Genomic DNA, 72,089 nt, shown 5'->3' with positions numbered 1-72,089 from the left:
ATCCATGAGGAAATAACTCAGTGGGGAAAGAGAAAAGTTAAAGTCTTCCTGCTTAATGGGCTGACACTCTACAATTAAAAGAGGACAGACAAACCAAATTTGCATGGGGAAAAAGTATATTGCCATAGTAGAGGATCAAAACGAACAATGAATCACAAAGTGCAATAATGCAATAATGAAATTATATGAATGTATATGGATATGTATATGTATATATGATGATTATGCTGACAAAACGATCACAAAGGATACAAATGTCACTGATTTGAACCATCGATACAACCCTTAGCCAATCCTCATAGGAGGAAAATAACTGCTGGAGAGAAACGAACAAACGTCTCAAAGGCTTAATCCTGGATGGGTAAAGCACAAGGAGAGGATCTGTTGAGGAAACTGCTACAAACTTTGCGGGGAATTTTAGGTCAAGACCATTCAAATGGAGGATAACCCTGCAAGGGATTAAGACAATAGCTGCTCAAAATCAGGAGTAACTCTGACGACTTGAGGAGAAACAAAATCTTCCGAAACCATGCAAACTACCGAAACAACATGCCTACAATTCAAGGGAGGCTAAAAAACTCGGTTGGGGAAACCAACAGAACTCGGATACTGAAACGTTGTCGGGGGTGAAATAGGGATTACGCCTAGTGCTTGGGGAGAACCAATAATGCTCCATATTTAGGGCTTACCGCTTTTCAAATTGCTGTTGATATTCTTTTAAATGATATCTATTACTTAAAATAATTGCTTTATATATTTAAGAAAACATGATTTTGATTTTAAAAATTTAATTTAAAAAATGATCATAATAAATTTAAATCTATTTGACTGAATTAAACAAGAGTAGAAACAATTGGATAAAAAGCTCAACTTTATTTAATGGGATGGTAGTCTGTAAATGACAAGACTCCAAAGATCTTTACAAAAGTTTAAAAATGGTAATTTACATGTAAAAGGGCTACATTGAATACAATGATCACTAATCCTTCCATCCAAAATTTGATGTCCACTGTGCTCTTGGTGTCGGCTGGAGATGATGAATCAGAATTGATCGATTTGCTCAAGAAAGTCTTCAAAACTGAAGATCAGCAGCCTGCAGTTACTTGCCATAATCCCTAATTTTTGCATAAATTGTCCCAAGGTGGGGTACTCAATTTATTGGGATAATTCTTTCTGTTTTTATGTCTTTAATTTTTTCCTGGATTGCTCTTTCGGGTTTCAATCCACCGAGACACTCATTTTTGCCTAATCCTCCCTTTCAGGTTTTCAACTTAGCAAGTTGTTCTTTTTCTTTTTTTAGGCGAAGTATTTCTTGACTGCATCTGCGTTCACATGACGAGTGAACTCTTCACCATCCATAGTTGTATGAATCAAAGCACGCCTGAAAAGGCTCTCTTAACAACATATGAGCCTTCATAATTAGGAGTCTATTTGCCCCTAGAATCTGGCTTGAAAAATAGAATCTTCTTGAGCACAAGGTCACCTTCTCTGAACACACGAGGTCTGACCTTCTTGTCAAAAGCTTTCTTCATTCTTTGTTTATATAACTGACCATGGCACATGGCAGTCAATCTTTTCTCTTCTATCAAATTTACCTGGTCAAATTTGGTCTGACACCATTCAGCCTCAGTCAACTTGGCTTCCATCAAGACACACAATGATGGGATCTCCACCTCTACTAGGAGCACAACTTCCATGCCGTAAACAAGTGAGAAAGGGGTTACCCCTATTGAAGTGCGGATGGAAGTATGATACCCATGCAAAGCAAATGGGAGCATCTCATGCCAATCCTTGTACGTCATAACCATCTTCTGGATAATCTTCTTGATGTTTTTGTTTGCAGCTTCAACAATCCCATTCATCTTAGGTCTGTAGGGAGAAGAATTATGATGTGCAATCTTGAAGTCTTTGCAAAAAGCTTCCACCATATTATTGTTCAAGTTCGATCCATTATCAGTAATGATATTACTTGGCACACCATACCGGCATATAATATGATTCTTGATAAACCTTACAACAACTTGCTTGGTTATATTCACATACGATGCCGCTTCAACCCACTTTGTGAAGTAGTCAGTTGCCACCAAAATGAAACGATGTCCATTCGAAGCTTTAGGCTCAATCATACCAATCATATCAATTCCCCACATAGAGAAGGGCCATGGGGAGGAAATGACGTTCAACAGTGTCAGAGGAACATGAATCTTATCTGCATAAATCTGACACTTGTGGAATTTTTCACAAACTTGCAACAGTCAGATTCTATTGTCAGCCAATAGTAACCTGCTCACAACATCTTCTTTGCCATAGCATGTCCATTGGAATGAGTACCAAAGGAACCTTCATGGACTTCAGTCATCAATAGGTCTGCTTCGTGTCTATCCACACATATGAGCAGAACCATATTAAAGTTTCTCTTGTACAATACATCACCATTCAGGTAGAAATTGCTGGCTAATCTTCTCAAAGTCTTCTTATCTTTCAAAGATGCCCAGACGGGTAAATCTGACTTTGGAGGAAACACTTAATATCAAAATACCACAAATTTTCATCTTTGGCTTTTTCAATAACAAACACATGAGCTAGCCTATCAAGACGCATCACAGTCAAATTAGGAACTTCATTCCAATACTTCACCACAATCACTTGTTCAATGGCATTGGTCCAAAATGACCTATAATGTCTCCTCAAATCACATGCATATAAAAATTGAATTTGCTCTTCCTCCAGACACAAAAGTTGAAGTAGACATCTTGAATTTGGTTGTGCAACTTGAATAGCTTTCATCTCATAAAAATTGAGCAAGTTATGGCCTTGGGAAGTTGACCTCCAAATTAGGGATTAGACAAAATGACCTATAATCTTTCACCATAAAAAGTGACTTTCCAAGCAAAACTAGCTCTTGACCTCAACATGAAAGTTGTTTGGAATGTAATTTAGAGTAACGTTTCTCTTGGAATCATTTTCATATGACAAACATTGTAGGAGATAGGGTCTAGGGAACCCCAGTTTTGATCAGATGAATTCCTCTGGTCAACCACCATGAACCAACTTGCTAGCTTGATATTCTCTTGACTTTTGGGACTCATGGAGGATCATATATGCATAAGGTAATGGAATTTGAAGTATCCCTTGAAATATTTGATCAATTGGTGGAGAAGCTTGTTGGAGAAGTTACACAAGATACCTAGATGAATTAGGGTTCCAAGGCAAACCAACCCCAAACTCTTGATGAATTCTTGATCAAAATAATATGTAAAGTCCATGGGGACTCATATATGATGCTTAGACACATAGTAAACCAATTCTTGATTGAACTCCTTGCACTGAGGGTCTTAAACCCTAGATGCGAGCTTGATAGGTCAAAGGTGAGCATGTGCCCTACCTACAAAAGAGTTAGATTATACAAAGACATATTTTTGGTATTTTGGTTAGTAAAAATGATAAAATACAAAGTCTGATACAATAAAATGGTGCTTGGTGATCTCCCCCAATGCAAACCCAATGAATGAGGGTTAAGGAGGATGCCAAGATGTGATCCCCATGCTAATGCACATGATGAGATAGCATGAGGGATCTTAGGGTCAAAATTGGGGTCTTATAGGAGGAACAATATTGTCCATTGCAACTACTATCCCCCTCAGGCTTCGATTCTAAACATTTTTCTAGTTTCTTAAACAAAATAATGGTTAACTTTAGGGCTTCTTGTGCTGGCCAACTGAGATAACACATCAGCTCGGGTGTTCTCTTCTCATGGAACATGGTTAATTTTGAATGCTCTAAAATTTATGAGTTTCTTGATGGATATCTTGAGATATCGCTGCAACAAAGGGTATTTATCCTAGGTCTCTCCTCTTATCTGGGAAACGAACAACTGGGAGTTCATATGTAATTTAACACATTCGGCCCCCATCTCCTCGACTAGTGTGATCCTCACAATTACTACTTGGTATTCAACTTGGTTATTGTAAGACCCCAATTTTGACCCTAAGATCCCTCATGGCATCATAACATTGCATTTGCATTGCCTCAAGGATCTTTAGCATCTTGGTTCCCTTTGACTTTGGGTGGGACTCCTTGTGATTGGTTTGAGATCACCAAGCATGCTTGAATTATACATCATTGTTTCTCTTACTTTTGTTTACTAACCAAAAGCACAAAAATGTGTCACTAACATCTTTTGTTTGAAGCTTGAGTATCATCCAAGACACTTTGTGGGTTCTATTTAGATGATCAGTCAACACAAGGGAATGGCTTGAGATACTTCCAACAGGTTCAAATGGGGTCTATTCGTCAGTCAAAACGTTAATTTTGAAGGAGCAAAAGTTTGTTCATGAGCTGCCATGCTCGCTAGGCGAGCAGAATGGGTTGCCTAGCGAGTCCCAAAAAAAGCCACCAGAATCACCTATGCTCAAAGGAATTTCTTGAACTGTCATGCTCGCTAGGCGAAGCCCACGTGTTAAAAAAAACGAAAAAAAACGAAAAAAAATTAGAAAAAAAAGAAAAAAGAAAAATAAATAAATAAATAAATAAATAAAATATAACAGAAATTTTTTGGACTTGGGCCTCTCTCATTTGAGCCCACAGGTCCATAAAAATCAGGTTTTAAATTGAGGGTTTCAGTGAAACAAAATTCAATTCCATTCCTATTACCCTGGCAGGAAAAAGATAGTGAGAGAAGAGCTAACAGAGTTCAGAGCAACCTCCAGAGACTGAAGGGAACTCATCGGCAAAGAACCAATTCCCTCTCATATAAACCCTCAGATTGCTTTGCAAACCCAACCGGGCAATTCAATTTCATTCGATCTCTCCAGTCAGGTTTGCCTTATTCCCATTACTTTATGCTTTTAATTTGAATGCTCTGAATGTATGAGGTATTATGGGTGAATTTGATACCCTTTTGATGCATGTGTTTGACAAGAGGTTTAGGCCTCCTACCCTTGGTTGCTTGTTCTGAGATTTTTGTGAATTTTAATGGCATGATTCATGTGGTTACATTTTGATTTAGGGGCAACTCTTGATTACCCTATCTTGTTTCTCTAACCTGTTTGTTGAGTTTTGTTTTGTGAGGGCTCATATGATTCTTGCAGAGATGGCTTGCCTGATGTTCCACTTTATTTGTGGGATACCACCTGGAGGTTTATTCCGATTACCTGTACTGACTCACTTTCTTTGATGGTGCTAGCTTGAGAGATCTCTAGGTTTCTTATCTCTTTAATTGCTGTTACTTCAGATCTTTATCCGTACGGTAGATCTCTCGATCCCTTTACTTTTCCCGTATGTTTACCGATTTCTTAGGTTTCGTATAGCCTCTCGTGGAATGTCATTTAAGGTAGCGCGGTTCCTTCATCTAGGACTACCTTTTTGCATGAGCATCCCTAAACATCCCAAACTCATTGATTTTTCTTCTCCTAAGAACACGTTATCTCCTTCCACTACAAGCGAGTAAGTCTCCAAAGGTCGAGCATCCGGTAGATTGCATAGTAACGTCGTTCACCCCAAAACACAACCCTTACCCCATAGGTGGTCGAACTACGTTTTGCTCTGATTTTTATCCCAGATGAGATACGTAGGCATAAGACGCGATGTCTTACCGAGCACACTCCCCTTTAACACATAGGTAGCCGAGCTACGAAGACTCTGATTCTCAAATTCAGATGAGATACGTATGTAGTGGATGCGACGTCCGTGCGAGTCATTTTCTTTTGACCCTTCTTTTAGTAAGTAGTACATTAGATAAACATACACGCTTTTCTCATCCCTTCAATCATGTTTGCACAAATAAATTTTCAAAAAAAACAACAACAACCTTTACAACAAATGTGAAAAGGGCTCCCTAGGAGTACCTAGGATGTTTTGGATGCCTCACACCTTCCCATTGCATAACCAACCCCCTTACCCAGATCTCTGACATTTTTACTAGTTTTTGACAAAGAAGGAATACAAAGAAGTACAGCTTCAGGCAACCAGATTTGAAAGAGTTAAGGAATCTGACATCCTATGTATTAGATCCTTTGGGTTTCAAGGCTCGTTTTAGGAAGCTTCTTCCTCTTCTGACTACTCAGGTGGATGAAGGATTGGTGAGTGTATTGGTGCAGTTTTATGATCCCTTGTACCGTTGCTTCACGTTTCCGGATTTCCAGCTTTTGCCTACCCTTGAGGAGTATGGTTACCTTGTGGGTATACCTATTCTAGACCAGTTGCCGTTCAGTGGCTTGGAAAGGGTTCCTACTTCTCAAGAGATGGCTGACATGTTACACATAGATGAATCTCTGGTTGGTGCTCATATGACTACCAAAGGTGGAATTCAAGGTCTCCCTTCTGAGTTCCTCATTGCTCAAGCTACTATCTATGGGAAGGCCATGAGTGAGGACGCCTTTGAGGCCATATTTGTACTTCTCATCTATGGGCTAGTGTTATTCCCCAACATCGACAAGTTTATGGATGTGAACGCTATTAGGATCTTCTTTACTCTTAATCCCGTTCCGACTCTGTTGGGAGATACCTACTTCTCTTTGCATATGAGGAATGCAAAGAGTGGTGGTGTCATTGTGTGCTGTTTGCCTCTGTTGTATAAATGGTTTATTTCTCACTTACCTCAGAAGTCGCTTTCAAGGAGAACAAGGAATGTCTACGGTGGTCCACGAGACTTATGTCTCTCACTAATGATGATATCTCTTGGTATAACCATGTGTATGATGGTGTACAGATTATTGACGCTTGTGGTGAATTCTCCAATGTACCTCTTCTTGGTACATGTGGTGGGATTAACTACAATCCTGTTTTGGCACGTCGTCAGCTTGAGTTCCCCTTAAAGGATAAACCCAATAACATTCTGTTAAAGGGTGTATTCTTTCAGGATGGTAAAGATCCCCAAGGCTTGAAAGCTAGGATGGTCAACGCTTGGCGCAAGATTCATAGGAAAGGAAGGAAAGAGTTGGGTCCTAAGAATTGCATCGCTTTGGAGCCTTACACTGTTTGGGTTAGGAAGAGGGCGTTTGAATATCTCATGCCTTACGAGTATCCGAGACCTACACCTATGATTATGGTTGGGCCTTCAACCCTCCCTAATCAAGGAGTATATGAGTTGAGAGACGAAGACCGTTCACGTGCCTGGATCCGTGAACGTGAAGAGTTGCATCAGCAGATTAAGGAGAAGGATGCGTTGATTGAGTTTCTTGAGCATCAGGTTATTGATGACCCTGATGATGTATGGACTTCTCTACTTCCTCAATCTTCTAAGTTCTGGAAGAGGAAGTATGATCGACTCGCCAAAGAGAAGGCCAATATGGAAGCAGCCTACGAGAGGGAGGTGAAGAGGCTTCGCGCACCTTATCTTCCTGTGTCCTGAGCTTTAGATGATCGTTTCTAGGGATCCATAGGATGATTATTTTCCTTTTCTCTTATACATGATTGACGATGCTGCACTTCTTTCCCTGATTTTATTTGATGAGATATTTCCATATGTGATAAAATGCTTAATATTTCCAGAATTTGCAAATAAAACTCTAAAGTTCCTTTGAAATAAAAAACAAATCATATGCACAAGCATTGCATGCATCATATGCATAAACAAGATTTGTTTCCGGTCCCTTGCCCTGTGGTCTAACTTTGTGTCCTTCATTTATTTTGAAGACAAGCTGACTCACCGGTACTACACTAGAGCCAATATTTCAAGACCATGGATTCACGAGGCAGGCGCCGTGACATCCACCCTACACCAGAAACTGAAATTCGTGAAAAACAAGAAGCTGGTGGTGGTAGGGGGAGAAAGGGCTCTCCTGGTTAGCCATTTGTCTTCCTTCTCTTATATAGATGCTGAGGTTGAAGTTGGAACTCCTTTCCAAGCGTTATCTATTACTGAGCCTATTGAGAAAAGAGCTCCTTCATTTGCTTCCTACAAAGATGCAAAGTTGGCCATTGAGCGTGGTGCAACCACTGGTTCAGGAAAAATGATTGAGTTAGAAGACAACGAGTCCCGGGCTGGCATAGGTTCTTCTTCTGGTACTTTCAACAAGCAAGGGTTATTCAAGAGTGGAGGTTTCATCCACACTGGTCTAGATGAGGAGGTTGCTGTCGTTTTAGAAGAAGATACAAAGGATTCTAGCAATTTCATCATCCCTGGAGGGGTCTGCAACAATTGGGTCGCTGTGGATATTCCAACAGTTGTCCATAAGTCAACATAATGATCACTTTGTTTAAAAACCCTTCTCCCATGCCAAAAGGAGGAGTGATAACATTGTTGGCAGCATAAATACAATGATATTTTCATTCAATAAATTCATCTTAAATGTTTGTTTTTCCCATTTATTTTCCCTTTTTGTTTTTGCATGAAATTGGTGATCAGATAAAACCCTAAAAAATAAAATAAAATCTACCTTCTCATCTGCATAATGATTTGCCTTGTTTGAATTCTAAAGCTTTTCATATCCAAAAATCATTATGCAGGTTGATTTCTAAACCCATTGAACATAATGACCCAACACCATCTCCCAATTTTGAATTCCCTGTATTTGAGGCAGAGGAAGATGATGTTGAAGAGATTCCTGACGAGATTACCCGTCTACTTGAGCATGAAGAGAAGATCATTCAGCCGCATCTTGAGAATCTGGAAACAGTCAACTTGGGGTCTGAAGATTATGTGCGAGAGGTAAAGATTGGGGCACTTCTGGAAGGATCTGTTAAGAAGGGGTTGATTAAGTGGCTACGAGAATATGTCGACGTCTTTGCTTGGTCGTATGAAGACATGCCTGGTCTAGATACTGATATTGTGCAATATTTCCTACCTCTAAAGCTTGAGTGCATGCCTGTAAAGCAGAAGCTCAAAAAAACTCATCCTGATATGGCAGTGAAGATCAAAGAGGAAGTTCAGAAGCAAATTGATGTGGGGTTTCTGGTGACTTCTACATATCCTCAATGGGTGGCCAATATTGTGCCCGTGCCTAAGAAAGATGGAAAAGTCCGTGTAGGTGTTTAATTGGCTGCATTATATGGTAAAACACTAGATGGTTACTAATGTCCTGACTGATGTCATGACATGTATGTGTGACCACATTGTAGTCACTGCAGGACTAGCTAACACAGGATTTATTGAATGTCAAACTGGATGTTGTGACATTCATACCTGTCAACAGATACTAAGGAATAGAACAGCAGGTGTTCTGTCAGAACTTAGTATTTATTTCCAGTCTGGTTATCAAGGAAAGACCAAACGTGGCATAAGGCCTACTGACTGAATGTCAAACTAGATGTTATGACATTCATCATTGACAGCAGCTGCTGAAGATTAGACAGAGTGGTGTTCTGCTATACCTCAGCATGTAACTTAGTTTGTTCTTCAAAAGAACAACAGAACTAACTTAAGGCCAATTGTGTAAATGTTAAGTTGGACACTTTGACATTTATTAATGTAAGCTGTCACTGTAGTATGGTCATTTTGATCATGTACAGGTCAGCAAAATTGTACAGTCTGTTTTCTGGAAAAACAGACTCAGCATATGGACCTTGATGTCAAGCTGAATGTCGTGACATTCATGCCTGACAGCATATGCTATATTGTAGGTTGTTCAGTTTTCTGTTTCAGCTTTTTCTCAGGCTATTCTTCAGGAAGTCAACAGCTTAGAGAAAAACCAGGAAATCAACAACCAAGCTACATTCAATGAACCTAACAAATAGCCTATTTGTTAGTAACCTAAATGTTGAATTTATGGGAACTCGCGTGACCTTAAATTCAGGAGAATACAGGTGCAAAAGCCCAGGGTACTGCAATATAAAAAGGAAGGCGTTCCTTCATTCAGTTTCAGGGATTTTGAGGCGTGAAGATTTTGTGTGTCCATCATACTTCACTGCTGTATTTTTGTGAGTCTTGTATTAGACGTATCTTGTAAGCCAAGTCATTATCAAGTAGATGATAGCTTTGGCATAGGGTGTTCATTGAGTTGTAAGTGTTGTGTCACTCAAAGCTTTTAAGCGTGAGTGCTGTGTATCTTGATTAAAGCTGTGAAGCACAATCAAGAGTTGTTTGAAGTGTGACTTCAACTTGTCTTTAATATTGTTTAAAGATAGTAATCACTGAGGTGATTGAGGGGGAGTGAGTAGGAACTCTGATCTTAGGTTAAGATTGAAATTGCATTGGGTAGGGATTAAGTGATAAGTTGTAAACGGGTGAGTTTAGCTTTGAATTGATACTACTAATAGTGGATTTCCTCCCTGGCTTGGTAGCCCCCAGATGTAGGTCATGTTGGACTGAACTGGGTGAACAATTACTTGTGTTATTTACTGCACTTACTGTTAAGTTCTGCATAATCCCTGTCTGTGCAGAATTGTATGTCATAACAACCAGTGTGACATCCAACGTCTGATAACTAGAATTTCAGTCCGAATGTGTGTGGACTATAGAGACTTGAATAAAGCTAGTCCGAATGATGATTTCCCTCTACCACATATTGATATGTTGGTAGACAATACAACTAAATTTAAGGTCTTCTCGTTTATGGATGGATTTTCCGGATATAATCAGATTAAAATGGCACCCGAGGATATGGAGAAGACAACATTCATCACACCTTGGGGAACATTCTGTTATCGAGTGATGCCCTTCGGTTTGAAGAACGCCAGAGCCACGTATCAACGAGCTATGACTACCTTGTTTCATGATATGATGCACAAGGAGATTGAGGTGTACGTTGACGATATGATCGCTAAGTCAAGATCGGAGGCTGTACTCCCAGTAGAGGTGGAGATCCCATCAATGAGAGTCTTGATGGAGGCCAAGTTGACTGATGCTGAATGGGTTCAGAGTCGTTATGACCAACTAAACTTGATTGAAGAGAAGAGATTGACTGCCATGTGCCACGGTCAGTTATATCAGCAAAGGATGAAGAAAGCTTTTGATAAGAAGGTCAAGCCTCGTGTGTTCTGAGAAGGTGACCTTATGCTCAAGAAAGTTTTGTCTTTCGCACCCGATTCCAGGGGCAAGTGGACTCCAAACTATGAGGGTCCGTATGTTGTTAAGAGAGCCTTTTCAGGCGGTGCTTTGATACTTACAACTATGGATGGGGAGGATTTCACTCGTCCTGTAAATTCAGATGCAGTCAAGAAATACTTCGCCTAAAAAAATAAAAACTGAATAGCACGCTAAGTTGAAAACCCGAAAGGGCGGCTTAGGCAAAAATGAGCGTTTCGGTGGATTGAAAACCCGAAAGGGCGGTCCAGGCAAAAGCTAGAGACATGAAAAATGAATATAGGTATCCCGCTAGATTGAATACCTCATCCTGGGGCAATCTAGGCAAAAATTAGGGATTTTGCAAGTAACTGCATCCTGACAAGACTTTGTTCTACAACTGTCGTCCGTCAGAGATCCTTGCTCATTATCAGCCAAAGCTTCAAATACATCGGATTCAGAATTGGTGGAGAAATGGTCATTATGTTCAATGTAGCCCTTTTCCAATATATATCACCAATTTCAAATTTGTAAAGATCTATGGAGTCTTGCCATTCGCAGACTACCATTCTATCAAATAAATTTGAGCCTTTTATCCAATTATTGGCACTCTTATCTGTTTCTATTCAACAAATGTCTTGCATGTTTTGATTAAGAAAATATCATTGTTTTAAACGATCAAATTTTTTATAATTTGTTTTTAAACAAAGTGAACATTCACAATGGCGAAAGGATACTTAGGAGATCCTCAGTGCTCTCCCAAGGGTGGTACGATCCCCAACAGGGTAAGATTTTTGTCCATATTCCTGGCATGACTGTATCTCCTCCCTCTGGAACCCCTTGTGGTTTATCCTACCAAGTGGAGCGCTTGTTGAGAGTCACCCCTCTTCCCTTCAGCAGAGCATCAATCTTTCTTCCTCAGCAGCTTGGATCATTTTGGGCAAGAGCGGTATTTGGTGGTTGATCCCCATAAATCCTTTATCTCCTCGGGTAGATTCCCAAGTAGAGTTGTTGGTGTGGTGGACCTTGTCTGTGATAACTCTCGTCCCCAGCTGGAATGATTAATGATTCATCCCCTGCAGAGTTCTTTGCTTCCTGGTATCTCTGATCCCCAGCAGATTGGATATTCTCCGGTGAACTTGGCTTTCTCTCTTGAGATGTAGTACCGGGTGGTTGATTCCTGGACCTGGTTGTGTTAGATATGTCTGTCTGTCAGCATACATCATACATAAACCACACATATTCATGCATAATTATAACATTCAGATATTCATGTTGCATTCTTTGCCATATATTGTTGTTTGCTGTCTCCTGCTATTTGGTGATATACTTCCCCGAGCAGATGTGTGTGTCTGATCTCTCCATATAGAGTCAGCTCCATAAGCAGAAAACGTCTATCCTTTCTTCCATACTCCCCACCGGGTTATATCGTCGTGGATGTTGATTGTTTTTGTTCCTTCCCAACACATATACTGGGATGGTTTTCCCCATTGAGTTATATCCTCACCGGGACAAGTCTTGATTTAGTGTGCCTATCTAGTTTGATCCTAGGTCGGTCTCTTGAGACTCTTTTCCTGTTTCCCCGTGGTAAATGAATAATTGCTCGATAATTAGTAATTATTATCCCCGGCGGAGTCTGTGTTTCTCTACCCTCATACCGGTAGTTGTAAACCCTATTTCTTCCCTTTTTGCAGAGTAACTATTTTTGCTCATCTTTAATTGGTGACAGTTATCTTCATCCAATATTCGGTGATGATATCCCCTCATCTGCTTGGATAATTGCCCTGATTATGCAATTTATCCCCAGCGGGTCATCTCTCGTCTACCTTGTTGTTGTTGGTAACGATTGTTTCTCCTCTGAATTGGTCATCATTATATACCTAATTTCGGTATCCCGATGCCTTTTCTTTTCGGTCGATTTATCTTTTTTTAACCCAGTAACCGGTTGTGGATAATCGTCCATGCGAGTATATTATCAACGTTCTGACGGTAATAGATAGTATATCTCATGCACTCTCGGGTCTGAAGCCTTTTGTTCTTCCCCAGTTGAGTAAGATTCGTATCCCCTTTGTGGAGTCGAATATCCATCCTATAATCGAGTTTGCTTTTAGCCCTCTTTTGGATGATGAGTGTTTTGGGAATACTCCCCAATTCACGCCTTGGTTGGTCACCTATTATATGCCCAATAACCGGTATCCCTGGTGTTCCCTCCTCTCTGCTCCCTATTATGACTTTTTGTCCCCTGTGGAGTCAGCCCTGAGTTGAAGTATACCTTTTAGGTTTTCCTCAGACGTTTTGAACTTTTGATATCTCTCACCCTTATATCGGTCTTGGATATTCATGTCTTCCTGAGCATGTTGTATCTCTCACCCTCATACCTGGCGTTCAGATCACATGTCTCCTTGAGCTTATTACCCAGTAACCGGTAATACCTCGTCCCGCTGCTTCCCCAGGAGTGTCCTTGTGGACATCCCCAGCGAAGTCCCTTAGTGGATTGTTTTCATCCGGATTTTATCCAAAGTATTCGCTGTGGATAGTTTTTTGCTGTATTGGCATATTCCCCAATACATGCATCTTTGAGTCAGCTCGAGTCTTTCCATTGGATCTTTTCCCTTTGGAATTTTGTTCCCCACGCTTTGAGTCGTGACCTGCTCGCGCATTTTTATCCCTTTTCTATCCCCAGGAGAGTCCCCAGGGTCTTGGTCCCATGGAGTAAATTGCTCATATGGATTATCAGTGGCTTCCGATTTCTTTGCTTTTGTGGACACATATCTCCACAGAGTGCTACCATTTTTCATACCTACATTTGCATCATGAGGTCTCTTAAGCCCATTCTACCCCGTCGAGACGAAGATTTTAACCTTCACTTCTCCGGCTAGAATGACCTTAAATAGGGCATCTGTAAGACCCCAATTTTGACCCTAAGATCCCTCATGGCATCATAATATTGCATTTGCATTGCCTCAAGGATCTTTAGCATCTTGGTTCCCTTTGCCTTTGGGTGGGACTCCTTGTGATTGGTTTGAGATCACCAAGCATGCTTGAATTATACACCATTGTTTCTCTTACTTTTGTTTACTAACCAAAAGCACAAAAATGTGTCACTAACATCTTTTGTTTGAAGCTTGAGTATCATCCAAGAAACTTTGTGGGTTCTATTTAGATGATCAGTCAACACAAGGGAATGACTTGAGATACTTCCAACAGGTTCAAACGGGGTCTATTCGTCAGTCAAAACGTTAATCGTGAAGGAGCAAAAGTTTGTTCATGAGCTGTCATGCTCGCTAGGTGAGCAGAATGGGTTCCCTAGCGAGTCCCAAGAAAAGCCACCAGAATCACCTACGCTCAGAGGAATTTCTTCAACTGTCATGCTCGCTAGGCGAAGCCCACGTGTTTAAAAAAAAAAAGAAAAAAAAAAGAAAAAAAAAAGAAAATAAATAAATAAAAAAAATAAATAAATAAATAAATAAATAAATAAATAAAATATAACAGAAAAATTTTGGACTTGGGCCTCTCGCATTTGAGCCCACAGGTCAACAAAAATCAGATTATAAATTCAGGGTTTCAGTGAAACAAAATTCAATTCCATTCCTATTACCCTGGCAGGAAAAAGATAGTGAGAGAAGAGCTAAAAGAGTTCAGAGCAACCTCCAGAGACTGAAGGGAACTCATCGGAAAAGAACCAATTCCCTCTCATATAAACCCTCAGATTGCTTTGCAAACCCAATCGGGCAATTCAATTTCATTCGATCTCTCCAGTCAGGTTTGCCTTATTCCCATTACTTTATGCTTTTAATTTGAATGCTCTGAATGTATGACGTATTATGGGTGAATTTGATACCCTTTTGATGCATGTGTTTGACAAGAGGTTTAGGCCTCCTACCTTTGGTTGCTTTTTGTGAGCTTTTTGTGAATTTTAATGGCATGATTGATGTGGTTACATTTTGATTTGGGGGAAACTCTTGATTACCATATCTTGTTTTTCTAACCTGTTTGTTGAGTTTTGTTTTGTGAGGGCTCATATGATTCTTGCAGAGATGGCTTGCCTGATGTTCCACTTTATTTGTGGGATACCACCTGGAGGTTTATTCCGATTACCTGTACTGACTCACTTTCTTTGATGGTGCTAGCTTGAGAGATCTCTGGGTTTCTTATCTCTTTAATTGCTGTTACTTCGGATATTTATCCGTACGGTAGATCTCTCGATCCCTTTACTTTTCCCGCATGTTACCGATTTCTTAGGTTTCGTATAGCCTCTTGTGGCATGTCATTTAAGGTAGCGCGGTTCCTTCATCTAGGACTGCCTTTTTGCATGAGCATCGCTAAACACCCCAAACTCATTGATTTTTCTTCTCCTAAGAACATGTTATCTCCTCATACTACAGGCGAGTAAGTCTCCAAAGGTCGAGCATCCGGTAGATTACGTAGTAACGTCGTTCACCCCAAAACACAACCCTTACCCGTATAGGTGGTCGAACTACGTTTTGCTCTGATTTTCATCCCAGATGGGATACGTAGGCATAAGACGCGATGCCTTACCGAGCACACTCCCCTTTAACCCATAGGTAGCCGAGCTACGTAGACTCTGATTCTCAGATTCAGATGAGATACGTATGCAGTGGATGCGACGTCCGTGCGAGTCATTTTCTTTTGGCCCTTCTTTTAGTAAGTAGTACATTAGATAAACATACATGCCTTTCTCATCCCTTCAATCATGTTTGCCCAAATAAATTTTCAAAAAAAAAAAACAACCTTTGCAACAAATGTGAAAAGGGCTCCCTAGGAGTGCCTAGGATGTTTTGGGTGCCTCACACCTTCCCATTGCATAACCAACCCCCTTACCCAGATCTCTGACATTTTTACTAGTTTTTGATTCGATAAAACTTTTAGGTTTTTGTTCGCTTTCTAACCATTCCTTTGGATAAATAGAAGTGCGGTGGCGACCCGACTTGTATGATTTACCTTGGATTTAGTCAATATCTCTAATGGTAACGAATACCCCGCTACAGTTATTAGTGGTATGGAGTTCAAACCTCAATGAAACCTCCGCAACCATCCCCAAAATATTCTGTAGGATTATGCTTGCACCACTTCTCAGTTTTTAGATTATCCATCGTGATCTGGTTTTCAAATTATCTCGGCCACAAGATGAGCAAAACATTTGGCCTTTAGTCAAACACCCTTCTAGGTCCGCTCGTTAGAGCACGTGTTTTAAAGGTAGATTCGTCCAGACAATTATGGAATGTGTTAGGAAATATCTTCTGAGCTTTCGCGATGTCATAACTAAAGAGAATATACCTTTTTCAATCTTTTGGTATCGCGTTTGATCATCCATTATGGCCTCAGACACAAAGTATATCAAGCTTTGGCTGGAATTGGATTCTCTAATCAGGATAGCACTCGTAAGTTCATTCAACAACAACTAGGTATAGATAAAATTCCCCCCTCCCCCTCGAGAGTGGAAGGGTAAGTACTAGAGGTGTTGCCAAAGTTTTCTTCAGAGATTCAAATGTCTCTTCACACTCAATTGTCCATTTGAAATTAGTAATCTTCGTCAACAATTTATAAAAAGGAAAAGCGTGTTGGCAAGATTTTAAGATGAAAAGTTGGAGGTACTCAGACTCGATGTCTAGAGTGGGCCTAACTTCCTATTCGCTTGCATCCAGGTCAAAGGTAGTAGTTTTTCCCGGATGTCCTTCAGCCCCTGATATTTATGCAAGGATGCCCCCTGTATATGCTCCATGACCATCCTATCTCCCTCTAGGTCGGCACTAATGATGGTCGGACTTCCGTCCATACCGTGATAGGTTATTTTTAAGTTGACCGCAATGCCACTCCGTTTAGCTTTGTCAAAAATGATCTTCCCAGGATTTCTCAATATGCACTCTTGCATGAAACTACAAGGAAGTTGAGGATTATATTTCTCTCACATGCTCATTCTCTAACTGTTACAACTAGATCTATCGCTCCTTGGGGGCGAGTTATTGAGACGTTAAAGGGTAACAATTCTCCATCGTTGTACCAAGTCAGATCTATCTGTTGGATGCCTAATAGTTCCCCAGCATCAATGTAGAGGATGTTGCAAGAGCTTCTGTCATCTAGGTGGAATCTTGTCAGATTTCGATCAACAATGGTGACCCTAAGAATCTCAGGTAGTTTGAAGTTTGGAATTCCATTGATCTTCTCGGGATCCATAAACCCTAGCTCCAATCGATATTCACTTCTTTGCACGCTAGTGTTTGCTATGAATAGAAGCTAATATAGCGAAGGAGAAATTGTAAGAAACGTGTTGTCGTGGAGTTCATCGATCGGTGATAGTTGGTGGATGATTGATTTAAGCGATATACATGACTATAGAATTTACCATCTCTGCTCTTTCTAGTTCCAATAGAGATCTATCTTCAAATTAAGATTGATCTAGTGATGTGATTTTGTGGGAATCAGAAAGTGATTCCCACATAAAGCGTCATTATTCTATTTAGGAACATAAAATAGATGCATTTGACTAATTGAACCTCTTGAATCAACTGTGTCGATCTTTGATACAACGGTGATGGGTGGACCTGTAAAATTAACACTCAAACACCTAAGTCAGTTCAAGATTCAAGAGATAATAATGAAAAGTGGATATCAGATAATGTACCTTTTTTTCATGATAACTGATTTTATACCTTGGGTCAAGTGGAATGGATTTGAGATGAATTGGACCTTAGCCATTTGGACCTTTGACCGACCCAAAAAAACACAAACACACACACATAAACACATGCAAACTCATGCACATGCGCACTAACGTACAAATGTGCATGCATGCCCACGTACACACATACACACAAACACACAAACACACACACACACACACGCACACACACACACACACACACATACACACACACACACACACACACACACACACACCCACACACACACACACCCAAACACACACACACACACACACACACACATGCACACACAGTTGCACGTGCGCATACACATACAAACACAAGCATGCATGCTCGCATGCACACACACACACATACACTCACTCACACACACATGCATACCCCCTACACACATACATGCATACCTACACACATACGCACATATGCATGCACACTCACACCCACACGCACCATAAACACGCATACACACGCGCACAGAGACACACACACACATACATACACGGATACACCCGCCCACACATGCACGCGCACCCACACCCATACACATATACTCCCCCCACACATACGCATGCACACTAACGGTAAATTCATGACCATCCAGCTATTAGTTATCTCAACACCAATAAAACCAGAGTCGCCACCGTGCTTTTATTGTTTCCAAAGGAAAAGGGTAAAAGTAAGAACAAAACCCCAACATAAGAAGTTTTGAATAAAAACTAATAAAATGTCAGAGATTACAGGTAAGGGGGTTGGTTACACAAATGGAAGGTATTAGCACTCAAAGTGTCCTAGGTACTCCTATGGAGCCCTTTTTGTGTGTAAGTGTTTTGGTCGAAAAGATGTTTGATAAAAAAAATAGAGTGAGGGGATGAGAAAAGAATTCATTAATTATATTTTTATGTTTGACAAGACCTTCGGTCTTATGTCTACGCACCAACATAAAAATGAGGGATCAAAACCCCGTAATTCGTGGTAAATATTTCAATAAAGTTGGTGAATTAATTTTAACAAAGGTTTAAAAGAAAATGGAACAAAATGGCCAAAGATTTAAATGAGGTTGTTAATTATTTTTGTATTTTTGAAATTGGGATCAATATGATTAAATTTATTCACAAGTTTGATTAAGAAGGGGTTTTGAAAATCAGTGGCATAAGGCCAAAGTTTCTACTCATTTAAACATGTTTGAGTTGAAAACACAAGCAAAGAAGGTTTTGAAAAAAGGTAGAGATTTTGAAATTAAAGAAATTGGAGGAGATGAAGGGACTACCCTAGAAAAAAATGAAAAGATTAGAGTTGAAAAGATCTGACCAATGGGATACAATCCACAAGACAAGAATGTTAGATAGAAACCCATTTCCTTTGGACTTTTGAGCAAGCCATAAGTATAAGCAAACATCCAAGAAAATCATATGAATACCAAGAAATCAAATAAAGATAGCTATAATATTCAAGCAAACACTCCAATATCTAGCAGTCTTCAATGTCTTTAAATGTATCAGATGGAAATAATCCTTGTGGCAGACTCATAGAAACAATCATCAAACATCAACAATAATAACAGTATAACAATCAAGCGCGAAGACAAAGTGACAAATGAACCAAGAGCACTTAAAGGTTTTCATAAGATGAAAGGCACAATCAAGGATAGCTCAGCCTCACAATAATTGCATTGTCCAAGTCCTTCAAAGCATGGGAATGTTGCCTACTTCTAAGTCCAAGAGTTTAGATCAAGTCAAGGGAAAAGGTCCAACTGTCCACCAACATATTTTTTACGGTTTTTGTTGTCATTAAGTATTTTAATGTCCTAAGACCACAAATAGAACAAAATCACAAGCACACAATATATGCAATCACAAGATATGTCTCGAGTGAGCAAAATAAAAATGACTGAAACATAAACATCTTGCATGAAATCTAAATGGCAATGAATAATAAAGATACTAAAATTTAAATTGCATTAAGTAAATGACTTGAAAGTAAAGAAATATTAATAAGAGGTTAGTGAAGTATTCGTTAAATAATTTTAAATGTTTAATTCATTCCTTGGAGAACACTCAACCATCCATTCACAAGTATGAAAACCTAAACCTAGACATCATCTGTGAGAAGGGGTCTAACTTGAATAAATCAACAAGTATGCCACTAGCTCTCACAAATGGAAAAAAGGTCAAGTCTTCACAAAATACCATGAAGAATTGGAGAATTACAATATCACTTACAAGAATGTTATGCCTTTTGGGACAAATTTAGCTCTATGTTAAGCAATCGTAATTGGACTTATGTAGAAGTCACAACCATCTGAGGTCGGGCAATAAAAATATTGTTGTTAATGTATGTTAGAGACATGGTACACATGACCAAGCTCTTAAAACATACCACACATAAAAATAAAGTGGGAGGGACCTATCTCAATCAGGCTCATGTTGATTCATCTAACATAAGGTCATTGATGAATCAACTAGCATTTGACTTGTAGAGAATTCATGGGTCAATGATGGATTGGGGAAGAAGAGGGATGAAGATGAAGAAGGAAGGGGAAATAGAAACCCAAATTGATCATAGGAATAATTTCATTTGATCAATACTATCCATTCATTTTGAGGGATGAAATGTACATTTCATCAACCCCTTAAATCCAATAGTATTGATCAAATGAAATCGTGTGGCAAAGTGAGTAATCAGAACGAACGACCATGATCAGAACGTGGATGCATGATCAAATGGTTGGGAAGGTGCCAGCACACTACAGGAGCTAGGGCTTCGGTCATCTTCTTCGATGGACTATACCGGACTGGCCCACCATTAACCTTCATGAAAATAAAATATGCATACACTATTTTAAAGAGAAAAATGCCAAGAATCCAAATATGCCCTCAGAATTTTCCAATTATCACTAGATTGAAAGATAAGTGGAATTGAAAATTGAGGAGTATGAACTAAGTTGCTTCAAGTTTACCTAAAAACAACTCAATCTTGTTGCCTACATTGGTAGGTCTTCAGACAACCAAAGAACAAGCAAAATAGTGGAGAATTGAGAGAGAATCAAAGAAGAGAAAATCAAGAAAATTCACCTTCGGTTTGCTTCAATTGAGCTTGATCTCTCTTCCAAATTGTCTTAGCTAGATTCTAACAACTTGCAGGAAGTGAAATGAATAATCAAAGGGCTTGGATTCTTGGAGTTTCAATCTCAAAATAGAAGTGAATTTGAAACTCGATTACAATTGAAATATTCAAGTTTATCCTTTTAATGGAGGTTAAGGAAGATGCAGGTGAAAGATTGGGCAGGAGGGTCCTCATTCTAAGAAGCAAGGCCATGTATTTATAGCAATTCAAGTTACTTTCCACACATACTCCAAATTATGCCAAAAATAGCAATGCTATGGTGCATGCTTGCATGGGAGGCACAAGGGCCATGAAATGATGCAAATATGTCAAAATTCAAATCCAAATGATGCTGAAAAAATAACATGTAACCATGCAATGATGAAATGAAAATTGGTCATGAAATCCTCCAAATGGGACCATGCATTACACCCATGCGCAAGTCACTCAAAATTGCTCCAAATGCTATGATATGGGCTCTTTGGAAAGGTAACATGAAAGGGAGAAACTTTTCTGTTGAAACATTTTCCATTTAGAGCTTGGATCATGATGAATTTTGAGGTGGAAGTTGGAGAAATCAAACATAGTTGAAATATTTCTAAGTTAAAAGTCAAATGACCATTTTTTCCACCTTGAATAACTTTTGCGATGAGCTTCAAATAAAAATGGTTTGTTCTTAAAAGTTGTAGTTATTTCATTACTCTTCAATTTGGTCACAAATTTGACACCATTTGAATCTTTCATGAGGGAGTTATGGATTTTAGAAGTTGAGGAAAATTTCTTGTTCAATGATGATGGCCCAAAATGACTTATAGTGTTTCCTCTTGGTACATGCCCTTACAAGTGAAATTTGGCATTTCTCAAAGAAGAAAAGTTGTAGAACACATCTTTAAATTGATCATGAAGCTTGGATGGCCTTCATATCATAAATATTTAGCAATTTATGGTTCTTGGAAATTGACCTTCAATCTAGGGCACAAACAAAATCACCTATAATCTTTCACCATAAAAAATAACTTTTCAAGCAAAATTAGCTCTTGATTGCAAAATGAAAGTTTTTTGGAATGTCATAAGGAGTAAATTTTCTATTGGAATGATTTTCATATACAATTTTTTTTGAAGATAGGGTCTAGGGAACCCTAGATTTGACCAATTGACTTTCCTAGTCAACCTCATTGAACCAACTTGCAAACTTGAAGTTCTTTTGAACTTTGGGGCTCATGGAGAATGATATATGCTTATGATGATGTATAAAGAAGTATCCCTTGATATCATTGACCAACTGATGAAGAAACTTGTTGAGGAATTCACACAAGATACCCAAATGAATTAGGGCTTCGAAGGAAAACAAGCTTCAAACTCTTGATGAATTCTTGATCAAAATGGAAAATAAGGAACATGGGGATCCATATATGATACTTAGAACTATTGTGAACCTTTCCTTGATTGATCTCTTGTATTGAGGGTCTCAAACCCTATATATGATCTTGGTGGGGCACAAATGGACACACACATCGACAAAAGAAACAAAACTACACATAGACATATTTTTGGTATTTGGGTTAGTAAAAAAAAGAAAGTAAAGTATGATATAATCACAAATATGCTTGTTGATCTATCCTAAAATTCTGTTATCAGATATGAGATGTTGAAGGTAATGTCACGACACTAATATCTGAACAACAATTAAAATATAAATAGGATAAAAACAAAGAAACAATTGAACAAGCGACACAAGCAATTGTTAACCCAGTTCGGTGCAAACTCACCTACGTATGGGGGCTACCAAGCTAGGAAGGAAATCCACTAAACATAATTAGTTCAAAGACTCTCAATAAACAACTTCAAGTTATAGTCTTTTCACCTAATCTCTACTCGTGTGACTTTTATCTAAGAACTCTTAGATATGAGACCCTACTCACTCCCCCACAATCACAGCAGTGATATAATAACAAATACAAAAATAAAGAAGACACTCTTCAAGGACACATACTTGATCTTGCTTAAAAGCTTCAACCAAGTAAACAAATACGCTCGTACTCCAAAGCTTAGAGTGGACAAATTACAACACAAAAGTCAGTCCAATTCATACATCAATAAGATGAATGAATGGCTTACAATACACAAGCTCACACAAGACTAAAACCCTAAAACTCTCTCACTTTATCATTCGTTTCTTGTGTCTGTAAACCAGGTTTTACATGGCCTTTAAATAGAAGCTTTTTGAATGGGTCTGGGCAGCATAAAACCCTAATTCTATTTTACTTGCGTATCTCCTAAGAAACAGCAGCTAATCATCCCTTATTGGAAAATAGATCATTCCGGTTTTAAATCAAATTACTCCTTGAATAGCACATTCAATCTCCACATAGGCACACACAGATTTGCATGAAAAACGCAATACCAAAATACATAACATTCAGACTCAATGTTCTGTATACACATGTCTTAACATCGGGTCTGACATCTTAGCTAAATCCTGCACAACCATATTTAAACAACCTGCAGGAAGCTGATATCACATGTCAAGACAACACGCGTGACATCTTGTGATAACACTAAGTTTTACCAAAATCGATGCCAACACAAAGAACCAACAAACTCCCCCTTTGGCAAATTTTGGCTAAAACATACATTAGATCATACGTTCACAAGAAATCAATCAAAGTATCAGTTCAGCAGCAGAAGTAAACATACACACATTACTAGCAAAATAGCAACTAGTAAACACACATGCACTTATGCTCAGAACACACCACCTCCCCCTTCAACTAGTCCATACCAAGCACTAATCTGCTTCACACAGAAAGAACATTTCTCCCTCCCTCATAACATCAAACATCAGCTATAGCTACATCTACTTCTCCCCATTTTTATCCAAAAGAGACCAAAGAGACAAAATAAATGTCTATTCAATCATAAACCAAAATGTCAAAAGTTAAGGGGTTACAAAACCAAGTATATAATCAGCTGTAAGCAAGCTGAGATACAAACCAACAAAACAGTAAAACAGAATTGCCAAAATCAAGAAAATCCATCACATCAATAAAAACCATCACATCAATGAACACCATCACATCACTAGGGACCAAAGTCAAAGGAGCTAATCGGAGGAGCTTGAGCTTGCAGCTTCATCAGCACTAGAAACATAATTGCCACTTATCTCATCATTAGTTGCAGACCTCTCATTAGAGGTATGGGCTTTAGCTTCCTTAGCATGATCAATATTTCCCCCTTCAGCTTGCTCCAAGCTTGCAATCAATGCTTCCAACGATTGTTTCCTAGTTGTTGCTACCCTTATCCCTTCATCCATCTCTTTACAAGTCTCCTTCAGCTCAACAATAGTTCCAACTTTTGAGGCTGGCTGTTTCATGGCAGATGTCATGAGGATGTCTTCAACATGATTGCCTTCAAACAGTTTATAGTGCATAGATAGAGCAGGTTTTCTTTTACTAGGTAAGTCATTAGAATTCAGAATACCAGGGTGTTAATTCAGGCTAATCCCACAAATCATAGAGGGAAAGTCAATAGGCAGCTTAACTGCATTAGTAGATGCATGCTTGATGATTTTTTCAAACAAAAATCTACCATAGTCAAAATTCAGTTTGGTTCCAACAGCAAAAATAAACCTTCCAAGGGTATTAGCAATTGTGGAAATGTGGTTGGTAGGCACCCAATTTGCAGCTCCTATTTTATGCAATATTGCATACTTGACAGTCAACTTCCCAGAAGGAAGATGCTTTTTAATAGGCCAGCCTTTCACCTGCCTTGCTGTAATTTCTCTACAGAACTCATTGTCTGTAGCTTCCAATTCACTTGCACCCTCAACTCTTCTTCCCAGAAAATTGTTAATAACAGTGGGAGAGAATGTGATACACTTACCTCTCACAAATACTTTGAAAAATTCCTTGTTATTCTTATCAGCAATATCCTCAGGAATGTTGACAATGAATTCCTTAACTAAACCCTCATAGCACTGAGAGAACCCAGCCACAGTCTTCAACAACCCAACAGCCTTTATCAGGTCCATGGCCTCCTTGACTTCAACAACATCCTTTCCTAACTCCCTTTCCATAGCCACCCTTCTTTGAATCACAAATTTTCATTTGGCAGCTCCATCCTCAAGATGGAAAGAGATATTATCCAAATGCACAACAACAACTTTATTAGGGGACTTCCTGACAGTGGTTTTCTTCACAGGGGAGATGTTAGGGACATCTTCCTCAACATCCTCTTCAGACTCAGAGTCTTCTCTAACCTTCCTCTTCTTCACTTCAACCTTGCTCCAAGATTTGGAGGGACCAATACCAACAGTCTTCTTAGTTTTTCTCGCTGACATAAGTTCAGCCACAGATCTTCCTTTTTGAGTCTTCATACGTTTAGCCACACTTTGCTTTGGGTGATGAAGTAAACTATCCTCTTGATCATCATACTTATCATCCTCTAGGTCAATCACATCGTTTGCATTATCATGCTTCTCAGAGTGGGAAGCATTGGCAGTTTTAGATGCCACGGATTTTCCTTTACCAAACACAGTTTTCCCTAGGGAGCATAAACCTTCAGCAGCCACGTCCTTCTCAGAACTGGAGGAATCGTCATTCTTCTCACTATGTTGTTCAACCTTAGGAGAGGGGTACATTTGAGACAGGGGAGTAGAGACTCCCTTCACAGAATGTCCCCCATTAAGGATTCTAGTGACTAGGTTTCTTATGACACGATCAGTGTGGTGTATATCTTCCTTAGAGTTAGTGGCATGAGTTGAGACAGAAGGGTACTAGAGATGTTACCTTGATTGGGGCATGCAGAAGCTGAGGCATCCATAGGATGGTTTAAATCAAGGCCTCACAGGGAATAACTGATAGAGGTAGAAGTAGTGCTAAACTTGTGAGTAGACTTAGTAGTTTTTGAAGTAGAAGTAGTTTGATGTTGTGACATCTTGAAGTTTTTGTGGAAAAAATGTTGTTTCCCTAGCAGAGAAGTGTGAGGAAGGAGCAGGAAGATGGAAGAGTTGGAGTAGGTAGTGAGGTTGTGGGGTTAGCGTGTAAAAACGTAATAGATGGTATTTCCAAAACTAGGTGATGATTTACCATAATGGGGGCGCTTTATTTTAGCCACATAGACACTACTTTGCTCACTTTTCCCACTCCATATTAATTTCTACAAGTCTTCATAAATGCAAAGCCCCAATTTTCCTCTCAGGACTTCAAACTGATTTGCATCCAATGCCTTTGTAAAAATATTAGCTAACTGCATCTCAGTAGCAACATGCTCTAAGGCTACAATCTTATCCTCCATGAGTTCTCTAATAAAATGGTGACGGATATCAATATGTTTTGTCCTACTGTGCTGAATAGGATTCTTAGAAATGTTTATAGCACTCAGGTTGTCACAATACAATGTCATGACATCTTGCGTGACATTGTATTCAGTCAACATTTGTTTCACCCACACCAGTTGAGAACAACTACTTCCATCTGCTATGTATTCAGCTTAGTAGTAGACAAAGACACACAATTTTGCTTCTTACTAAACCATGATATTATATTGTTCTTCAAGAAGAAGCATCCTCCTGATGTGCTTTTCCTATCATCAACACTTCCAGCCCAATCAGCATCACAATATCCAGACGACAGAGATTCAGATCCATGAGTGTATAGCATCCCATAGTCACTAGTGCCATTGACATATTTCAGGATCCTTTTCACTTGGTTTGTGTGGCTCACCTTTGGTTCAACTTGATATCTAGCACATACACCTACAACAAAAGTAATGTCAGGTTTGCTTGCTGTGAGATATAGCAGACTCCCTATCATACTTCTGTAGAGACTTTGATCCACACTGACACCATTTTCATCTTTAAACACTTTCAGAAGAGTAGGAGCAGGTGTCCTCTTGTGGCTTGCATTCTCCATGCCAAACTTCTTAACAATATTTTGGCATATTTACTTTGAGATAGAAAGATAGAATCTTCCATCTGCTTGACTTGCAAGCCAAGAAAATAGGTTAGTTCTCCAATAAGGCTCATTTCAAATTCAGACTGCATTTGCTCAATAAAATGTTGAACCATCTTACTTGACATCACACCAAACATAATATCATCCACATATATCTGAGCCACCATGAGCTTTCCTCCTTCATCTTTGACAAATAAAGTCTTATCAATGCCTCCCTTCCTGTATCCATTTTCAATGAGAAACACTGTGAGTCTCTCATACCAAGCTCTAGGAGCTTGTTTTAACCCATAGAGAGCTTTCCTCAACTTATAACATGCTTTGGAAGATTTGGGTCTGTGAACCCCTTAGGTTGTTCAACATACACTTCCTCATTTATGTATCCATTTAAGAAGGCACTTTTCACATCCATTTGGAATAGTTTAAACTTCAGAATACATGCCACTCCTAGCAATAATCTAATGGACTCCAGGCGAGCTACAAGAGCAAATGTTTCATCAAAGTCAACTCCTTCAACTTGAGTGTATCCTTGTGCTACCAATCTTGATTTATTTTTAGTAACCACACCTTTTTCATCAGATTTATTCTTGTAAACCCACTTTGTTCCAATAACATTTATTCCTGCAGGTCTCGAAACCAATTCCCACACTTCATTTCTCTTGAATTGGCCTAACTCTTTCTGCATGGCAGCAAAGGATTGGATTTATCATCTCGAGCCAAACTCAATTGCAAGTTGGACTGCCTTGAAAAAAGTGTTCCTAGAGAGATACTTTCCTGCCTCCAGAGCTGCCTCAATAAGAAAGGAGATTTGTGGTATTAGACAAGGTAATGAGTCGCTGACCGAGTATTGGGAGAGATTCAAGCACTTGGTATCTAGCTGCCCTCAACACCAGATCACAGAGCAACTACTCATCCAGTACTTTTATGAGGGGTTGTTACCGATGGACAGGAATATTCTTGATGCTACTAGTGGTGGAGCACTAGTCGATAAAACTCCAGCTGCTGCCAAAGCACTTATCGAACTCTAGTGGGAACAAGTTCATTCTTTTCATTTTTCACCATTATAAGTCCAGATTTCTTAGGTACAACCTGCACTGGGCTTACCCATTTACTGTCAGAGATAGGATCAATGATACCTGCTTGCAAGAGTTTGGTTACCTCTTTCTTCACAACATCAAGAATCAAGGGATTAAGCCTCTTTTGGGGCTTCCTTACTGTTTTGGATCCATCCTCAAGTAGAATCCTGTGCATGCACAACGATGGACTAATACCTGGAAGGTCGGCTAATGTCCACCCGATTGCCTTCTTGTGCTTCTTCAAAACTTGTAAAAGTTTGTCTTCTTGATCAAAATCAAGGTTAGAAGAGATAATAACATGAAGTTTTTCATTACTCTCCAAGTAAGCATATTTCAGGTTCTCAGGGAGCTCTTTTAGCTCTAAGGACGGGGGCTGCTCGGTGGATGGAATGCTTGGAGCAGTCGGGATGTCAAGAGTATCAACTGCAAAAACAGGTTTATTGGTAACAACTTCACCTGTAGGAAATGTATCAGCCTGCAAGGCAGCATCAATCTCAGCACAGACAACACAAACATTAGTGTCAGTACAATCAGAACATGAATAAATATCATCAAAACCAGAGAGAGATGGAAAATCAAGTGCAAATAGTTCAGAACTAGCGTCATCAACTAATTCAGAAATCAGCTCAATAGGAAAAACGGAATGCTCCTCCATAGGGTGTTTCATGGCATCAAAAATGTTAAATTTTGCGACAATGTCACCAAATTCCATGGACATGGTTCCATCGTCAACATCAATTTTTGTCTTCGTCGTTTTCATGAACGGTCTGCCTAAAATGATGGGAGCTCTGCTTGTCTTGGTTTCTCCTTCCATGTCTAGAATATAGAAATCTGCAGGAAAAATCAAATCGTTAACTTGAACAAGAACATCTTCGACTACCCCGGCGGGTCGAGCGTTGCTCCTGTTTCACAATTGAATGATTAAACCTGTATGCTGCAAAGGACCAAGACAAAGGTTATTATAAACAGAAGTAGGCATAACATTAATGCCCGCTCCCAAATCAAGCATGCAATTCTCAAATTTACTATCCCCGATGGTACAAGGAATAGCAAATGTTCCTGGATCCTTCTGCTTTTGTGGCAGAACCTGAGTAGTGAGGGCTGAAACATTTTGCTCGCCTACAATCTGTTTGGATGATTGTTTAGGCTGAATAAAGGCAGAAATATTTCGTCCTAAGTTTACTCTTTCACTTCCCTTAATCCTCCTCTTGTTGGTACACAAATCTTTCAGAAACTTTGCATACTTAGGAATCTGCTTAATAACATCAAGTAGCGAAATGTTTACCGCAACCTTTCGGAAAACATCCAATATCTCTCTTTCTTTGTCTCCCTCCTCAATTCTTTTATTTTTCAGAACTCTATGTGGAAAGGGGACTGGTGGCACATACTCCTTTTCTTTAATTTTTTCAGTTTCGACCACAACAGAAGAAGGAGAAGAAAGTTCAAAAGTTACCTCAATGATTTTTTTATTTTTTTCAGGGGCTGGTTCTGTAACTTTTCCGGATCTCAAAGAAATTGCACTCACATTAGCATTAGGACCATTCGGATTGACAACTGTCTGGGCTGGAAGTTGGTTCGAACCTTGAGCTTACATGTTATTTATTTGCGTAGCAAGCTGTCCCATTTGTGTGTTCAAGGTCTGAATGCTGGCATCGGTCCTTTGTTGGAACTGGAGGTTGTTCACGGCCATTTGCTTAACAAGATCCTCCAAGGATGGTCCGGAAGGTGCAGGGGCAACCACTTGAGGTGATTTCTGTTGTTGGCTGGATTGTGGATTTCCATATCGAAGGATTGGATGGTTCCTCCAATTGGGATGGTATTTGTTGGTGGACAGGTCAGGAGTGTTGTTGTACCTGTTTTGATTGTAAAGGTTGGCTGCATAAGCTTGTGGCAGCTCAGTAATGGACTCGTCTCTCAGAATAGGACAAGTATCGGTCGGGTGCTCAGGAGAAGTACAAATGCCACACACAGTTGTTATTTGAGGTTTTGCTACTGCCAGTTGTTTGACTAAGGTGGTGAGTTCGTCAATTCTGGTCTCTAAAGCCTTGTTGGAAGAAACTTGAATTTGACTCACGCCTTTGCTTTGAACAGAATTGTCTCTAGTAGTGAACTGTTGAGAATTAAGAGACATATTTTCAATAAGTGCTTTGGCAGCAGCTGGAGTTTTATCGACTAGTGCTCCACCACTAGCAGCATCAAGAATATTCCTGTCCATCGGTAACAACCCCTCATAAAAGTACTGGATGAGTAGTTGCTTTGTGATTTGGTGTTGAGGGCAGCTAGATACCAAGTGCTTGAATCTCTCCCAATACTCGGTCAGCGACTCATTACCTTGTCTAATACCACAAATCTCCTTTCTTATTGAGGCAGCTCTGGAGGCAGGAAAGTATCTCTCTAGGAACACTTTTTTCAGGGCAGTCCAACTTGCAATTGAGTTTGGCTCGAGATAATAAATCCAATCCTTTGCTGCACCCTGCAATGAAAAAGGAAAAGCTCGAAGTTTGATGTGATCTTCGGTGATCCCTTCAGGCTTCAATGGTGTAGAACACACCACCTGGAACTCTTTCAAATGCTTGTGTGGATCTTCACCTGCAAGACCACTAAACTTTGGCAACAAGTGTATTAAACCCGATTTTAATTCAAAAGGAACAGCAACAACATCAAATTCAATACACAAACCATTGTAATTCACATCAGGAGCAACTAATTGCCTTAAGGTTCTATTATCAGCCATTGCAAAATCAAGTTCAGAATCCGAAGCAAACAAGTTATGCAAATAGTCAGACTCAGAATCAGACTCAATTGTGGGTGGTGAACTATTGGTAGCCTGGACTGTTCTACGTTGTGTGTGCAAAGTTCTCTCTATTTCAGGATTAAAAGCAACAATTTCAGAACAGCGAGACCTAGTAGCCAGGACTAACGGAACAACAATGCAACAACAACAACAATAGTGAAAATTCCAACAATGTCCTAAAAGTCAAAAAAACAAACACAAAGAAAGAAATCGATCAAAAATAATTCAAAAAAATAAACTGACACCGAAATTAATCTAATGACTTAAAAATATAATTTTGAGATTTTTTTCGATTTTTTTTGAGACGGTGAAAACAGTAAAAAATTAATTAAAAATAGAAAAACAAGGGAGTATTGATCGCACGATTTTTCTGCTTCCAATAGGAAAAAAACTTATACAATCAAACACAAAGTTTCCAAAAAATCGGTTTTTTCTGACTCTAGACGCAACTCCGAACGCGAAAATATAGAAAAATTCGGAAAAATAATAGGAAATTGAAGTACAACAAAACACATAATACTTAAAACTAAACTATTGGCTAATTCGACAAGAATCCCCGGCAACGGTGCTAATTTGATCCGCTGTCGCGCGCGGATCAAAAGCGAGTATTTTTTGATAAAACGTAGTTAGCGACAAATTGACTCGGATTATCGTTCTCACAAGGATTCTTGAATGAATTAACCAATGATAGTAACGATTAATGGGGTTTTGGTTGGTTTAGGATTCAATTAAAAAAAATAGATTAAAATGAGTGATTATTGAAATAAGCTGTAACAACAATTTACTGGTTTGGTCTTTGCCTATCATCGATTATCGTAATTCCAACTGCAGATTAACTATTCCTATTCAATTATAATATCAACTGACAAGCGCAATTGATAGTATAAGTTGTATGTTCCTATTATCCGAATTAAGCAAACGGGATTAAGTTTCATGAATTAAGCAAACATGAATTAAATGGACTCAATAACGAATTAAACAAACGAAATCGTGACTATAGTTAGGATCAGACAATTAATCGGATTAAATCAATATAGCATATGTAAATCGGATTAAGCAAACAAAATACATATATTAATATTGAAAGAAATAAAAAACCTGAATAAGAATTACTAAAATCTCAAGGTATCCGAACCCGAATACAACAAAATGTTTGGATCGATTAGTTCTTCATGAGAATTCTTGCCAAAGCTTTCAAGTCTTTCGTGAATAGTGATTTTCCCCTTCAATTACCAATGGTGTACGACTGCTAGACCTAGGGGAAAACAAAGACCCGTTTTACAACTCAACTGGGTCGACCCAACCCACTATAAATGACCCAACAAAAATACAAATAAAATTCTACAACTTCAACAGACTTTCTGGCCCTGCTACAATCCGATTCAGCTCTTGACTTCTGAACAAAAGTTGTATATCTTTTCCTTAGCTTTCCAACACATACTCACAAGCCTCAATCTGATACTCGTAGCTCAAGATATGGTTTTTCTCGTGAAAGTTGCTAATGCTGAAAATATAATGCGAAAAACAAATAAGTGCAAAAATAAAATAAATTGTAAAAACACATTAAAACATAAAAATAAGTAAAGCAAACCGAAGAAATGCTTAAGTACAAACATGGAAGAACGTGCATCAAAATACACTGATTAGTAGGTCTTCTTCCCTTCCAAACTTCATATAAAGTGGTTGGGGTCCCTTTCCTCAAGGTTACTCTTTTGTGAACATAACATGCTGTGTTCATAGCTTCGGCCTAGAAGTGGTAAGGCAACTTCTTAGCATGAATCATAGCTCTAGCATATTTTTGGAGAGTTCTATTTTTCCTTTCCACCACACCATTTTGCTGAGGGGTAATGGGAGAAGAGAACTCATGACCAATTCCTTCAGATGAACAGAATTCAGCAAATTTACTGTTCTCAAATTCTTTCCCATGATCACTTCTGATTTTGATAACATGACTCTCTCTTTCTCTTTGAAGTCTTTGGCAAATATCTTTGAACACATCAAACACATCAAATTTTTCCCTTATAAAATTCACCTAGGTATATCTAGAGAAGTCGTCCACCACAACATAAGCATACCTTTTCCCACCAAGACTTTCCACCTGCATAGGTCCCATCAAGTCCATATGGAGAAGTTCCATCACTCTAGATGTGGTGTCATGTTGGATCTTATGATGTGACATCTTTGTCTGCTTTCCAATTTGATATTCACCACAAACTCTTCCTTCATCAATCTTTAATTTTGGGATTCCTCTGACAGCTTCAACATATATGATCCTCTTCATTCCTTTAAGATGCAGATGACCCAGTTTTTGATGCCATAGTTTCACTTCTTCTTCTTTAGCTAGAGCATATATTGATGAATAGCTAGTTTCTTGAGAATTCCACATATAGCAGCTGTCCTTAGACCTGACTCCTCTCATGATCACCTCATTTTTTGCATTAGTAATCAAGCATTCAATTTTTGTGAAGTTTACATTTAGACCTTGGTCGCATAGTTGACTGATACTGATCAGGTTAGCAGTCAATCCTTTAACAAGCAGCACATTATCAAGGTTAGGGACTCCAGGACAGTTCAGGTTTCCAATCCCCTTGATTTCACCCTTTGCTCCACCAAAAGTTACATAGCTGGTGGCACGAGGTTGGAGGTCAATTAGCAGGTTTTTGCTTCCAGTCATGTGTCTGGAGCATCCAGTATCAAAGTACCAATCTTCTTTGGCTGAGACTCTGAAGGATGTGTGAGCTATCAAGTTAGTAGCACTAGCCCTAGGAACCCACTGTTTTCTGTTAACAGGGATGTGTTGTTTGGGTCTAGGTTGATGATGAGTAGGACTAGGATAACCATACAGCCTAAAGCAGAATGGTTTCATGTGGCCAAATTTCCCACAATAATGACATCTCCATCTTTGGTGTTTTCCTTTATGTTGTCTTTCCTTGTGATGTTGAGACACCTGATGTGACATCTTTGGTTTCCCACATTCAGCTCTAATGTGTCCATACCCTTCACATTCATGGCACTGAATTCCTTTGCCCTGTTTGGATTCTTCCTTAGATTTTGTTCTTCTTCCAGCATCATTGGGCCTACTGATGTCAAATGAGTTGTTCTTGACATTAGACTTTGACCTCACATCCATCCTCTTCAGGAGTTTGTTGAACTGTCTCCCAAGTAATGCTACATCATTTGCTTGACCTTCATCAGTATCCTGACTACTGTCTTCCTCTTCATCTTCAGTGTTTGACATAAAGGCTATGCTTTTGACTTTCTTTTCAGATCCATCACTCATTCCCAACTCGAATGTTTGGAGGGATCCAATTAGCTCATCCACTCTCATCTTGCAAATATCTTGAGATTCTTCTATGGCTGTCACTTTCATGGCAAATCTCTTGGGAAGTGATCTGAGAATTTTCCTCACAAGCTTTTCATCTGACATCTTCTTTCCTAGGGCTCCTGAGGCATTATCAATTTCAAGGATATTCATATGGGAGTCATGAATACTTGCATCTTCTTTCATCCTCAAATTCTCAAACTTAGTAGTAAGCAGCTGCAATCTAGACATCTTCACTCTAGAGGTACCTTCATGAGTGGTTTTGAGAATATTCTAAGCATCTTTAGCCACCTCACAGTTGTTCACCAGTCTGAAAATGTTCTTATCAACCCCATTGAATATAGCATTAAATGCTTTAGAGTTTCCAAGAGCTAGTTCATCCTCCTCCTTGGTCCATTCTTCCTCAGGCTTCTTATCAGTTGTAACTTCTCCTTCCTTCATAGTGAAGGGAGATTCCCAACCTGTTAGAACAACCTACCAAGCCTTATTATCCAAATATTTCAAGAAGGCTACCATTCGAGGTTTCCAGTAGTCATAGTTAGATCCATCCAAAATTGGTGGTCTATGTACAAATCCACCGTCTCTATCCATAGTACCAGAAAGTAACGTCCCAAGATCTCACCCAGAACTTGAGCAGGATGCCTTTTCTGATACCAATTGAAATTCTGGTATCAGATATGAGATGTCGAAGGTAATGTCATGACACTAATATCTGAACAACAATTAAAATATAAACAGGATAAAAACAAAGAAACAATTGAACAAGCGACACAAGCAATTGTTAATCCAGTTCGATGCAAACTCACCTACGTCTGGGGGCTACCAAGCCAGGAAGGAAATCCACTAAACATAATTAGTTCAAAGACTCTCAGTAAACAATTTCAAGTTATAGTCTTTTCACCTAATCTCTACCCGTGTGACTTCTATCTAAGAACTCTTAGATATCAGACCCTACTTGTAAGACCCCAATTTTGACCCTAAGATCCCTCATGTAAATCTATCATAAGCATTAACATTGGGATCATATCTTGGCATCCTCCTCACCCCTCTTTCATTGGGTTTGTTTTGGGAGAGATCACCAAGCACTTTGTGATTGTATCATACTTATGTTTTATCATTTCCTAAACAAAAACACCAAAAATATATCTTTGCATTTGTCTAACTCTTTTGTAGGAAGGGCATGATTCCATTGATTCATCAAGTTCACATCTAGGGTTTGAGACCCTCATGAACAAATAACACAACCAAGAATGGATCCAATAATGGTTATGAGCATCATATATGAGTCCCAATATTCTCTACATGTTATATTGATCAAATTTTCTTCAAGAGTTTAAGGGTGATTTGCCTTGGAAACCCTAGTTTGACTTGGTATCTTGAGTAACTTATCCAACAAGCTATCTCACTAATTGATCAAATTTCTCAAGGGGAACTTCAAAATTCATCATCTTATGCATATATGATCTACCATGAGCCAAGAAAGTCAAGATAATTGGAAGTTAGCAAGTTGGTTGATGGTGGTTGGCCAGATGGATTCATCTGATCAAAACTGGGTCTCCTTAGACCCTATCTCCTACAATTTTCACCATATGAAAATTATTCCAAGAGCAAACTTACTCTAAATAACATTCCAAACAACTTGCATGTTGATACTTAAAGCTAGTTTTTCTTGGAAAATCATTTTCTATGTTGAAACATTATAGGTCATTTTGTCTAAACCCTAATTTGAAAGTCAACTTCCCAAGGCCATAACTTGCTCAATTTTTATGAGATGAAATATTTATAAGTTGCAAAATCAAATTCAATGTGTCTAATTAAAATTTGATGTTTGTAGTGGGAGCTAATTCAACGTTTTTGAGCATGTGATATGAGGTTACATTATATGTCACTTTTGACCTATACCATTGATCAAGTGATTTTTCCAAACTTCAAAAACGCATAACTCTATCATTTCAAATCCAAATGACATGAAATTGGTGACACTTTGAAGGTCTTTGAGAGAGATAAAACTTTGACCAATACACTTTTCTCATTTGAAGCTCATATAAAAAGTTAAGCAAGGTAGAATATTGAGACATATGGCTTGACACTTAGAAAATTTTTGATATGTCAAAACTTTCCAAACTTCCACCTCAAATTTCTCCAAGTTCCAAGCTCTAAATATAAAAGTGTTGAATATGAAAGTTGTTCCTCTTGATCTCACCTTTCCAAAGAGCTCAATTCATCCATTTTGGACAAGGAATGCATAGGCTGCACATGGCATGAACATGGTGTCATCACTTGGCAAGGATCAAACTTCAAATCCAAATGCACACTTGCCTTGCAATCCAAGCTGAATTCAGACTATCTAACATTCATTTGTGGACTTACGGCAATGATTTTATGGGCCTATGCACGCCCATGCATCCATGCATCATCAATGACCAAATTTGGAAAGTGATTTCAAGTGTGCAAATATCAATGGTTTCAGCTATAAATAGAGCCTCATATGCTCAACAATCAACAGACATTCGCGCCAGCTTTGACCCCCCCATATCTAACCCTCACTTTGCAAAGGTTAAACCTGAGAAATTCATTTGAATTTGAGGTTGAATATCCACTGTTTTGAAATTCAAATCTCCAGGAATCCATAACCTTGTAAGCATCCAATCCTTCTTCTGTAAGCAAGTGGAGTGAGATTAAGCACAAGCAAGATCAAGATCAGTTGAATCCAGACCTCCATTGAAGGTATTTTCCAGAAATTTCGATCTCTTCGATTCTCTCAAATTCTTGCCCAATTCTGTTGATTCTTTGGTTGTGTGAAGTCCTACCAATGTAGGCAAGAAGATTAAGTTGCTTTGACGCCAAATCCATGTATCTCTCAACATACATGGAGTTAGAGTGAATTGAGGCCAGATTCGAGCTCAGTGCCATTTTTACTTTGAAATCATGTCCTTGTTTTTAATTTTTGTGATGGTTGATGGTGGACCAGTCTGGTGAGGTTCACCGGAGAAGAAGACCGGAGCTACAGCTCCGGTGATATGTTGGCATCTCTCACAGCCATATGATCCATCTCATTTGTTTTAATCTGGTTAGTTCCTTTTAAATACCAATGTTATGGCGCGCTTACTCAGGTACACGGTGGAACGCGCGTTTCTGGCCACTTGATCTGCCACCTCAATTAATGAGGGAGATCAAGTGGTCCACGTTATTTCTGATATTTTAATTTTTATTTTAATTGCATTATTTTCAATAATTCATATTAAATTCAATATTGATCCAAAAAATATGGGACTTTCACCAAAAAATTTCAAATATGTTTCTCTTTCATATTCTGAATTAAAATTGCTTTTTGGATCATTATTAATATTTTTCATGAATTAATTGATTTTGAATTTGTTTTTAATTGTTTAATAGTATTTTTAAATGTCCTAAAATGATGACATTTTTTCTCCAAGGTCCTTTGACCTTGTTTGACCTATGATAAATCTCATGGCCATTTCTTTGGTGTTTTGATGAGATTTTAGGAATTGGACAAACGATATTTAATTTAAATGCACTATTTTAGTATTTTAATTTGAATAAAATTCCAAATAATTTGTTGACCAATTGTAATGACTTGTTTATGTTTGACTCTTGTTGTTGGGGCTTGGTCAAGGTTGATTTGACATTGTCAAGTTAATATCATTGGATTTAGGGGATTGATGGAATGTACATTCCATCTCCCAAAATGAATGGATGATATTAATTAGGTAAAAGTCCTCCTTTGACCAATTTGTGTTTTGATCCGTCCCCATCCCTCTTCATATCATTCCTCTTCTCCATTCATTCATTCCATTTGGCCTATGACATCTCAAAGTCCTAATTCTAGTTGATTGAAAAATTTACATGAGTATGGATGAGATTAGGCCACACCTTTTGCATATTCTTTTTGTGTGTCGTATATTTCATGAGCATAGTCCATTATACTATGTCTCTAACATGCATTAACACCAAAATTCTATTGCCCAACCTCAAATAGTTGTGACTTCTACATAAGTCCAATTACGATTGCTTAACATAGCGCTAAAAGGCATAAGCATTCTAGTTAGAGAGATTGTAAGTCTCCCCTCTTTCATGGTATTGTGTGGAAACTTGGCCTTCTTTCCTTCCTTTAGAAGATGTTTTGGTTCAAGGATTCATGCTTGTGACAAGTGGGTTGAGTGTTCTCCAAAGAATGTCTTGAAATGAAAAGCAAAAGCAAAACAATACTAACTTCTAACCAATTAACTACTAACTTTTAATTTCAAGCTTTTACTTTAATGCAATTTACTTTTAGCACTCTATTTCATTTGCCATTGTTCATATCATTCTAATTGTTTATGTTAATGCAATTTTCACTTTGTCCATTTGGACCATATTGTGTGATATATTTTGTTTGTGTATACTTTGCTTATTTGTGTGGTCTTTGACCATTAATGTACATAATAACAACAAAAACCCTAAAAAACTTTTGAGTGGACTGTTGGCTTGATCTTGGACAAATGGACTTAGAATCTAGGAAACCTTCCTAAGCTAAAGTACTTGGCCAATGCCAACTTGTTGAAGAACCAAGTGCTTGCATTTTGAAATTCATCTGATACATCTTTGAAGAAACCTCTAAGTTCATCTGCAACATGATCATTGTGAAGCTGTTATTTTGAACTTGTGACTTGTGGAATTCATCTGTTGCATAGGTTATTTTGGAGAAGATCATGGAATGGATAAGCTTGGATGTGTCCATCTTTATTTGATGCTTTGCTCTTCAAGATAATATAATTGTGCATTTGTGTATTGCTTGATTCTAAAAAGTCCAAGGGAATTCTGGGTTTCTATTGACATTCTTGTCTATTGGATTGCTACCCATTTGGTCAGATCTTTCCAACTCTAAACTTTTAATTTGGTGCATAGGATAGTCTCTTCATCTTCTCCCCATTTCTTTAATTTCAAAATCTCTCCCTCCATTTTTCAAAATCTTCTTTGTGTGAACTACTTTTGTTCTAAACTTTGACCACTTTTGCAAAAAGATATAAACTTTGGCCTTATGCCATTGCATTTTCAAACTTCTTTTCTTAAATCAAACTTGTAAATAAACTTAACTATACTTGACTTAAACTTTCAAAAAGAAAAAAAAAGAACTAACACATTCAAACCATTTTTAGGCCCATGTGCCTTTCAAACTTAATTTTTGTTAAAAGTAATGCATCCACTTTGAAATTTGTATCGTGGACTACGAGGTTTTGATCCCTCATTTTTATGTAGGTACGTAGGCACAAGACCGAAGGTCTTGTCTAACACAAAAATATAATTAACGAATTATTTTCTCATCCCCCCATTCTATTTGTTTGTAAACATCACTTTATACCAAGTACATATGCATACAAAAAGGGCTCCCTAGGAGTACCTAGGACACTTTGGGTGTTAACACCTTCACCTGTGTAACCAACTCCCTTACCTATGATCTCTGACTTTTTATTAGTTTTGATTTGAAAACTTCTTACTTTTGGGTTTTGTTCGTCATTTTTCCCTTTTCCCTTGGAAACAATAAAAGTGCGGTGGCGACTCTTGTTATTTGATCTCTAGCTTGTCAATAGCTTGATGATCATGAATTTCCCGCTACACTACTCACTCCCCCTCAATCACAACAGTGATATAATAACAAATACAAAAAGAAAGAAGACACTCTTCAAGGACACATACTTGATCTTGCTTAAAAGCTTCAACCAAGTAAACAAATACACTCGTACTTCAAAGCTTAGAGTGGACAAATTACAACACAAAAGTCAGGCCAATTCATACATCAATAAGATGAATGAATGGATCACAATACACAAGCTCACATAAGACTAAAACCCTAAAACTCTCTCACTTTATCGTTCGTTTCTTGTGTCTGTAAACCAGGTTTTACATGGCCTTTAAATAGAAGCTTTTTGAATGGGCCTGGGCAGCATAAAACACTAATTCTATTTTACTTGCGTATCTCCTAAGAAACAGCAGCTAATTATCCCTTATTGGAAAATAGATCATTCTGGTTTTAAATCAAATTACTCCTTGAATAGCGCATTCAAGCTCCACATAGGCACACACAGATTTGCATGAAAAGCGAAATACCAAAATACATAACATTCCGACTGAATGTTTTGTATACACATGTCTTAACATCGGGTCTTACATCTTAGCTAAATCATGTACAACCATATTTAAACAACCTGTAGGAAGCTGATATGACATGTCAAGACAACACGCGTGACATCTTCTGATAACACTAAGTTTTACCAAAATTGATGCCAACACAAAGAACCAACATCTCCCAATGAAAACGTAATGAATAAGGGGTGAGGAGGATGCCAAGGTGTGATCCCAAAGCCAGTGCAAATGATGAGATGACATGAGAAATCTTAGGGTCAAAGAATCTGGAGAGACCGAAAGTCCGCAGGAGCGTAATGCATACCATAAGGAAAAACTCACCGAGGAGACAAAGTCTATGGGGATAAAAGTTATGCGTAGGCCAGACTACGACTTATAAACTGCTGGAGACATGAAGGGATTTTCCATAAAAATAAATCAATGGAAAAACTCGGACTGGGGAGAAAGAAATATGCAAGGAACGAGAGTAGATCGGAACAAAGTCGAAATAATCAAGTTAAAAGGAAATTCGATTTCACAAAGAAATACGAACCCAAACTCAATTGGGGAAGAAAAACTTCAAAATAGGAGTAAAAGAGATATATTATCTACCACCGGTTACTGGGTAAGAAGATAATATACTCGGACAGAGGGACATCTGTTACCGGTTAGGGTAAACATATCGAGGATGACTTGCTGAGTAAAATGAGGAATATTCATTACCGATTACTGAGTAAGAATAACCTACTAGGGAAAAAGAAACCAAATAGGATTTACAACTACCTTTTAACTGAGGTAGAAGACTAAAGAGAGTGTATCCGTCATCGGTTAAAATGAACATATCAAGGATAAACTCAAAGGAAGAATATCCGTCATCGGCTAGGATGAACATATCAAGGATAGACTGCCGGGGAAATAGGATTTATAACTACCGGTTACTGGGTAGAAGACCAAAGAGAGAGTATCCGTCATCGGTTAAGATGAACATATCAATGATAAACTCATAGGGGGGGGGGGAGAATAAGATTTATATCTACCATTTACTGGGTAGAATACCGAAAATAAGAATTACAACTACCTTTTACTGGGTAGAATACCAGAAATAGAGAAAATCCGTCACCAATTAAAGTGAACATATCAAGGATAAAATCTCTGTGGAAAGAAGGAATTAAAACTACCTTTTTGTAAGACCCCAATTTTGACCCTAAGATCCCTCATGTTATCTCATCATATGCATTAGCTTTGGGATCACACGTTGGCATCCTCCTTACCCCTCATTCCTTGGGATTGCATTGGGAGAGGTCACCAAGCACATTTTAATTGTATCATACTTTGTCTTTCATTATTTACTAACCAAAATACCAAAAATATGTCAATGTATAGTTTGTTGTTTTTGTATGTAGTGTGTATGCTCATCTATGTTCCATCAAGCTCACATCTAAGGTTTAAGACCCTCAATGCAAGGAGACCAATCAATAAATGACTCACATTGGCTTTATACATCATATATTAATCCCCATGGTCTTCATATATCATTTTGATCAAGAATTCATCAAGAGTTTGAAGTTTGTTAGCCTCTGAAACCCTAATTCATCTAGGTGTCTGGTGTGACTTCTTCAACAAGTTTCGTCAACATTTGATCAAATATTTCAAGGGATACTTCATATTACATTATATTATGCATACATGATCCTCCATGAGTCCCAAAAGTCAATATAGTATTAAGCTAGCAAGATGGTTCATGGTGGTTGACTAGAGAAAGTCAACTAGTCAAAATTGGGGTTCCCTACACCCTATCTCCTACAGGTTTTATCATATGAAAATGATTCCAAGGGAAACTTTACTCAAAATGACACTACAAACAACTTTCATGTTTAAGTCAAGAACTCGTTTTGCTTGGAAAGTCATTTTTTATGGTGAACGATTATAGGTCATTTTGTCTGAACCCTAGTTAGGAGGTCAAATTCCAAAGACCATAACTTGCTCAATTTTTATGATATGAAAGCCATTCAAATTACATGATCAAATACAATATGTCTACTTCAACTTTTATTTTTGGAGGAAGTTCAAATTCAACTTTCAAATGCATGTTCCATAAGGAAAGATTATAGGTCATTTTGGGCCATTACCATTGAACAAGTGATTTTCCTCAACTTCAAAAATGCATAAATCCTTCATACCAAATCCAAATAAGGTCAAATTCGTGACAAAATTTAATAGGTTTTAAGTAGATACAACTTTGGTGAAGGAAATGTTTCCATTTGAAGTCCATAGCAAAAGTTATTCAAGGTGGAAGAAGTGAACACTTAACTTGGTACTTAGAAAATTTTCAAATATGTTTGATTTTCCAAACTTCCACCTCAAAATTCATCATGATCCAAGATTCAAATGGAAACATGTTCAACATTAAAGTTATTCCCCTTGATCTCACCTTTCGGAAAAGTCCAAGGTCATCTCATTTGGATCAAAATGGAAGAACTTGCGCATGGGTGCAATGTGTGGTACCATTAGGAAGAATTTCATGATCAAACTCATTCCAACTTTGCATGGCTTAATGCAACACTTTCAGCATGACCTATACACGATTTTGGACCTTTGCGAATGATCGTTTGGGCTTTGCACACGCCCATGCTAGCTCATGAAGGAACTTGCTATTTTTGAACATTTGAAAGAAAGTGTGTGAAAAGCATATGCATTGGCTATAAATAGGAATGCATTGTGATCAGAACTCCATCAATACCTTGCCCAAGCTTTGCTAGACCAATTAAAACCCTCCATTCCATAGAATTTCTGAAGATTTATTTTGAAATCGAGCTTGAACTTCATCTTCTGTTTGGATGTTCAAACTCTAGAAATTCACTTCCCTTTTCATCTCAATTGGTTTCTACAAGCAAGAGGAAGAGAAAGCAAGAAAATACAGATCAAGATCAAGTGAATTTGAAGCAACTCGAAGGTGATTTTTCAGAAACTTCATCTCTTCGATTATCTCTTAAAATTCTTCACAATTCTTTGTGATTTTTGGTTGTCTGAAGTCCTACCAACGTAGGCAACAAGATTGAGTTGTTTTGAGGTAAAATCAAAGCAACTCAGTTCGTGATCCTTAAAATTCAAATCCCAGTGTCTTTCTATATACTTGGAATTGGAGAAAATTGAGGTCAGATTCGAGCTCCTGAGCATTTTTTCTTTGAATCCATGTCCTTGTTTTTATTTTATTTTAGTGATGGTTGATGGTGGACCAATCCAGTGAGGTCCACCAGAGAAGAAGACCGGAGCCCTAGCTCCGGTGATGTGTTGTCACGCCTCTCAACCATCAGATCTGTTTAAATTGTTTTAATCTTGCCCTTTGGTTTTAATTACCATTGTTGGAACACGTTGACTTTGGAACACCATGGACATGACGCTTCTGGCCATCAGATCTGCCATCTCAATTAATGAGGGAGATATGATGACCCTTGTTTTTTTGAATTTCTTTTTATTTTTTGATTTTCTGTTTAATCCATTTATTTTGTTTAATTCATATTAATTTCATTTTTAAATCCAAAAAATATGAGACTTTCACCAAAAATCTTTAAATATTTTCCTATTTCATTTTCTGAATTAAATTAATTTTGAGATTTTTCATGAATTAAATGTTTTTGTGCATATTTTTTAATTGTTTAAAAATACTTCTGACTTTTTAAAAATCATGAATTTTTTTGTCTAAGGTCCTTTGACCTTGTTTAACCTAGGATAAATCTCTTGGCCATTTATTTGGTGTTTTAAAGAGATTTTAGGTTTTGACCAAATTAAATTGAATTTAAATGCATTTTTAATTTGATTTTTAATTGATTAATTGTGTAAAAATTATGTTGAGCCGTTTTTATTGACTTGTGATGTTTGACTATGTGTTTAGGCCTTAATCAAGGTTGATTTAACTTTTGTTGAGTTAAAATCATTGGATTTAGGGGATTGATGAAATGAACATTCCATCTCCCAAAATGAATGAATAATTTTAATTTGATAAAATTCCTCCCATGACCAATTTGTGTTTTTCTCATCTCCCCCCCCCCCTCTTCATATTCAATCCCATTCTTTCGTATCCCTTTCATTGACCAATGAAATCTCAAAAATCCTAAGGCTAATTGGTTCATCAATAACCTTGTGTTAGATGAACCAATACAAGTATGGATGAGATAGGTCCACCCTTTGATTTTTTTTTCTTTTAGTGTGTGGTATATTTTAAGGAGTTTGATTCATTATACCAAATCTCTAACATGTATTAGCACCTAAATTTTTATTGCCCGACCTTAGATAGTTGTGACTTCTACATAAGTCCAATTACAATTGCTTAACATAGAGCTAAATTTGACTCTAAAGGCATAACATTCTAGTAAGTGAGATTGTAAGTTTCCCATCTTTCATGGTATTGTGTGGAAACTTGGCATTTTTTCCTTCCTTTGGAAGATGTCTTGGTTCAAGGATCCATGTTGGTGAATAGATGGTTGAGTGTTCTCCAAAGAATGGCTTAATCAATTGAAAAACAAAACATCACTAACATCTAATTAACTAACATTTGACTAACTTTTACTAATATTGCTTTTACTTTCAACTCATTTTTTTATGCAATTTAATTTCTAGTCATTTACTATTCATTATCATTTTCATTTCATTTAACTTGTTTATGTTTATGTCATTTTCACTTTACTCATTTGAGCCTTATATTGTGTTTGTATATATTTTTTGTGTATTTTGTTTGTGCTTGTGGTCTTAGGACCTTAAAATACCTAATAAACAACAAAAATCCTAAAAAATGCTTGTGTGGACTATTGGATTTGATATGAACTTTTGGACTTAGGATTAGGCAACACTCCATATGCAAAAGGACTTGGCCAATGCCAACATTTCTGAGACTAAGTTATTGTAAATTGAGCTTTCATCTGATGCAAGTATTGGGATCCACTTGAATTCATCTGCTACATGGTCTTGATGCAACTGTTATTTTGATCTCATGCCTAATACCTTATTCTGAGCAAAATCAAGGAGTATTTCATCTGGTACATGAGAAGACAAAAGAAGACTGTTAGTTATGGATTTGATTGCTTGGATGTGGCCATATTTATTTGATGCCTTGCTCTTCATATTGCTAATTTCTTGTGGATATTTTCTTGATCCAAAGTCCAAAGGGAAAGTGGATTTTCTATATAACATTCTTGTCTGTTGGATTGCACCCCATTGGTCAGATCTTTTCAACTCTTAACTTTTAATTTTATGCTTAAGATTAGTCTCTTCATCTCCTCCCACTTCTTAAATTTCAAAATCTCTCCCCCTTTTAAAAAACCTTATTTGCTTGTGATTTCAAAACTGAGACCTTATTTCAAATTAGAAACTTTGGCCTTATGCCAACGCATTCTTTTTTAAACTCTTTTCTTAATCAAAACTTGTAAATGAACTTAACAATATTGACATAAAATTTCAAAAGACAAAAAGCGCGGTGGCGACTCTGGTTTTATTGGCGTTAAACTTATCCATAGTTTGATGGTCATGAATTTACCGCTACACTTTTTACTGGGTAGAAAACTAAACAGGAAGAATATCTGTCACCGGTTAATATGAACATATCAAGGATAAACTTGTTGGGGAAACGAAAAAAAGAACCCGTTTGAGAAAATCAAAGAAGTAAATTACCTTTTACCAGGTACTGGATAAATTAACACACGTAAAGTATTCAATCATTAAGAAGGATATTACCAGTTACTGGGTAATAAACTCTTGGGGACCAAAAGATCTATCTAGGTAAGAATTAGAAAAATATGGTCAAAGAAGACTCAACCCAATGAGGATATAACTCAAGGGGAGTGGTTCCATCCAGATAATGAATTAGGGAGGAGACTGAAATAACCATCATCCACGAGGAAATAACTCAGTGGGGAAGAAGAAAGGATAAACTCTTTCTGCTTAAGGGGCTCTTTACAATTGAAGGAGGACATACACACCAAATCTGCATGGGGAAATGATATCACCAAGGCAGGGGATCAGAAAAAAAGTCAATGGCGCAAAGTGCACAATGAAATATCTTATGTTATGTTTCATGCATGTGTATGCATAAATGTGTATATTATTATGCTGACAAACGAGCACAAAGGATACAAGCATGAAGATCTGAATCATCACAACTAGATACTCGACTAATATCAACAAGATGGGAACACCAACTGGAGAACCTTCTAGGGATGAAAATAAATCATCGAGGATATAAAACTCTAAACGCAAGATGAATTCAACTTTGGTTGGGGGAAGGGCATGTAGAACAGGCATCCAGCCAAACACTGCTGAAAACTCAGCACTTTGAAGAGACGAATATATATGCAGCAATCAACAAAGGATCATAACAAATCCAACTCAAACTCAACTCTCAGAAGAGGAGGAGATAATGCTGCTAGGGGATAAGCCAAGAATAACAAGGGTCTTGCTTAAAACTCAAACTCTCTGCGAGAGGAGAAAGTTACAACTTGGCAACTTCGCGGGGACGAAAGCACTGCTGAAAATATCAACCTATATGCTGAGGATAAGAATGATCTGCTGAAGATCCACATCTCAAGCCGAGGGTTACATACATATTTTTCAACACAACAAGTCACCATTGCGGGGAATTTTAAGTCAACACCATATTAAATGGGAGACAACCTTGCAGGGGACGTCATCGATACTGCTCAAAATCAAATACAGCCTGAAGGAAGAAATATTTTATCAGAAGATGGAACTCCATTGGGGACCCAAGTAACAACAAGAGGTATAAACTATGAGTGAGGAGAACCAGACTGTCTGCTAGGGATTCCATCCACAAACAACTCTGTGGGGCTTTGTTGGGGATTCAACAATCGAATCTGCAACCTCACGCAGGGGAGAATCTACCACGACTATGCAACAACCAAATAAAGGCGTTGGGGATCTGAAAACCAAATAAAGGTTCCATGGAGATCCAGGGTTCATGCAAAGACACAAATGCAAATGGAGATCACAAGTCCTCAGCTGGGGACAAATGATGAACTACAAAAAGAATAACACATCAGCTATACTGGAGATGAATGGAGAACTATTTGGGGATCAACCCACCAAATCTGTTGGGGATGATAACAATGCTGCACACAACAAGACTTTACCGTTCTTAGATTGTTGTTGACATTCCTTTTTGAATTCCATGTTCTTTAAAGTAAATGTCTTATTATTTCAGAATTTTTTTTTCATTGATTTATTTATTCAAAATTGTCATAAATTTTTTTTAATTTTATTAAAGTAGAAATAAATAAGAATATAAATGATTCGATAAAAGCTAAATTTATTTAATAGAATGGTAGTCCGCAAATGGAGGGACTCCATGGATCTCTACAAAGTTTGAAAATGGTAATTTACATGGAAAATGGCTACATGGATTACAATGACCACTAATCTCCCTACCAACTTTTAAATCCACTGTGCTCTTGTCTTCAGTTGAGAATGATGAATCAGAACCACATGACAGTCAATGCTGCTTCAACAATCAGGATCGGCCGGATCCAAGTACCTGCCATAATCCCTAATTTTTGCTTAGATTTCCCCAAGGCGGGGTGCTCAATCTACCGGGATAAATTTTATGTTTTATGTCTCTAACTTTTGCTTGGATCTCCCTTTTGGGTTTTCAATCCACCGAGACGCTCATTTTATCCTAAGTCGCCCTTTCAGGTTCTCAACTTAGCGAGATGTTCTTTTCTTTTTGAGGCGAAGTATTTATTGACTGCATCGACATTCACAGGATGAATGAACTCTTCACCATCCATAGTTGTAAGAATCAAAGCACCGCCTGAAAAGGATCTCTTAACAACATATGAGCCTTCATAATTAGGAGTCCATTTTCCCCTAGCATCAGTTTTGAGAGATAGAATCTTCTTGAGCACGAGGTCACCTTCTCTGAAGACACGAGGCTTGACCATCTTATCAAAATCTTTCCTCATTCTCTGTTAATATATTTGACCATGACACATGGAAGTCAATCTCTTCTCTTAAATAAAATTCAACTGATCATATCTGGTTTAACACCATTCAACTTCAGTCAACTTGGCTTCCATCAAAACACGCAATGATGGGATCTCAACCTCTATAGGTAGCACAACTTCCATGCCATAAATAAGAGAAAAAACGCTTACCCATCTTGAAATGCGGACGGATGTACGGTACCCATGCAAAGAAAATTGCAGCATCTCATGCCAATCTTTGTATGTCACAACCATGTTCTGGATAATTTTCTTGATGTTCTTATTCGCAGCTTCAACAACCCCATTCATCTTGGGTCTGTAGGGAGAAGAATTATGATGTGCAATCTTGAAGTCTTTACAAAGAGCTTCCACCATATTATTGTTCAAGTTTGATCAGTTATCGGTAATGATCTTATTTGGCACACCATAGCGGCATATAATTTGATTCTTGATAAATCGAACCATAACCTGCTTGGTCACATTGGCATATGATGCCGCTTCAACCCACTTTGTGAAGTAATCAATAGCCACCAAAATGAAATGATGTTCGTTAGATGCTTTGGGCTCAATCATGCCAATCATATCAATTACCCACATGGAGAAAGGCCATGGAGAGGAAATCACATTCAAAAGTGTCGAAGGAACATGAATCTTATCTGTGTAAGTTTGACACTTGTGGAATTTCTTCACAAACTTGTAAAAGTCAGATTCCCTTGTCAACCAATAGTAACCCGCTCTCAACATCTTCTTTGACATAGCATGTCCATTGGAATGAGTATCAAAAGAACCTTCATGGACTTTAGTCATCAATAAGTTAGCGCCGTGTCTATCCATTCATCTGAGAAGAACCATATCGAAATTCCTCTTGTAAAACACATCACCATTCAGGTAGAAGTTGCCTGATAATCTTCTCAAAGTCTTTTTATCTTTCGAAGATGCCCCAGACGGGTAAATATGACTTTGGAGGAAACATTTGATATCATAATACCATGGCTATTCATCTTTGACTTCTTCAGCAGCAAACACAAGAGTTGGCCTATCAAGACACATCACATTCAAATTAGGAACTTCATTCCAAAATTTCACCACAATCATGGAAGCCAGCATTGCAAGAGCATCTGCCATCCGGTTTTCATCTCGAGGGATATGATGAAACTCAACCTTTATAAAAAAAGTTGATATCCTTCTCGCATAATCTCTATACGGTATCAAACCGGGTTGATTCCTCTCCCATTCACCTTTGATCTGATTCAAAACCAAAGCTGAATCTCCATACATGTCAAGATATTAAATTCTTAAATCAATGGCTTCTTCGAGTCCCATAATGCAAGCTTCATACTCAACCATATTGTTTGTACATTTGAAGGTCAATCTAGTTGTAAATGGAAAATGAGTGCCTTGAGGAGTAATAATCACTTCCCCAATGCCATTACCATAAAAATTAACAGCTCCATCAAATACCATACCCCAATAGGATCCAGGTCCTGACCCTTCTTAAAGAAAAGGTTCATCATAATCTTTCATTTTCAAATACAAAAGCTCTTCGTCAGGAAAATCAAACTGCACTGACTGGTGATCTTCAATAGGTTGGTGAGCCAGGTGGTCAGCCAAGAAATTACTGTTAATGGCTTTTTAAGCTCGGTATTCAATATCATACTCAGATAATAACATTTGCCAACGGGCAATCCTCCCAGTTAAAGCAAGCTTCTCAAATATATACTTGATTGGATCCATTTTGGATATCAACCAAGTAGTATGATTCAACACATACTGGCACAAATGCTTAAAAACCCAAGCTAAAGCACAACATGTATTCTCAAGCATAGTGTACCGAGACTCACAGTTGGTGAATTTCTTACTGAGGTAGTAAATTGCATATTCTTTCTTCCCAGATTCATCTTGCTGACCAAGAACATAACCCATACTCTTTTCAAGTACAATCAAATACATGATCAAAGGTCTTCCTTCAATAGGCGGAGACAGAATCAGAGGCTCAAGCAAATACACTTTGATACTATCAAAAGCTTTCTGGTAATCCTCGGCCCAATCACAAGACTGATCTTTCCGAAGAAGCTTGAATATAGGTGCACATGTGGCGGTCATATGAGAAATAAATCTTGAGATATAGTTCAAGCGGCTGAGAAAACCTCTGACTTGCTTTACAGTTTTTGGCGCAGGCATCTTTCTTGTATTGCTTTGACCCAGGCAGGATCAACTTCAATACCCTTCTCGCTGACAATAAATCCCAACAACTTACCAGAGCGAACACCAAATGTACACTTATTGGGATTCAAGCGGAGTTTATATTTTCTCAAATGTTGGAATAACTTCAACAAATGCTCAACGTGATCTAGTTCAGTCCTTGATTTAGAAATTATATCATCAACATAGACTTAAATTTCTTTATGCATCATATCATGGAAAAGTGTGGTCATCGCTCTCTGGTACATTGCACCAACATTCTTTAAACCGAAAGGCATCACTAGATAACAAAATGTTCCCCAAGGTGTAGTGAATGTGGTTGTAAGACCCCAATTTTGACCCTAATATCCCTCATGCCATCTCATCATATTCATTGGCTTTGGGATCACACCTTGGCATCCTCCTTACCCCTCATTCATTGGGTTTGCATTGGGAGAGATCACCAAGCATATTTGATTGTATCATACTTTGTTTTTCATTATTTACTAACCAAAATGCCAAAAATATGTCAATGTATAATTTGTTGCTTTTGTAGTTAGTGTGTGTGTTCAGTAATGCCTCATCAAGCTCATATCTAGGGTTTGAGACCCTCAATATCAAGAGAATGTCAAGTTTGCAAGATGGTTCATGGTGGTTGACCAGAGAAAGTCAACTAGTCAAAACTAGGGTTCCCTAAACCATATCTCCTACAATTTTGATCATATGAAAATGATTCCAAGAGCAACGTTACTCCTTATGATATTCCAAACAACTTTCATGTTGAAGTCAAGAGCTAGGTTTGCTTGGAAATTCATTTTTTATGGTGAAAGATTATAGGTCATTTTGTTTGAACCCTAGTTAGGAGGTTAACTTCCAAAGACCATAACTTGCTCAATCTTTATGAGATAAAAGCCATTCAAGTTCCATGATCAAATTCAAGATGTCTTCTCCAACTTTGATTCATGGAAGAAGTTCAAATTCAACTTGAAAATGCATGTTCCAAGAGGAAACATTATAGGTCATTTTGGGCCATTACCATTGAACAAGTGATTTTCCTCAACTTCTAAAATGCATAACTCCTTCATGCTAAATCCAAATGAGGTCAAATTTGTGACCAAATTGAAGAGGTTTTAAATAGAGATACAACTTCGATGAAGGAACTATTACCATTTGAAGCCCATAGCAAAATCTATTCAAGGTGGAAGAAGTGAACATTTGACTTGGTACTTAGAAAATTTTCAAATATGTTTGATTTTCCAAACTTCAATCTCAAAATTCATCATGATCCAAGCTTCAAATGGAAAACTGTTTAACATGCAAGTTGTTCCCCTTGATCTAACCTTTTCAAAAAGTCATAGTTAATCTCATTTGGCCAAGAAATAAAGGACTTAAGCATGGGTTCTTTTCGAAGGATCATTTGGATGGATTGCACATTCACTTTTCAATCTCCATTGCATGAGTACATGACATGATTTCAGCATTGCACATTGGTGATTTTGGACCTGATAGCATCATTTGATGGGCCTATCACATACCCATGCAATCATGCAAGGAAATTGCTAAATTTGGCAAATTTTGGAAGTTTGTGAAAATCAAATGCATGGCCTATAATTAAGAACCTGCAATCCAAACCCTCACCATTAAAGGATAATCTTGAAGGTTTTCATTTGAAAATCGAGCTTCAAATCTCATTCTATTTTGAGATTGAAACTCCAAGAGTCCAAGCTTTTCTATGATCCAATTCATCTCCTACAAGCTTCTGAAGCCAACCCAAGGTCAATTGGATGCAAGATCAAGCAAGTTTGAAGCTCACTCGAAGGTGATTTTCCAGATTTTTCATCTCTTCGATTCTCTCTTAATTCTTCACTATTCTTTGTGATTTTTGGTTGGATGAAGTACTACCAATGTAGGAAACAAGATTGAGTGGCTTTGAGGTCAAATCGAAGAAACTCAGTTCATGATCCTCAAAATTCAAATCCCTGTATCTTTTTATATACTTGGAATTGGAGAAAATTGAGGCCAGATTCGTGCTCCTGAGCATTTTTCCTTTAAATCCATGTATTTTTTTTTCATTTCTATGGTGGTTTGTGGTGGACCAGTCCGGTGAGGTCCACCGGAGAAGAAGACCGGAGCCCGAGCTCCGGTGGTGCATTGGCACCTTTCAAACCATCTGATCCTTTTAAATTGTTTTAATCTTGACCCTTGATTCTGATTACCTTTGATGTGGCGCATCGACTCAGGTGTTTGATCGAACGCGCACGCTTAGAAATCCAATTTTCCACCTCAATTAATGAGGGAGATCTGATGGCCCTTGTTTTTTTGTATTTTTTGAATTTCCATTTAATGCACTTATTTTATTTAATTCATAAAAATTTCATTTTTAATCCAAAAAATATGGGACTTTCACCAAAAAAATTTAAATATTTTTCTCTTTCATATTCTGAATTAAAATTATTGTTTGGATTAATTTTGATATTTTTCATGAATTAAATGTTTTTATGCATAGTTTTAATTGTTTAAAAATACTTCTGACTTTTCAAAAATCATGAATTTTTTTGTCTAAGGTCCTTTGACCTTGCTTGACCTAGGATAAATCTCTTGGCCATTTATTTGGTGTTTTAAAGAGATTTTAGGTTTTGACCAAATTAAATTGTATTTTAATGCATTTTTAATTTGATTTTTACTTGATTAAATGTGTGAAAATCATGTCGAGCGATTTATGGTCTCGTGATGTTTGAATATTTGTTTGGGCCTTGGTCAAGGTTTATTTGACTTTTGTTGGATTAAAACCATTGGATTTAGGGGATTGATGAAATGTACATTCATCTCCCAAAATGAATGAATGGTTTTAATTTGATAAAATTCCTCCCATGACCAATTTGTGTTTCTCTCATTCCCATCCCTCTTCATATTCATCCATATTATTTCTCATCCCTTCATTTAACCAATGAAATCTCTAATGTCTTAAGGCTAATTGGTTCATCAATGACCTTGTGTCAGATGAACCAATACAAGTATGACTAAGATAGGTCCATCCCTCTTGATCTTTTCATTTAGTGTGTGGTATGTTTTAGGAGTTGGGTTCATTATACCAAATCTCTAGCATGCATTAACATCTAAATTTTTATTGCCCGACCTCAGATAGTTGTGACTTCTACATAAGTCCAATTACGATTGCTTGACATAGAGCTAAATTTGACCCTAAGAGCATAACATTGTAGTAAGTGAGATTGTAAATCTCCCCTCTTTCATGGTATTATGTGGAAACTTGACCTTTTTTCCTTTCATGAGAGCTAGTGGCATATTGTTGAATTATCCAAGTTGGAGCCCTTCTCATGGAAGATGTTTTGGTTTAAGGATCCATGCTTGTGAATGAATGGTTGAGAGTTCTCCAAAGAATGACTTAATCAATTAAAAAATACCACTAACACTTGAGTAACCTTTGACTAACATCTGACTAACTCTTGTTGATATTGCTTTACTTCCAAGTCATTTACTTTATGAAATTTAACTTTAAGTCATTTATCATTCATTGCCATTTACATTTCATTTAACTTATTTATGTTTATGCTATTTTCACTTTGCTCATTTGTACCATATCTTATGATTGTATATATTGATTGTGCATTTTGATTTTGTTTGTGGTCTTAGGACCTTAAAACACTTAATAAACAACAAAAACCCTAAAATATATTTGGTGGACTGTTGATCTTGATCTGAACTTTTGGACTTAGGATTAGGCAACATTCCCTGTGCAAAAAGGACTTGGTTAATGCCAACATTCTGAGACGAAGTTATTGCGAGCCAAGCTTTCATCTGATGAAAGTCTTAAACTCAGTTTGAATTCATCTATTACTTTGTCTTAGTGCTAATTGTTATTTTGATCTTGTGTCTGATGCTTTGTTCTGAGTTGATCAAGGAATATTTCATCTGATACATGAGAAGACAAAGAAGTCAGCTAGCTATTGGATTTGCTTGCTTGGATACGACTATCTTTATTTGACGCCTTGATCTTCATGGTGTCTGTATATTGCTAATTGCTTGTTGATTATTGCTTGATTCAAAGTCCAAAGGGAAAATGGGTTTTCTATATGTCATTCTTGTCTGCTGGATAGCATCCCATTGGTCAGATCTTTTCAACTCTTAACTTTTAATTTTATGCTTAGGGTAGTCTCTTCATCTTCTCCCACTTCTTAAATTTCAAAATCTCTCCCCCTTTTCAAAAACTTTATTTGCTTGTGATTTCAAACTTAGACCTTATTTCAAATAGAAACTTTGGCCTTATGTCAATGGATTGTCAAACTTTTTTTCTTAAATCAAATTTGTAAATAAACTTAATCATATTGACTTAAAATTTCAAAAGACAAAAAGAACTAACAACTTCATTCAAAATTTTAGCCATTTGTTCCATTTTCATTTAATCTTTTGTTAAAAGTAATTCACCAACTTTGAAATTTTTACCACGACCTACGAGGTTTTGATCCTTCATTTTTATATTGGTACGTAGGCACAAGTCCGAAGGTCTTGTCAAACACAAAAATATAATCAATGAATTCTTTTCTCATCCTCACACTCTATTTTTCTCAAACATATTTTATACCAAAAACACATACACACATAAAAAAGGGTTCCCTTGGAGTACCTAAGACACTTTGGGTGCTAACACCTTCCCTATGTGTAACCAACCCCCTTCACATATCTCTGGCATTTTATTAGTTTTGATTTGAAAACTTCTTATCTTTGGGTGTTGTTCGTACTTTTCCCTTTTCCTTTGGAAACAATAAAAGCGCAGTGGCGACTCTAGTTTTATTGATGTTAAGCTTATCCATAGCCTGATGGTCATGAATTTACCGCTACAATGGTCTTCTCCATATCTTTGGGTTCCATCTTGATCTGATTATAACTGGAAAATCCGTCCATAAACAAAAAGACTTTGAATTTAGCTGTATTATCTACCAACATATCAATGTGTGGCAGAGGAAAATCATCTTTCAGTATGGATTTATTCAAATCTCTATAATCAACACACATATGGACTTTTCAATCCTTCTTAGGAATATGCATAATATCGGCCACCCAATGCGGATACTCGAAGGTAACAAGGAAGCGAACATCAATATGCTTCTGCACTTCCTCTTTAATCTTTACTGCCATATCAGGATGAGTTCTTCTTAACTTCTGCTTGACCGATGGACATTCTAGCTTCAAAGGCAATCTATGCTCCACAATATCAGAATCTAAACCTGGTATATCTAGATAGGACCAAGAAAACACATCAGAAGATTCTTGGAGAAGATCAACCAACCCATTCTTTACTTTTGGACACAGTTGAGATCCAATCTTAACTTCCTTCACATCATCTTTAGAACCCAAGTTAACTAATTAAATTTTCTCTTCAAACGGCTGAATGGTTCTTTCCTCGTGCTCAAGCAAATGGGACAAATCATCAGACACATCTTCATCATCATTCTCTTCCCCAGCTTCAAACACAGGGAAGTCAAAGTTGGGAGAGGGAGTAGGATCATTATATTTAATGGGTTTGAGAACCAACATGCATAATGATTTGATATTTTGACTTTAGAGAAATGGAGTGCAAACAAATATTATGCAAATGTGGGAACAAATTATTGTTTACTTATGTTTTTTGTGATTACCATTTTCATAAAAATCAAAAAGTAAAAACAAACATCATAGATGTGGATGAATAAAATTGTATTTTCATTGATGATAAATTTGAAATTCCCAACAATGTTTCACTTCTCTCTTAGGCATAGGAGAAGAATTTTTCTTTTAATAATAAGAAAAATTACTTTGAATGGTGCATATCAACATGAATGACTACACCAACCTAATTGTTGCAAGTCTGGCCGTGTGTCACAAAGTTGGCACAAGCTTCATCTCCATCGCTGTCTTTAATGATTACAAATGAGTGTTGACCATCCTTGTGAATGAACCCTCCACTGCGGAAAACTTCTTGCATAGCCTTGACATTTCCGTTGAACGACCCTTGCTGAAATCCCAGCCCAACTCTGTTCTTGTTCTCAATAACTTCTACAACGCGACCCCATTTACCGGTGCCACCAACCTGAATAACGTTTTTTGCATCCTTCAAAGAAGACATGGATGCCATAGTGTTCTTTAATTCATCAGCAACATTCGGAGCTTTGAACAATATTCCAACTTCTTCTTCAGCTTCCGCATAGGTGAAGGATGAGAAATGGGTTACCAAAAGCACTTTCTCCCCACCAACAACGACGAGTTTTCTGTTCTTAACGAATTTCAACTTCTGATGTAGAGTAGATGTCACAGCGCCAACTTCATGGATTCATGGCCTTCCTAACAAACAATTGTAGGCCGGGTGAATTTACATTACTTGAAAAGTAATTTGAAAGTCACTCGGACCTATCGTGAATGGAAGTTCCACCTCTCCAATGATAGTTTTTCGGGAACTATCAAACTCTTTAACCACCATGCCACTGTACCTCATTGAGGCACCTTGATAAGACATTCTTGCTAAAGTTGACTCGGGAAACAGATTCAATGATGAACTATTATCAACCAACACATCGGACAAAGCGTCCTCTTTGCAGTTCATTGAAATGTTGAGTTCCAATTTGTGATTTCTACGTTCCTCAGGAAGTTCTTCATCACAAAAGCTCAGGTTATTATATGAAGTAATGTTAGCAACAACGTGGTCAAACTGATCCACAATAAGATTGTGCTCCACGTAGGCTTGTTCCAACACTTTCTGCAAATCCTCTCTATGCGCTTCCGAGTTCATCAATAATTACAAGCAAAAATCCTTGATGGTGTCTGGAGTAATTGCTCCACAATGTTGAACTCACTTCTCTTGATTAATTGTAAAACCTCATCATCATCATTAACCTTCAAACCGCTGGATTCACCAGACTGACAAGTTGGAGCATTAACTGGATCAACTTTAGGAACATCTACTTTCTTACCCATCGTAACATCTGCCATAACTTTAAGAGATACCGGGCCAAACACACGACCACTACGGGTCACCTTAACAACATCTGCAATGCTTACCACTAAATTTGCGCGGGTAGAGGAACTTCTTGCCTATTCTTAATCATGGTGGCATTATACTTATAAGGCACAACTTTATCAGATGAATAGAGGATGGGGCCCACTTGCCGCTACCTGGATTTCACGATAAAGAAACTGAGACTAAAGAGATGCCAAAGAGAGGCAAAATCAGAAGAGTCTCCACCGAATTTTATTTAGTTTACCTCTATCTGAAAGGAGAGGGGAAATAGTTGATAAAATCCTCAAAAAAAATATGCGCACAGGAAATGCTAAAAGAGAATAAGGAATCGGTCTCACAACCGAGATTTGGGTTCGGAAGTCAGTTACGTAAGGGGAAGGTATTAGCATCCCCCACGTCCATGGTACTCCATGGGAACCATTTGGGTTGTTTTACATACATGGGATTTATCTATCATTGTTTTATTTTCAAAAGAATGTGTGTGAAAGAGGGGGTGTTTTATTATTATAGTGCTCGCCAAGGATTAGGCCCTTGTGCCTATGCATCACTCATTCAAGGATGAGGAATCAGAGCTCCGTAGTTCAGAGTAGAGAATGTTTGTGCGTTGGTTGATTTAACCTTTGAGAAAAGGGTTTTCGGGATGATGCCCTAAGGCACAAAAATGAGTTTGATGAGTTGTATTATTTTTACCTTGGATAAGGGTTTTATAAAATGAATGTTTGTGATTATATTGCACTAAAGTCTATGGGCAGAGGCGATTACTCTAAACAACAAGTCAATGCTCCATTTTTACTCATTCTCCACCACATAAGGCTCGTGGCGCATAATAATAATCGTAATTTATTGTATTGTGAATTTGATTATGAAAATGCCACTTGACGTTGAATCAAGGGTTTGGTTTATTTGATTACGAAATTTGGCTTATGCAACATGAATGCAAAGTAACCAACAAGAAAATAAAGGGGTCTCATTGTAAGGTAGCCCATGAGAAAGCCTTGTGTGTGCCAAAAGTGACCTATGCTAAACAAAGGATAATGGTCTTACAAACATGTCCCCCTAAGGTGGTGCCATAATTCCATTCTTACAACATGCATGTAAGTTATGAATAGAATCCAACATTTACAAAGTATCACAATGATAAGGAAAAAGCCTCCAAGCAAAGGTCCTAAAATGAAATCATCTAAGTCCAAGTTGATTAAGAGTGGAGTGAATATTTTTTGGTCGTATCATTTTATCATGTTTTTGTTGTTTTTAATGTTTGATGATAGTAAAACAAATACCAAGTAAATAAATATGCATGATGAGTTTGTACAATGATGATGGTAATGAATACTTGAATGTAAATTATAAGGTAATTACATATAATTAAATTACAAGATAAAGAATGACAATATCACAATAATGGTTAGTGGATATAAATGAAATTAAAATAAATAACAAGTTAGTTGTACCAAAATTACAATAACAAAGGTTAATGATAAACAAACTTAGTGAAGTATAATTAATGGTTAGTAATATGTACAAAATGAACATATTGAGGACTATTTTTCATAGGTAAAAAAGACTCAAAATATAACACATTAAGGGATAACTTATCATTGAAGGGTAATAATGGCGGGTTGGTTGGAAAGGTATGATGATGATAGTGTTTGGGCTTATGGTTATTTATAGTGGTTAAACAATAAACAAAAGGAAATATGGCTCAAATTGGGTGAATAAAGGGTAATAATGGCGGGTTGGCAGGAAAGGCTCAAGGTTAAAATAAAAAAAATGCCTCAGTGTGTACATGTGTGTCATGAAATTCCAGTATCTCTTATGCAAATCCAGAGTGACAGAGACATACCTGGAAAGCTCTCATGATGACAAGTGTTTAGCTTTTTGTAGTTCTCACCATGTTTGGTATAGCTTGCAGGCTTCGAAGATACCTCTCAGTGTAATGTAGCTTCGTCTTTGCTTCGGTTACAGAGTAATCCTGAGTAGTCAAGTGACAGAGAGTCGCGTCCGATTATTTAGATCAGCAACATCAACATTCGAGGGTTTCCAGCAGAGCAAGTAGAGGAGTGTGTCTTTCATCCAATCGCTCAAAGTCTCATTATTCATCCGACACGGATGTCCTCTATCTGTAACACACAGAATACCACACAACTAATTACTTTAAACACACATACTAAAATGCGGAAAATACAAAGAACAAAAATAACAAGTAATTAAAGAAAACCCACACTTGAACCAAACATTGTCCGCAATGCTTAATCCAAGATAGAGAGGGACTCACACAGGTTCACTGCGGTGGCAGAAATTACAACATCAGCCGTTGCATCATCACGTGCATCTCATCCATAAGAGTCCCTTGACGGACTTGCTCTATGCCTTGGAGTGTTTGCTCCACTGGGAGATCTATGATCTCTGTCTGCATCCACGACCATTGGTCCGGTGTCACATATGACGACCCGACACCTGGGTGCATGGTGCCCTCTAGTGGAGCAACAAATTGCTCATGTTCCTGCACCTCTTCCTTTTGTGGCTCACCTACAACAAATGGGTCAACATTGTGCTCGTCCATATCATCTTGGACGACACTCTCATATAGCCAATTGGCCGTGTTGGAAATGCTAATACGTGCAGGGTTAGGAAGAGCAATAATAAACTGACTCGAACTCATTAAAGCATAATAATCATAAATTTGTGATATCATACCTTGCTGACCCCAAAGCGTTCATGTCCAGTTTATGCTTACCTGCCACTAACGTCTCATTTAGTGCAGCAGGGTCATATCCGAAATGGTGGGCAATCTGTGTGATTATGCCCCCTATGGAAATTCCCCCTTGGGTTGCTCCCCCCACTCGACCCAGGTAATCCGCTGAAAATGCTACAACACTCACAATAACTCGGTTTTCCATGGAAAACAAAAAGAAGAGCTCCCTCTTGGTAGCCACACCTGTGCTATCACCCCTACCAAAAAGCGTGAAAGCCAACACCTTTTGATCATACCTGAAACAAGAGTTCTGAATGCCAGATGCTTTCTCCCCTTTAGCAACATAATCTAATCGCCTCGTGATTGCCAGCTAGAAAGTCTTAGCATCAAAACTATCTGGTACTGCTCTGGGGCCATATAGGGATAGGTGGAGAATTTCATCCAACTGCTCCACTGTCAACTCGTGGTCGACATTGTATAACCTGAAAGTCATCGTTCCTCCAAAGTACATCGTTGTACCTCTCCATCCTTTTCTAACTTGAACTCAATGGTGCTCAAGAATTCTAAAGTGATGCGCTCATATGTAGGAGCTTCACAATGCACAAATTCAAGCATGCCAAGGACATGGAACATCCTATCTAATTCTTCCGACAGACCCAATTGAAATAAAGTATCAAAGCATAGGTACCTTGTCGGTGTTATCTTCCATTTAACGTGAGAGGAGTACCTCCGTTCGTGCTCCGGGTTATCAAAGATTATATCGTGCGAATTCGGATGACGGATGGTCCATTTCCGAGGCCTTGATGATTCAACTTCAGTTTGCTTCCCCTTAGAAATTCGCTTCGGCGACATGATTGATTCCTGCAACAAAAATTTATGACCCAAAAATAAAGTATGGAAAAAGGAAAAACGATTACCGTAACCTTGTAAAGGATGAAGAGTAGAGAAACTTTTGTGAAGGGTGTCAGCGAGTTGGACGGAGTAAAGCGAAAAAGTTGTGATCTTTTTGTTGGTGAGGTTATGGAGAATGTTGAAGAATAATGGAGGAAGGAGAAATATTTGGTAAAAATGGGAGAGAGAATGTGAGAAAATCAGATTTAATGGGATAATTGAGGGTAAAATGAGTCTAAGTGGTGGAAAATCTGGGTGGGATCCACAAAATCCAAAAATTGAAAAATTGAAAAAATATGGCACGTGTCAGGCCACTGTTTTTAGGCTTTACCTCCAATAGAGATGACACGTACCGTGTCAGCTGACACGGGTGGCCGTGTCAGTCTACTGGAAAACACATCTTCCTCACCACCTTGTCTGACACAGGCTGTGTCAGGTGACACGGGCACCTGTGTCAGGGCCCTGTTTTTTTTCAAAAAAACCTGATTTTTTTTTCTGTTTTCCCGTGATCTGTTATCCAATTGTCTTCTATGAGTTTATCTTAAACCTTTTCTTATTCACAATGCGATTTACCTTTGAACTGTAAGACCCCAATTTTGACCATAAGATCCCTCATGCTATCTCATCACATGCATTAGCATTGGGATCATAACTTGGCATCCTCCTCACCCCTCATTCATTGGGTTTGCATTGGTAAAGATCACAAAGCACATTTGATTGTATCATACTTCATTACTTCATTTTTCTTTATTTACTAACCAAAATACCAAAAATATGTCATTGTATAGTTTAACTCTTTTGTAGGTAGTGTGTATGCTCTCTTATGCTCTATCAAGTTCATATCTAGGGTTTAAGACCCTCAATGAAAGAAGCTCAATCAAGTTTTGGTTTACTATGGATCTAAGTATCATATATGGATCCCCATAATCTTCACATGTAATTTTGATCAATAAATCATCAAGAGTTTGGAGTTGGTTTGCCTTGGAAACCCTAATTCATCTGGGTATCTTGTGTAACTTCTTCAACAAGTTTCTTCAACAATTGATCAAATATTTCAAGGAATACTTCACATTACATCATCTTATGCATATATGAGGCCATATTCGAGCTCTTGAGCATTTTTTGTTTATATTCATGTCTTGCTCTTTCATTTTGGTGATGGTTGAAGGTGGATTAGTCCGGTGAGGTCCACCGGAGAAGAAGACCAGAGCTTTGGCTCCGGTGATGTGTTGGCAAGCCTCTCAACCATAGGATCCTTTTAAAATGTTTTAATCTTGGGTGTTGCTTTTGATTACCATGTGTGTGGGACAGTTGAATGCAGTGCATGTGGAACACGCGCTTCTATTCATCCGATTTGCCACCGCAATTAATGAGGGAGATTAGATGGCTCAAGTTTTTTGGAATTTCTGAATTTTCCATTTAATTTGTTATTTTTCATTAATTCATATTAATTTCATTATTGAACCAAAAAATATGTGACTTTCACCAAAATATTTCAAGTATTTTTATCTTTCATTTTCTGAATTAAAATTATTTTTTGGATTAATATTGATATTTTTCATGATTTAATTATTTTTGTGCATATTTTTAATTGTTTAAAAATACTTCTAACTTCTCAAAAATAGTGATTTTTTCTCTCCAAGGTCCTTTGACCTTGTTTGGCCTATGATAAATCTCTTGGCCATTTATTATGTGTTTGGAAGAGGTTTTAGGTTTTTGATCAAACATAATTTAATTTAAATGCATTTTAATTTGATTTTTAATTGTTTAATTGTGTGAAAATTATGTTGAGCCATTTTTATTGACTTGTGAAGTTTGACTATGTGCTTGGGCCTTGGTCAAGGTTGATTTGACTTTTGTTGGATTAAAATCATTGGATTTAGAGGATTGATGAAATGTACGTTTCATCTCCCAAAATGAATGAATGATTTTAATTTGATAAAATTCCTCCCATGATCAATTTGTGTTTGTCTCATCCCCCCTCCCCCCTCTCTCTTCATCTTCAATCCCATTCTATCCCATCCCTCCCATTGGCCAATGAAGTCTCAATATCCTAAGGCTATTTGGTTTATCAATAACTTTGTGTTAGATGAACCAATACAAGTATGGATGAGATTAGGTCCATCCATTGATCATTTTCTTTTTGTGTATGGTATGTTTTAGGAGTATGGTTCACTATACAATATCTCTAACATGCATTAACACCAAAAATTTTATTGCCCGACCTCAGATAGTTGTGACTTCTACATAAGTCCAATTACGATTGCTTAACATAGCGCTAAATTTGACCCAAAAGCATAGCATTCTAGTAGGTGAGATTGTAAGTCTCCCCCCTTTCATGGTATTATGTGGAAATTTGGCCTTTTTTCCTTCCTTTGGAAGATGTCTTAGTTCAAGGATCCATGCTTGTGAATAGAGGGTTGAGTGTTCTCTAAAGAATGACTTAAACAATTGAAAAGCAAAACTCCACTAACATCTAATGAACTAACTTTTAACTAACTTCTATTATAATTGCTTTAAATTTCAAGTCATTTACTTTATGCAATTTAAATTCAATCCATTTACCATTTGCCGTTTTACATATCATTTAACTTATTTATTTTAATGTCATTTTCACTTTGCTCACTTGAGCCATATATCGTGATTGCATATATTTTTTTGTGTATCTTGGTTGTGTTTGTGGTCTTAGGACCTTAAAATACTTAGTAAACATCAAAAACCCTAAAAAATGCTTGTGTGGACTGTTGGATTTGATCTGAGCCTTGGACTTAGAATTAGGCAACATTCCCTATGCAAAAGGACTTGGCCAATGCCAACATTTTTAAAACCAAGTTCTTGTGATTTAAGCTTTCATCTGATGCAAGTGTTGAGATCCATATGAGTTCATCTGCTACATGATCTTGATGCAAGTGTTACTTTGAACCTGTGTCTAATATCTTATTCAGAGCCATTCAAGGAGTATGTCATTTGATACATGGAGAAGATTATGAAGAAGACTATGAAGTTGCTAGCTTGGATGTGGCTATCTTTATTTGATGACTTGCTCCTCATCTTGTTTGTTTATTGGTATTGCTTGATTTCTAATGTCCAAAGGAAAAATGGGTTTCTATATGACATTCTCATCTATTGGATTGTATCCCATTGTTTAGATCTTTTCAACTCTTAACTTTTAAATTTTTGCTTAGGATTAGTCTCTTCATCTTCTCCCACTTCTTAAATTTCAAATCTCTCCCCCTTTTCAAAATCTTCTTTGCTTGTAATTTCTAAACTTGAACCTTATTGCAAATTTGAAACTTTGGCCTTATGCCATTGCATTTTTTACATTCTTTTCTTAATCAAACTTTTAAATGAATCTAACCATATTTGACTTCAAATTTCAAAAGACAAAAAGAACTAATACTCATTCAAACTCTTTTAGGCCCTTCTGTGCCTCTTTTAAACATAAATTTTTGTTAAAAGCAATCCACTCATTTTGAAATTGATACCACGAACTACGAGATTTTGATCCCTCAATTTGTGTTGGTACGTAGGCACAAGTCTGAAGGTCTTGTCAAACATAAAAATATAATTAACAAATTCTTTTCTCATCCCTACACTCTATTTATTGCAAACATCTTTTTATACCAAAACACATACAGACATAAAAAAGGGCTCCCTATGAGTACCTAGGACACTTTGGGTGCTAATTCCTTCCCTCTATGTAACCAACCCCCTTACCTATAATCTCTGGCATTTTATTAGTTTTGAAACAATAAAAGCGTGGTGGCGACTCTGGTTTTATTGACGTTAAGTTTATCCATAGCTTAATGGTCATGAATTTACCGCTACACGAACCTACAAATGAAAATTGGAAACACACCAAACACTGAAATAATTAGAATAAAACCGTGTGAGTTTCCTCCCATGAAGCACTGCGTTTAACGTTGCATGGCTCGACGGTCGTCTCTCTTATCCTCTGAGACGAACGTTATCGATCAAACCACTTTCCTAGTAGTGTTTCAACCTTTGCCCGTTAACCTTAAATGTATCCCATTACATGGATTTTTAAGTTCTATTGTTCCATGGGAAAACACTCTGTGAACCAAGAGCGGACCTGACCACCTCGATTTCAACTTTCCTGGTGGCTTTAATATGGATTTGAACAAGAGCACCAATTGTCCCTCGACAAACTCTTTTCTCTGTAGCCTGGTACATTCAGAAATAGGATATATAAGACTCGCATCTAACAATTTCACCACCTCCTTCTGAACTACATCTTTCATCAATGGGTTCAGTCTTCTCTGCAGTTTTACTACCAGTGTGTGGTCTTCTTCCATGAGAATTTTATGCATGCACACAGTAGGGCTAATACCTTTCAAATCCTCAATTGCCTATCTAATGTCATTTTTGTATTTTTTTCAGGGCTTGGATGAGCTTCTCTTCTTGGATATTCTTTAGGCTCGAGTTTATGGTAGCAAGACATTTTCCTTTAGAATCGAGAAAGACATATTTGAGATTCTTAGGAAGTTGTATCAACTTCGTTCCCTTCTTTGGCTCTTCATCCTCCTGCTAGTTTGAGGTAGTCGTAAATCCTCCAACCGGTGTTGTCGAGATCCTTTCCACGGGGGTTGTGCATCCAACAAGGCTAGCACTTCGGATTCCCCGTTGTCCACTTCTTTATCATTGTCGATAATGGACAAACTCAACACTCTTTCCAAAGGTGACTGTGGTGCATTCAAAGGACTATCATATGTCATCACCTGATCTAGAAACTCTATAGTATGACTGGTACAAATATCATCCTTTTCCCTCATGGTGTTTCGAACATCGATCATCAATTCCTCATCATAAACCCTCAATATCATGGTCCCTTCTTCTATGTTGATCACACACCTTCCCGTCTCCAAAAAGGGTCTACCAAGAATGAAAGGGATCTCTTCATCTTCCGGCATTTCTAGAATTACAAAATCAACCGGAAATACAAACTTGTCAATTTTCACCAAAACATCTTCAACAATACCATACGGTTTCTTGACCGAATGATCGGCGAATTGGAGTGTCATCCTGGTATCTTGAACAACCCCTATACCAAGCTTCTGGTAAATGGATAACATCATGAGACTCACACTAGCTCCTAGATCAAAAGGAGCTTTGCTGAATGACCTATCTCCAATAGTACATGGGATGGTGACAACTCCTCGATCTTTCTTCTTTATCGGAATCTTCATACCCTACAAAATAGAACTACAAGTTTTGGTTAGAATAATCGGCTTGGTGTCGGCGGTATGCCTCTTCGAAATGATGTCCTTCATGAACTTGGCATAAGTAGGCATTTGTTCAAGTGCCTCCAATAGAGGAATGTTAATCTCAAGCTTCTTGAACAACTCTAGGAACCTTTCAAAGATTTTCTCATGTTGTCCCTTTTTCTTGTTTCTGGTGGGAAAGGGAAGCTTAACAACTGGCTTAGGATCAATGACTATTTCTTTCACTACTAGTTTCGGTGATACCACTTCTTCCCTCACAACTTCATTTTCTTTGATCTGAAGATCCACTTCGATCAGCTGATCTTCATCTTCTTCCACCTCCTTGACTACTTCATCAGATTTACCACTCCTTGTTGTCACAATGCTCATATTATTAAGCTCTCTAGGATTTGTTACAGTTGCACTAGGTAGAGCACCTTGTGCTTGAGAACTCGATGCTAATTGCTGAGCGATTTTACCCATTTGGACTTCAAGATTTTTTATGGAAGCTGTGGTGTTTTTCTGAGAGTTGCGGGTTTCTTCTTGAAATTGAACATGATGAGCTGCAATTCTTTCAATAGAAATCTCCCAATCAGCTTTCTTAGGGGTTTGTTGTTGCTACTGTTGTTGATATTGAGTTTGGTATTGACCGTGTTGAGGAGCGGTCCCTTTTTGGTCTTTCCATGAGAAGTTGGGATGATTCATCCAACCCGGATTGTATGTGTTGGAATAAGGATTATTCTGCTTCAAAAATTTGATTTCCTCCACTGTTTGAAGAGTTGCAAAACAATATACAGTTTGGTGCGGACCACTACAAATTTCACAACAGACAGTAGGAGCCGGTTGGATCGGTACCTATATTCATCGCCTTCAGCTTCTTCTCAACTTCCGCAGCTATAGTATCTTCGATACGGATTTTATTAGTTTCCAGCTTTAAATCTATAACCCCTTCTGGTTTTCTTTGACATCTATCGTATAACTCCAAGTGCTCATTAGCAGCAATAACTTCAATGATCTTCTTAATACCGGTGGATGTTGAAAAATTGGTGGAGCCACCGTCTGCGGTATCAATCAACTGTTTGGTCTTTATTTTGAGACCATTTACAAACATCTGCATCTGTTATGTTGGATCCATATTATGAGATGGGCAGGAGACTCGGACTCTCTTGAATCTCTTGTAAGTGTCTCCCAAAGTTTCCCCGTCCTTTTGCTTAAAATTCATAATTTCATACCTCTTCCGCAGAAATACCGACGCTGGAAAATACTCATTTAGGAAGGCTTTTTCCATTTCTTCCCAAGATGTGATGCTACCAGCAGGTAGAGAATAAAACCATTCTTCGGCTTCTTCAGTGTGACCATCAATTTTTAGAGTATTGCTAATGGTCAGAAACCTCTGTAAATTCTTATTTTCATCTTCATTTACTTTCAAGCTGATTAATAGTACTCGGATGCAACTGGATATTAGCCATGTTCACTGGTTTGTTGACAATAGTTAATTTGTCGATTGGTGCATTTGCACCTCCGTAGTCACCCAACAGTCTTTCTGGTGGAGGTGGAACATCAACCATTGTTATGATCTCTCTTTCGGAACCTGAATCTGATCCTGAATGAATGGAAGGTTGTTCATCGTCTGATTCCAATCTAGCCAATCAAGCTTTTCTAAGACTTGCCCGCAAGGTTCTCTCGATTTTTGCATCAAAAGGAAAATCAACTGAGGCCTTACCTCACATACAAATATCAGACACAAATTATTTGATATAATCGAAATAAATTATTAAAATAACGAAAAATAAATTTTAGTTGCAGAGCAACACAATTTCAGTTGAGATAATTTAAACTTTATATTTGGCAATCCCCGACAACGACGCCAAAAACTTGATCTCGAAAATAGCAAGTGTACTATTTTGCCGATGTAGTAATAATAGGGATGTTTCCCAAAGATCGATCTCGAGGATTGCGCAATAATATACGTGTAAATTGTTACTCAATTGAACAAAACTAATAGTTGGGGCTTTGTAAAAAGTCACTGTAAGATAAAGTAAAACAAAATAAATCTTTTCACAGTTTATAATAATATGCCAAGGATGGTGTATGAAAATCTCTTGTAATGACCCTTGAGTGTATATCTCCTTAATAATGAAAATTGTTTTAATTACCGGATCTTAAGATTGTTTCCCCCTAAGACCTCAGAGGGAAACCTTTGGTTATACAATCTAACCTCTAAGTCCTTAGGCGATTATGATGAAACCAAGCAATTACAATTTAACAAGAATAAATTGGTAACCATAGGGTATCCCTAGTCCTAGGTGATATCTACTATGGTTTCACTGTATAAAAACCTTAATAATTGAAATCTTGCTAATTGTTAACCATACAACAATCTTAATTTTTCTGATAAAGAAAGCATTATGCACATTGCACAGTGAAATTAACAACAAACATCATATATTAAGGGAATTATAAATTCAGAGTCATTACACGATCAATTCAGGGACCCCCCTGGCATTGAGGGGTTTAGCCTCTCATATTTTTCAAATAAGATACAAAACAAAAATGAGACATTACAAAAGGATGAGAATTCCGTTGATTTTCAATCGCATCCGCTCTTGAAGGATCTCCGTTCTTTTCCGCTTTTGACCGCTTCAATCTTTATCGTCTCTAATTTGTAATCGTCAAAAATTCCCTTTCACCATATTCAAAAATCCCCTAAATAGTTCCTGATCACTAATTTGATGTAGAAAAAGTCCAAAATGCCCTATGGGATCAACCATGCCAAAATACAGCAAAAACTGAAGAAAAAAATGAGGTGTCCAAGCCAACACTAGCTGTGTCAGGCAACACGACAGGCCGTGTTGGATGTCTCGTATCCATGGCCTTGACACGCCCCTCCAGGGAGGCTGACACGGGCACCCGTGTCAGCCCCCTGTTTTCTGCTCCTAATTCTCCTCTCCTGACACGAGCCATGTTGGGCAACACCGGGTGGCCGTGTCAGTACTACTCTGTTGTCCAATTTTCTCTTCTGACGGGCCTGGAACGTTCGATTCCCTTGGCGATCCCTCTGGTATTCTTGCTTACACCTGAAACCAGTAAAACTATCATAAAGAGACATAAAATGGAGTATAATGATGCAAACCATATATAATCAAAAACATGAAATAACAATGCAAAACATCGAATTTACTAAACATAACGATAAAACAGGTAGACTAATGTGTTACCGACTTCGTGAAAAGGTTCCGAATGAGTGTCAAAAAACAAGTAGAATTAGAGACTGATCACTTATCATTGATGCAAAGTATTTAAGATAATTAAAAAATCAACTAACAATAGATTTGTAACAAAGAAAGTTATGCAACCCTAAGTCCATCTATCAATATTTTAAGAAATTATGATTTGTTCTCCTTCTTTTGTTTTAATCCTCTTTTATTTAGCAAGATAGTAAGAGAGTAAATACATTAGCATAATGTAAATGATATGGTTGGATAACAATAAACATAAACATAAACATAAAGTACTTGAAATAAAGTGAACAATAAAATAAATTGCAAGGAAGTAAAGTGCAATAATGTAAATGTTAGGAGTTAGTAGTTACTAGTTAGTGTTTAGTAGAATAACAATACACAAATAGAATAACAAGTTAATGTAAAGAAACTGGTTTCACCTATGCATCAAATGACCCAAATATGGTTGAAATAGAGGCAACCTATAAATGCCTCAAAGTATCATGAAGGATGTATTGATCAATCATTAATAGGTTTGAAACATTGAAGGTTTTATCAACTCTAAACAACCATGGCCATGATCTAATAGATCTCATCAACCAAACAAATGTGAAAACAAGTCAACAATAAATAACAAATGACACAAAATACAAAGTTTGATTAAAGATGGTGGATAAAAGTAGTAAGAGCAAAAAATCCCAAGAAAAAGTGTAAACTCAACAAAACTCACATGAATCAAATCCCTATCAAAACACAAACCAAGAGTAAAACCCCATTTCAAAACACAAAACAAAACCAAAAAAAGTCAAGGAGTTTGATTCCAAAATATTACCAAGATTGTGGTGTCAAAACTAGGTTGTTGTTGTGGTTGGGTTTGAGAATGAACGAAAAGCTTGGAAGAGGGTGACTATGGTTGTTGTGGTAGAAAAATGGAAGAGAAGGAATTTGTATGTTTATATGGTGGTGGTGAATAATCATGTAAGTGAAGGTTACAAGTTTGCTACTGTTTTTTTGTTGTGTGGAGATGGTGGATTTTTACATGGTGGTTGGGTGGTTCAAAGAAGAAAAGAGGGTTTGGGTGAGTTAGGGTTTAGGTTGAAAAGAGGGAGCTTGAATGTGATTGTGGCATAGGTTTAGTGGCTTTAAAGCTTGAAAAATGATTGGGGAGAGTGCTCTATTTATAGGGGAAGTAAATGGGTTGAAGTGGGTGAAAGAAAATCACTTTGTGGTTAAAAAACAGAGTTACTGCTGCTGTCTGCGCAGGTGTAATCGATTATCATGATTGGGGTAATCGATTACACCATCCAAAATGGCCTGGAAATCAATTTTTTGTCAGTGTATTCAATTACGATGATTAGGGTAATCGAATACACAGTACAAAAATTGATTTTGCCCTTGTTTTGTCGTTTTTTCCTCCAGAACTTTAACCGGATAACCCCAGTTTTTCTCAGGTGTAAACACCATGCCTTGAGTCCGTATAATATGTATTTGGTTATGAAAGTTAAATGTAATTGTGATGATGAAATAATGAATGCATGTATGTCCAGTAGGGCCATGGATCAGATGAAACTTGTCGAACCTGAATGTTTAGATCGCAACGACTTCCACACATCCAAGGTAAGAGAGGATTAAATACAAAAATTATCCAAAAATTTGCCATACTGGGAATGAATGAATGTGATATGAAGTGATGGGTATTTGTGAAGGTTATTCATGGGATGGAAAATAAATTTGATATGAAATCATCTGTTGAGGATTATTTATGATATTATATGGGGAGAACATGGGTCAGCTATATCATGGTTATGTCATGATGTGTATGATATGCAATGCATGTTATGGTGTGTAACATAAGTATCTCTTCAAATGGAAAACAAAGAGGAAAGCATCATGAAAAAGGTGAAGAAGAAAGATGAGAGGGAATATGACTTCGTTGGGGATAAGTTTCTTACGTAAAAGATGGTGAAAATCCCTAGCAATGACTGAGAAGATTTTACTTTAGTGATGATTCCTAGAAATGGATGGGAATGTTTTAGTTTAGTGACGCTTCTTTGTAACAACTGGGAATACCTGAAATCTAAAGATGTAAATCCCTAGCAACGGCTAGGGAGGTTTTAGTTCAATGACGCTTCCTAGCAATAGCTGGGAATACCTGAAATCTAAAGATGTAAATCCCTATCAACAGTTGGGGAGGTTTTAAATTTTAACATGTCAACCCTAGCAACGACTGGGAAGGTTTTAGTTCTGTTATGCTTCCTAGCAACGACTGTAATACCTGAAATCTAAAGATGTAGATCCCTAGCAATGGCTGGGGAGCTTTTAGTTCAGTGACGCTTCCTAGAAATAGCTGGGAATACCTAAAATCTAAAGATGTAAATCCCTAGCAACGGCTGAGTAGGTTTTAGTTCAGTGACGCTTCCTAGCAACGGCTGGGAATACCTGAAATCTAAAGATGTAAATCTCTAGCAACGACTGAGGAGGTTTTAGTTCAGTGACGCTTCCTTGCAACGGTTGGAATACCTAAAATTTAAAGATGTAGATCACTAGCAACGATTAGGGAGGTTTTAGTTTAGTGACGCTTCCTAGCAACAACTGGAATACCTGAAATCTAAAGATGTAAATCCCTAGCAACGAATGGGGAGGTTCTAGTTCAGTGACGCTTCCTAGCAATGGCTGGAATACCTGAAAGCTAAAGATGTTATTCCTTAGCAACGACTGAGGAGGTTTTAGTTCAGTGACGTTTCCTAGAAATAGATGGGAATACCTGAAATATGAAATCTAAAGATATAGATCACTAGCAACGGATGAGGAGGTTTTAGTTCAGTGATGCTTCCTAGCAACAATTGGGAATACCTGAAATCTAAAAATGTAAATCCGTAGTAATGGCTA

Source organism: Lathyrus oleraceus, chromosome 4 (genome assembly GCF_024323335.1).
Source record: "Lathyrus oleraceus cultivar Zhongwan6 chromosome 4, CAAS_Psat_ZW6_1.0, whole genome shotgun sequence".
In the NCBI taxonomy this organism is placed as follows: domain Eukaryota; kingdom Viridiplantae; phylum Streptophyta; class Magnoliopsida; order Fabales; family Fabaceae; genus Lathyrus; species Lathyrus oleraceus.
Note: the sequence above shows the minus strand (reverse complement) of the source record.